This window comes from Heterodontus francisci, chromosome 16 (genome assembly GCF_036365525.1).
Source record: "Heterodontus francisci isolate sHetFra1 chromosome 16, sHetFra1.hap1, whole genome shotgun sequence".
Lineage (NCBI taxonomy): Eukaryota > Metazoa > Chordata > Chondrichthyes > Heterodontiformes > Heterodontidae > Heterodontus > Heterodontus francisci.
Genome location: NC_090386.1, coordinates 26,840,778 through 26,912,866, shown reverse-complemented (window position 1 = coordinate 26,912,866; position 72,089 = coordinate 26,840,778). Strand labels below are relative to the sequence as shown.

Below are 72,089 nucleotides of genomic sequence, written 5' to 3'. Positions count from 1 at the left end.
CCCAAAGCCTGTCCACCATCCACAAAACACAAGTTGGGAGTGCGACAAAAATACTCTCCACTTGCCTGGATAAGTTGACTCCAACTTAGGGCGGCACAGTGGTGCAGTGGTTAGCACCGCAGCCTCACAGCTCCAGGGACCCGGGTTCGATTCCGGGTACTGCCTGTGTGGAGTTTGCAAGTTCTCCATGTCTGCGTGGGTTTTCTCCGGGTGCTCCGGTTTCCTCCCACAAGCCAAAAGACTTGCAGGTTGATAGGTAAATTGGCCATTATAAATTGTCACTAGTATAGGTAGGTGGTAGGAAAATATAGGGACAGGTGGGGATGTTTGGTAGGAATATGGGATTAGTGTAGGATTAGTATAAATGGGTGGTTGATGTTCGGCACAGACTCGGTGGGCCGAAGGGCCTGTTTCAGTGCTGTATCTCTAATCTAATCTAATCAACAACATGCAGAAAACTTGATACCAAAGACAAAACAGCACGCTTGATCATCACCCCATCCACCACCTTAAACATTCACTTTCTCCACCACGGACACACAGTGGCAGCAGTGTGTACCCTGTACAAGATGCACTGCTGCAATTCACCACACCTCCTTCGACAGTAACTTTCAACCCATGACCTCTTTCATCTAGAAGGACAAGATGAACAGCATTGAGGAAAGGACACGAAGCACAAGATGTGTCAAGAATCTCAACGCCAACTAAACAGTCCTTAAGTGTTAAGACGGACAGGTAGCGAGAACTGGCAAACCAATATAAGCCAAGGCACCTCTTAATGCTCAACTTTCTCAGATTTAGTTCATACAGCTGAGTAGCATGAACTAATAATCCAGCCAATGTTAGCTTAACATGGGATTCCTGAGATCCAATAATAGACGCCTATATATTCATGGAGAACCTAGCAAGTTCCCCAAGGATTTGATTTCATACATAAAACCAGTTAGCACTAGCCTTAATAAAGTATCCAGATGAATGGTACAAACTCAAAATCCTGCAGAAAACTAGAGCCAGTCACCAAGAGCCAAACCTAGTTTGAAAAGTTATAGAAATACACTCATGGATGGAACAGGATCGCTGGCATCATTAAACCAAATTGAGGATTCTAACTAGCCTCAGACCAAAATTAGGACTACAGATGAAATCCAAAAGCAAAAATCAAAAGAAAAACAACGCATTGAAGCGTTTCAAAAGATTCCAATGCAAAGAAAGCAACTATTGTCACAGGCACCGTAAGCACATCATGAACTACCTACAGACAGTCAACTTTATCTGAGATGGCATCTGGCACCAGAAACAGTAACTGTATGCTTGATATTGTTTTCCAAAACATCAGAAACAAGATCAACACAAGCAAGCACCAGCAAAGACACTATTAGAAATAACTTACACTATCCAGCATCAACACTTTCCGAGGTACAGCTAGCAGTTACACATTAAAGATGTATATTAAAGCTAAGAGAGAGTTGTAGGTTTCTTACTGAATGGCATTAAAGTTTGTATAAATGGGAAGATGCTACCCTACCTGTGAGGCAGAGTTCATTTGTTAACATTGTGAAACCGTTGGCATATTTGAGGACAATTAGTGGCAACCATCAAGCCTGCAGTCACATTAAGAGGGAACTGCAGAGAGTGTCAAAGTAGCTTTGTATAACCTAAATACACATTGTGATCCACATATTTTCAATTAGTAATTCTGATAAACCTGTGCATTTAAATGACATTACTACTTCAAACAGGTTTAAGATAGTCCAACAGAAAGTTCAGATGGCTCCAGTTCCACCATCTTTTCATGTCTGGGTCCTGGATTTGAAGCCGAGTCAGAATGGAATGACTGCTGCAATCTTTGTTGGTTGTGAAAAAGTTACAGAAAAAGAGATTAATCAGCCTCAATCCAGTTCGTAATGACTGCAAGCACATTGTACAAAACTGCCACCAATTTGGCAATCCCTGTGAAGGTTGGAACAATAGCACATTAAATGAAAGTGTCACATGGGTTAAACCTAGCTTACCTTCTGATTCTTATGGTATGGTGTAGAAGGGAAAAGTCCTTCCACTGTGCCCCAATGTACCTTAATCTGTGTGTTCAATACCAGGAAGGGGCAAGATTCAGTCTCCATTTTTTTTTTTTTGATTTCTCAAATTCCATGGAATACCTTCCCACTCTAATAGGTGGATTGCCAAATATGGCATAATCTCTGACTGTTATGTAAAAAAGGAAAAATACTACAGTCACAGCGTGGTCAATATCACAGAATTTCACTTGGAAATGGGCGCAATTGCAGAAGTCAGTCAACAAAATATTAAAAATCCTGGGTTCCCATCCAAAAGAATGTGACTTATTCAGTCACCATAAATTCATATCATGGAGAGCTCCATGAAAATTCCATTCTGTTCCCACAAGAGTCAACACACCTGCTATAGTTAAGATAGTGTCTCATTCCAGCTTGCTGTAAAACTAAATGGATTAAATCAGAAGTTAGTTACCTGCTCTTCTGTGCATGTCCTCTCCAGGTTATCTGAAAATTAAGAGATACTTTCAGCAGCAAGTCATTGTTTAACCGTCTAAAGTAATTGACAGGGCAAGGACGGACAGAAATATGCACACGCACTACTCCACTAGAGCAAATAGTCTTCATACCTACCTTGGTCTTGCATTCTTTCAACCACATTTCCTTCATCCACCTAACCAACCTAATCTCAAAGTTGAGGCAGAAATTGTCAACAATCAACCCTGGAAGTGAATTCCACCATTTCAACACTGGAGAAGCTTCTTCTGCCTTTTTATCTAAATCAGATCCCCTCAAAAGCTAGAAAACAGTGTACTTCTATCTACTCTGTCCCAGGTTTTCATAATATTTAAAAATACTAGCACACCTCCATGTTCTGATGGCAAGAGCTCCAATAAGTCAAGTCTTTCCTCACACCAAGTATCATTCTACAGAATCTGGTGTATCCTCTCTAAAGCCTCAAAATCCTTCCTATAGTGTGCAATGCAATACTGCACACAGAATTCCAACTGAGGTCTTAAGATCTAATTATAGACCCATCATTATCTCTTGGCTTTTAAATTGTATATCATGATAAAACTTAGAACTCGATTAGCCCTTTTTAATAAATAGCCTCATCAACCCGAAGTGTTGCTTTTGAGCCTGTATCCCCAAATTCCCTTGCTCTTCTACAGCACAAACCCTGAACAGCAATAGGTTTAAATAATTTCAGCTCCATGTACAACTTATGCATAGACTTACTGGCTAACCAAACCTCTCCAGATCCTGCGGACAAAGCTCAAGAAGGAATCTAGACAGGCCTACAGGTGGTCTGGAGTTATTATTTCAGAATTGATCACGTTCTTAAATATTGTCTTATTCAGTGGTTTTCAAACTTTGCATGGGACCAATGTTAATATCCAGCAAACCCAAGCTCCACAGTCATCCTTGTGGTCTGTAGGCTTAGCATTCGTGTCAATGCTGTGGATTTTCACCAACACGAGGTATTTACATGCATCATAGGCCTGCAATTGATGGACCCATGATATTAAAAAAAAAATTGAGATGACAAGGAGGGTTGCTATATCTGCACTCAAATCTAATGAACCCCAAAGACTGAATTGCTGATCCTTTGTATGCCGTAAACTTGGTGGTGGTCAGTTGAGCCAGTGTGGATATATTTCCTTCAGGATATGGAGCAGCAGGATATTGACACTCGCCTGTCAATTTTGGTTCAGAGTGCGTGCTTGCCAGACTTTAGTGGGCAAATAATTTGGATGGTAGCAAAGGCTTCCAAAGGTTCCACGTCAATACTCTGAGGGTGACAATGAAATGCCTGCACACCGTGCGCAAGTGCCTTGGTCATGCTGACCTTCCAACCTTTTGGTCTGTCTGGTCATCTGGTCTATTCTTTGCCTTTGATATTTGGACTGTTCCCTCTGTCTGCTGGGATGCTGTGCTTGTTGTGCACCCAATTGTGGCATGCTTTGTTGTGCCTTAGATTTCTTACATTGGCACTTCCGGTACCCTCTGTTGCCATATGCTTTGCAAATATCATGGAAGACTAGACAATTTCTTGGTGAATGTGTGAGGCCACACCACCTACATGGCTTGCCAAGTTTAGCTATGCTGGCAACAGTACCAATACTAGAAGTGCTTGCAGGCTTTGTCTGCCCATAGGGATGGCTTGAAATTTATGACTGCTTTTAAGCGAGGAATCTGAACTGTAGCATTAAGTTGGTCAAGGTGGTTTTTTTGGAATGCTTCAATGGGGGTGGAAGCCATCCTGTCAGCTAGCTCAGCCTCAGAAAAATTGCAATCACGCCCCTTATCTCTACATCAGCTCACAAATTGATCTATTGTCTCCTTTGGCTGCTGTCAGAATGAAACTCAAGACGGTGCATTCTGAAATAAAAACAAGAAATGCTGGAAATACTCAGCAAGTCTGGCAGCATCTGTGGAGAGAAAGTTATCGTTTCAGGTCAGTGACCCTTCAGAGACCTGAAACGTTAACTCTGCTTCTCTCTCCACAGGTGTTGCCAGACCTGAGCATTTCTTTTTAGTTCAGATTTCCAGCATCTGCAGTATTTTGCTTTTATTACGGTGTATTCGGAAGTTGAGCTTGACTTTCAACTGGTCTTCCAATGCAGACCATATTTTACTTAGGCCTTTTAAATCATCCTCCAAAAGACTGGTCGTATTTAACCTGTGGAGGCCTTCATTCCCAATGGCAAACTTAACTTTAATTGCCTGTCTATCAGGATCAGCAATGACCAAGTCAAGAAAACACAGTTCCATTCCCTTTCTGAATCATTTAAATTCAGTGAGGAGTTCTGCCACCTTCCAGTTTAGGGATTGAAACTTCTTTGTCATTTTGTCTTGAATAGTGTCAGTGGCAGGAATAAAGATTTAAGCTTGTACAGTCCTTAAGGAGTTACGTTCTGTGGTCACCATCATACCCTTTAACTGGCTGTATGAGCTTTCTTTGTAGCCAAAAAACTGCCTTGCTGCCATGGGGGACAAAAAAAAAAAATGACAGCAGCTGTTTTAAAAAAAAAAAACAATTTTCTGGCCATTTTGAGAAGTAAAAAAATCACTGCCTGCAGTTCCACAGGCCAGTGGAGCAGTAGAGATACAAGCAGCGAGCGTGTGGTGCCACGCTGGGTTCACATGCTCTCTTTAGGCATTGCCCACAAAAGGACAATTTCAGTGAAAAAAGGCTCTCCCGGTGAGTAATGGCAGTAGGAAAAAAAAGTTATTTTTCTTTTTAGCTCTCCTGATCTATGTAATGGCTAGTAATGGAGCGTTTTTTTTTTTAATATATCTATAATGCGCCCGAGACCTTCAAGAGAAGAAAAATGGCTATGAAGGTTTTCTGGCCTCTCAAATACCTGGAGGCTGCCGCACACAGAAGCTCCTACCTGGTTGCATCGCAATAGATCAATCGTCCACCTGAACTCCCAATCCAGTGGGCTGTCAGTGAAAATGGTGCTCCCACCCAATGGTGCTCTGCCCAGTGCACATCCCAAATCGGCTTTTGACTGATTGCTTCAGGTAGCAAACCATAATCACAGCTTGATTCAGACTCATAGTCCCTTAAAGCTGTAGAATCTCAGCACAAATGTGCAATGTCCTGATGAGGACCGGCTGTGTGTTTGACACCAATATCGCAGACTGCGACACCGCTGCAAGAATCTTTATGAACCTGCAAACCGTTACACCGGAGCTTTTGCAGCAACTGGATGGGTTCAGCTTTGCAGGATCTGCAGGAACCCGAGGTATCTTGAACAATCACCAGCTGCCACCATATTGAGTTCTGACACAAACATCACAAAGGCAAGACTGGCAAATCTACAAAAGGTGGGTTCTTTTATTGAAGACACCAACTTAAATATAACAATACTGGGAAGGTAGGATACATGTCTTATTTCTGTAGCTGCTTCCAACAACTGCTTAGAGATCACATAGGTCTGTACATCACATCCTGTCTGGTGATGGGCAGCCATTTCAGATACACCCCTTAAAGCCATACCACAAAAGCCAACACTGATCTCTGCCAAAATTGAGGTTCAGTCAGAGGCCACTTCATTTTAATAGGTTTGGAAGGTGGAAGTGTCACTTTAAGGCACTTGTTTGGCACACAGCCCTCCCACCCTGGCCCTACTTCTATTGCCCCCCACCACCACCACCCAGGCAAGGGAGCTAGGAAAGAAAAAAAGTTGCTAGTCTTTACATGCTCCTTTGGTGAAGCCAGTACCCCTCATGTTACCTGGCACACCAATCAACACTGACACATCACAACCGCATCCAGAACCAGGAGCGGCTTCGGGAGAAGGTGGCTGAACAAAGCGGAAAGCCCAAGCATTACCATTGTGTCGAATGGTACACTGAAGAATATCTGCATTAAGTGTCAGTAGACACGAGTACAGGAGACGTAATAGAAGCAAAATTCAAAGTAGAAATGGATGGCAGCAGTCATTATGTTGATAAAAGTAGACTGTAATAAACTGTTGGAAATACAAAGGCAGCATCTGTGCACAAGGAGAGAAACAATTAACATTTCAGGCTGATGACTGTCAGAAGTAGACTAATTTTCACAATTGTATGTGTGAACAATGAACTCTAGCATGGCCTGCAGTCATCTGCAAAGTAATCTAAATCTTGTTTATAATGTAATACTAACCAACTATACACACTAATGGGCCAGTAAATTTGTACATTTAAGACTGAAATGCAACTTTATACATCCAACAACTCACCTATAAAATGTACATTGAATGCCATGTCACTTGCGACCTAAATTGAGCACAAGTGCCAGCAAGTGATGAGTTTGTACAAAGTACTGGTCTAATCAGACCTGCAGAACTGCTCTGTTCTGATCATTGAACTATGCTGGGGCATCCTGGCTTCAGAGGGCAAGCATGATCAAAGCTGCAGCCCCAGTACAGATCCTGCCCCAGATAAAAACATCTAGAGTGTTAGAGTAAAGGACTCACTAATTAAAAAGGGAAAGGAGGTGGTAGCTCTTCCTCAAAAACCCCAGGACCAGCCCCAATAGGTCACTTGCTCCATTGGCTGAATCCATTTCATTGCAAGGAAAGGGGCATCTTGCAGGTCACAATCCAATTGCAGTTGAAGCCTGGCTGGTTGAACCATCCCAGGAATGACCACATTTGACCAGCAGATAAGGCCAGAAGGTAAACTGAATCCTTTACTTCATATCTAAAGACATGGAAAGCAAAGTATTATGTGCAGTTTTGGGCAACCAATTATGAGAAAGATAGAAAGGCAATGGAAGTGGTGCTGTGTAGATTCAGGAGGACATTATCAGGGACGAAGAGATAATTGTGAAGAGAGACTTGAAAGGTGAGGACTTTACCCTACCCTCCCCCACCCACCCACAGTTGGAAAAGTGAAGGGTGGCCAAGAAATCTTGGATTGCATGGAAATAGTGTTAGATGGTTTCTGCAGGATACAATGGTGTTAACTCGAGTCACAAATCTGAAGGTAAACCAAGTCAAAATTAATAGGGAGCTGGAAAATAAATTCCCCATCTTGAAGAAAAAACAGCAGTACAGAATATTTTATCAACTAAATGACCAACTTTCTGCTATTCAGATTCTAGGTACATATAAAATCTCAAGTTCTTTAGATCATGCAACATGGAACCCATTCAGAGTTATATAGAATGTATAGTATAAATGGTCTATTTGGTCTCTGCCAGTGTTTAATCTCCATTTTTAAGTCATTTTACTTGTTCCATAGTCAATTGCAGATACTCTGATTTTCTGTTTGAAACTTGCACATTTGTCAAATTATAACGGCAATATTAGAGTCTCCTTAATTCCCGTGCAGTCCTCCGAGGATCTGGACTGGGACCATAGCTTTTCACTATATTTATCAATGACTTGGATGAAGGAATAAAGAGCTGTATATCCAAGTATGCTGACACTTGGGTGGCATTGTAAATAGTGCATATGGGAGCAGGAAGAGACATTGATAGATTAAGCGAGTAGGCAAAACTATGCCAAACAGTGTTGATTGTGGGGAAAAACAAGGACACCCACCTTGGAAACAAGAAAAATAGATCAAAGTATTTTCTAAGTGATAAGCTCGGGCTTATAGATGAGCAGAGACTTAGGGGCCCAAGTACTGATATTACTAAAGCTAGTGGGCAGGTACAAAAAAATAAATTTAAGTCCATTGGAAGGTTGGCCTTTATCTTACAGCTGGACAGAGCTTTGGTTAGACCCCCATCTGGAGTTCTGCGTTCAGTTCTGGGTACCACACCTCAGGAAGGATTCATTCGCCCTGGAGAGAATGCAGTGCAGATTTACCAAAATAATACAAAGGCTAAAAAGATGGAATTAGGAGGACAAGTTGCATAGACTAGGTTTCTATTCCCTTGAATATTGATTAAATCACTCTAATCTTCAAAGTGTTCATGATGATTAAAGGACTAAAAGGATTTGATAGGGTTAAGAGGGAGCTATATCCGGTGGTGGGAAAGTCCAGAACAAGAGGGAATAATGGAGAGGGTTGATAAGAGTGCGATTAATGTCATGTATGTGGGCTTTCAAAAGGTGCTTGGCAAAGTATCACATAATAAACTTGTTGGTATAATTAAAGCCCAATGGAATTGAAAGGAAGTGGAAGCAGGAGCACAAAATTGGCTAAAACAGAAAGCAAAGCGTAGAGGTGAATGGTTGTTTCAGACTGGAGGGAAGGTTTTTTTTTTTTTTAATTCATTCATGGGTTGTGGGCATCGCTGGCTGGGCCAGCATTTATTTCCCATCCTTAATTGCCCTTGAACGGAGTGGCTTGCTAGGCCATTTCAGAGAGCATTTAAGAGTCAACCACATTGTTGTGCATCAGAAGTCACACGTAGGCCAGACCAGGTAAGGACAGCAGATTTCCTTCCCTAAAGGTCATTAGTGAACCAGATGGGTTTTTACAACAATCGTTTCATGGTCACCATTAGACTAGCTTTTTAATTCCAGATTTATTAATTGAATTCAAACTTCATCATCTGCCATGGTGGGATTCGAACCCATGTCCCCAGAGCCTGGGCCTCTGGATTATTAGTCCAGTGACATTACCACTACGCCCACTGCCTCCCCATACAGTGGTGTTCCTCAGGGGTCAGTATTAGGACCACTGCCATTTCAAATATATTTTCATGACATGGGCTTGGGTATACAGGGCATAATTTCAAGTTGGCAGATGGCATGAAACTTGAAAATGTAGCAAACAATGAGGATGACAGTAACAGACTTGAGCAGGACAGACACAGCTAATGAAATTTAACAGAAATGTAAAGTGATACATGCTGGTTGGAAGAATGAAGAGAGACAATATAAACTAAATTGTACAATTTTAAAGAAGGTTCAGGAACAGAGACCTGCAGTTGTATGTACACAAAACATTGAGGGTGGCAGGACAAGTTGAGAAAGCGGTTTTAAAAAAAAGCATACATCAGATCCTTGGCTTTAATGATAGAGGATTAGCAGTTACGCTAAACCTCTAAAACAGTGGTTCAGCTGGGGTATTATGTTCAATTCTGGGTACTACACTTTAGAAAGAATGTCAAGGCCTTAAAGGTGCAGAAGAGATTTATCAGGGATAAAGAACTTCAGTTATGTGGAGCTTGGTGAAGCTGAGCTTGTTCTTAGAGCAGAGAAGATCAAGAGGATCATAAAGGATTTTGATAGAGTAAATAAGGTGAAATTGTTTCTAGTGGCAGAAGGATCAGTAACTAGAGGGCATAAATTTAAGGTGATTGACGGAAGAACCAGAGGCTACATGAGGATTTTTTTCCCATTAAAAACAGCAAGTGGCGATCTGGAATGCAATGCTCGACAGCAGATGGTGCACATAGACTCAAGAGAAATTTTCAAAGGGGAATTGGATAAATACACAAAGGGAATAACATTGCAGGGCTATATGGAAAGAGCAGGTGAGTGGGACCAGTTACAAAGCACTACCAAAGAGCTACCAAGTTTCAACTATGGACTGAATAGCCTCCTTTTGTGCTGTATTATTGCACAAGTCTATAATTCTATTAGGCCATTCAGGGGTGATGTCACAGAACACTTTCCACACAAAGGGTATGTGAAATCTAGAACACTCCCTCCCAAAATAATGGCGAAGCTAGGTCAATTAAAACTTTCAAAAGTGAAACGGATAGATTTTTGTTAGGCAAGGGTATTAAGGGTTATGGAATTAAGGCTGACAATGGAGTGAAGATAAAGTTCAGCCATGAGCTAATTGAATGGTAGAATAGGCTCAAGGGGCTGAATGGCCTATTCCTGTTCTTATGTACCCATCTTTCTGGTACAACCTGCATAATAAACCATGTTGAATCATCCTCAGAGTCAGAGGTTTGTGGGTCCAAGTCCAACTCCAGAGACTCGAGCACAAAATCTAGGCTAATACACTGGTGCAACACTGAGGGATTATTGCTCTGTCGGTGATGCCATCTTTCAGATGTTAAGCCAAGGCCAAGTCTGCCTTCTCAGGCTGATGTGAAAGATCCCATGGCACTATTGCGAACAGCAGCAAGAGAGTTCTCCCCAGTATTTATTCCTCAACCAACGTCACTAAAATTTGCAGTGTTACCTACATTACAACAGTGACTACACTTCAAAAGTACTTCATTGGCTGTAAAGAAATATGGCTGAAAAGCACCTTGGGATATCCTGAAGTCATGAAGGACTTGCATTTCAATAGCAACTGTTTTTTTTTCAATCTCAGGCTCAAAGTCAAGGGAAAGCCTCTACTGTCAAATTTGTAGCCACAAGTGGAATTTATCACAGCTATTCGGATTAGGAACAAGGGTGCCAAAAGCCAACTGCTTTGAGGAAAAGAGAATGCAACTCAGATCTGATAAGTGGTTAAAGATAGTTATCATACCATAGGAATCTTTTAGCCTTCCACTGTCTGCCAGAGGCCACGATTCGCGCAAGAAAGCCCCTCAAGTTTACTGAAAATGGAAACAAGCTGCCTCTGCTACATTGGGGAAACCATTTTTCTCTGTTCCATCATTGGTGGATTTTTTTCTAGAATAGAATGCAATCACCAGTGCCCAACTTCAAATGGCTCAAGATTGGTTCACCACATGAACTTAATGGTGAAATCTACTCCACGCAAATAGAATAGAATATTTGTACTCCCAAATTCTAAAGAGCAACTCTGGATTTGCTCACCTCGACTCCATTCATCTAGAATCTGAATCTAGTCCCCCACTTCAGAAAACAAAGCTCTAGGGAGATGATGTTCTTTATCTACAAAGAGAACACTGATGAAAGGTCATCAACCTGAAACATTATCTGTTTCTCCCTCCACAAATGCTGAGACTTTGAGTATTTCCAGAACTGTTTTTATTATGAAATAGGCTGCTGTTTGTAAGGAAATGTGTTCTTTTTCTAAATTGATCATTAAGAGTGACAGAGTGGCTTGTGTCATGACCAGACAAACACATTTGCAAGAGCACCTTGCAGAGAGACAACTAATAATTTAAACATCAAAACAAACAAACAAAAGAATATTCTAAATCATATTATTGGAGTCTATTGCATTCTATTCTATGTAGTGAACCCTAGTTGCACAAGGCCTCAAAGATACAGGTGGACACCACATCCTCCCTCTCCAGGGCCACATGAACATGGACAAGGCTGAGGAAGAGAAGCAATCAGGCAGAATGAATACACCCCCATGAGAAGTTGACTGTAGATGGGCCACCTTTGCAACACCCAGGAGTAGACCCACAAGGACTTGCCTGCCTACCCCTGCACTGGGTGACCAAAGGTCAAGAAAGACAGACTGAAATGTAACCAAACATTGAGGAGTAACTCCTTCAATTAAATAGGGGTTGCAACCTCATTTCACAAGAACATGAAAGACTGAAGCCTCCAGGCCATAAAGTCTGCAAGTGACATAACTACTCAATGCTACACTCTCCAATAGTGTAGGGAAGGAGTCCCAGAGAGTTCTTCATTGGGGTCTCCCACCTCATCCAGAGGGACCAATGGAATGCAGAGTCACATCTGCATGGAAGACAAGGAAATGGAAAGCGCGTCATAGTCTTCTCAAAAAATAGAAATCCAGTGAGTTGGGTAGCAACAAGTATCCTCCCATCACCAAGAAGATGGAATTATATTTCCTGCCAACCTTCACACAAGTTATTGAGTTATCACCAATACTAATCTTTTAAAACTGATAAAAAGACAACTTGTTCCCCAATTTAGTACAAACATCTATAGTCTCCATCTCATCAGTTAGCTTTCAGGACCAGACAAATGATAAGCCTTCTTTCACAGCCTATTATTTTGCAAGAATGCTCTTGTACAGAAGGAAAAACAAGACTGTTGTAAGTAATGAATGGCCTACCTCCTGACCCCTCAAAACCTCTCCTCAATCTACAAGGCTGAGTGTTTCGGGTTTTTGTGAAATGAGATCCCAGCCCCTATTTAATTAATTGAAGGAGCTGCACCTCAACCTTGGGTTACATTTCAGCCTGACTTTCTTGACCTTTGACCACCCAGTGCAGGGGTAGGCAGGCTAGTCAGAGGACCACCTTGTGGGTCTACTCCTGAGTGTAGCAAAGACGGCCCATCTACAGTCAGATACTCACGGGGGCGTGTTCATTCTGCCTGCTTGCTTCTGTTCCCCAGCCTTGTACAGATGGATGCAGCCACAACACAATCAGCTAAACACCATCTAGGTCAAGCCAATCCACTGAATTCAATATCCACCTCCTTCCTCACTGACACTGTGGCTGCAGTGTGTATAATCTACAGGATGCGCCGTAACAACTCAACAAGATTACTTCAACACCACTTTCCTCCACCAACCCACCCACCCCTGCAACCTCTGCAATTGAGGGGGGAGGCGGGGCGGGAGAAGAGGAATCGGCAATATTGTAGGCACACCATCAGCACCATATTCCCTTCCAAGTTGCACATCACCCTGAAAAACATACATCACTGTTCCTTCATCATTGACCAATAACATGGAATGCCCCTGTTATTACCATCATGGGAACAGCAACAAAAGGATGTCAGTGTTCAAGGAGCAGATCCACCACCACCTTCTCAGGAAAACTAGGGAAAGGACCAAATCAGGAATTGGTAGTTAGCAACATCGTATGAATTTAATTACCAACACAAAATCATCAGTCACATAGGAACCCCATCACAGTTCATGAAAACGACTGCAGACCAGAATTCAGAAACAATTTTTTTTGAAGTAGGAAAGCTAAAGAAAAATCTGAGCAAAGGACCCGTCCAACATGGACTGTTCCCAGACATCTCCCATGCTAATTGGACAGCACAGTGGCTAGCACTGCAGCTTCACAGCTCCAGAGACCCAGGTTCAGTTCTGGGTACTGCCTGTGTGGAGTTTGCAAGTTCTCCCTGTGACCGCGTGGGTTTCCACTGGGTGCTCTGGTTTCCTCCCACAGCCAAAGACTTGCAGGTTGATAGGCAAATTGGCCACTGTAAATTGCCCCAGTGTAGGTAGGTGGTAGGAGAATGGTGGGGATTGGGTAAGGAATATGGGATTAATGTAGGATTAGTATAAATGGGTGGTTGATGGTCGGCACAGACTCAGTGGGCCGAAGGGCCTGTTTCAGTGCTGTATCTCTCTATGACTAATTGGGGCTAACTCAGTATATATGAAGTCAAGGAATGAGCAAGGTGCAACCAAATATCAATCATTCAGACAATGAAGCGTCTTTAGAGAAGCAAGATAGCAGTTTATAGTAAACTCAATCAATATTTGAATGCCTGAGTTACAGGAGCTCTCAGTCCATAGAAATCTGGTATGCAAAAATCACATATCCTTGCAGGTTTCCCTATTTTGCAAGTATAGGGATTACAGCTTATAAAGTGCTGTGAAAACAGAGTTCCGGGATTTTACAAAGTGCCAATAAGCAGATTGACAAATCATCAAATATTCATACACTGTTCGTCGCCTTTCTTCCTAAAGCATAACAGGTCACCCCACACAGTCAGCTCAGAGAAGAGGCTGGGAATCAATGTGTAGGTCTCTGCAAGCAGCCATATGGAGGTACACAAGAATGAACAAGGATGACTGATAGGGAGGAAAGGAAGACCTATGCAAGAAAGGAGGCCAGCAGGGAAAGAAACATTTGGTCTAAACTACTGCCTGACAGCAAAGCCAAGATCGGTAGTTCAACTGAACCAGCCACATAAATGCTGCGGCTACTAGAACCAGTCAGAGGTTTAGTATTCCGCAGCAGGTGGCTCAACTTACGACTCAAAGCCTGTCCACCACCAAAAAAACACTCACTCACGTAGATAGGTACAGTTACAACAATACTCAAAAGACTCATCACTATCCAAGACAAAGCAGTCTACTTCATCAGCACCCCATTCACTATCCTAAGCATCCACGATTGGCATACAGTGGCTGCAGTGTGTACCACCTAAAAGATGCACCACAGCAACTTGAGGAGGCTTCTTCAGTAGCATCACCCAAATACACAACCTCTACCACCTAGAAGAACAAGGGTATCAGATGCATGGGAACACATCATCTCCAAGTCATACAACATTCTGGCTTAGACATACATCACCATTCTTTCATCACTGTGCCAAAGTTCTGGCACTTCCTAACCACGGAACAGTGGGACTACCTTCACCACACTGCAGCAGTTCAAGACGGCAGCAGCTCACCACCACCTTCTCAATGGCAACTAGGAATGGGCAATAAATGTTGGCCTCACCAGCACCTCCCCCATCCCAAGATGGAATGATAGTCTATGTGGCCACGTGATGGAATTACATTCTAACAGTGTCCTAATCCAGAAGTATAGACATTCCAGTTGACTGCACAACCTTGTCACCTTCCCCCAAAATAGGACTTAAATAAGCTGAAAAACATGCTCACACAGGGATTAAGTTATCTACTACATAAGCAGGCTGTTAAACGTGAAGGCTTCTTTTTTATTCTCCATTTTACTTTCACTTTGCCTTTGCTCTATGTGTTCTACAGCAGCCCCAAGTGTACTTAAAGAACAATGCAATTGCAATTTCAAAACACTACATCCACCTCCTCCCACATTACCATTGCTGGTTGAAACACACACAACAGTCCCATCTTCATACAGGGTCAAGTCATCCACTTTTCTAAACTGAGGCAGTTTCCAGTTCATGAACCACCTGCTCCAGTTATTGGCCAGACTCTGGTGCTGCTGCTGGATAGCCCGGCAACTCTGGTAACATAGAGCCCATGCCTGTTCCTCAGTGACAGGTTGCCCACATACAACCAGGAGCTCTTGCAAGGATATCTGTGAGGGAACTGATACTGCCATTGTAATCCAAAGCATGAGGGAACCCTTCCAAATTAGGCTGAGTGTAACCTAACAGTCTTTTATAGAGAAACAACAATGAGCAGCTGTGGAGGGTTTCAAGAAAACAAGCACAGAAAAGCTAATGTCAAAGACTCAACAGCTACTGATTAATGAACAGTTGTTTAGCATATTGCTTCTTAAGTAGCTATTAAGTCCTGAGAACTTCCCACGATAGGGAAGGGTGAAGTGATGTAGGCCAACCCTCACAATATTTGATGTAATTTTGGGGATTGGAGCCTGATGCTGTTCAATTTAAGATTATATGTGCAAATGCTGGAAAATCAAATTTAAAATGATGGACTGGAATGTGAACTAGAAGGGAACTCTGACAGGAAAGAGATTACTGAACTTTACAGATATTTTAGGGAACTCATTCATACAGGCAGTGGGAAATGTTTGGAATGATCTGCCGGGCCGGATGGTGGCAACAGAAAGCAAATGTTTCCACCAAATCCTGTTTCATTTTCGGGTAATTATCAGGCAGATTGGTGCAAGAAGTAAGTGGACACTAGTTACACTGATCCCATCTACTTTTTCGCCTGTCCAGTTTTACAGTGGAAAGTCCCACCCACATTTAGAGTGATAATATTCGAATGAGGTGATAATAATAATGGTTATGTCATCCATCCCGGTTTCTAGCCTGTCTGCTTTGTTTGCGCGCAGCAGTTATCACACCCACATCTGGGGGGTACCAGGCAAAGGGGAACAGGCAAAAGAACATTTAAAGGGGCCAAGCACAGATGCAGTAAAGCTTTGCGGAATTCTTAATTCACCATTGATTTCACTCTTGCCAGCTACTTTGCCATGTGCCTTTCTGCCAGTTGCTATGGGCAGAGGCAAGGCTGTAAGACAGTGCTTGGGGACCCATGATGCCCACCGGTACCCTCACATCACAGCATACAGGCAGAGGCATTTCCTGCCTGCATTTGGCTCCAGAGCAGTGTCATCATGTCATCACAGAGTTATGTTGCATTTATACAGCATGACCGTAGGAAATCCCAAAGCACTTTACAACTGATGAAGTATTTTTGAAGTGCGGTCACTGTTGTAATGCAGGAAACACAGCAGCCAATTGGTACACAGCAAGGCCTCACAAATAGCAATGATACGATGACCAGATAATCTGTTTTAGTGAAATTGGGATGAGTGCTAAATATTGGCCAGGACACCAAAGAAAGAGATGGAGTAGCAAATCTGTAGGCAAATTGAAAGAAAAATGTAAGAGTAATAGAGCAGTAATATTAGGAGACTTCATTTACCCTAATATAGACTGGGAAAATGGTGCAATAGGCAAGGAACATGAAGAATTCCTAAAATGTTTTATAGGAGAACTTTCTTAATCAGTGTGTTTCTAGCCCAGTGAGAAAGGAAGCAGTGCTGGGTCTAATTCTGGGGAATGATGTAGGGCAAGTGGAGAGTGTTTCAGTGGGAGAGCATCTGGGTAATAGTGATTGCAGTATAATTAGGTTTTAAATAGTTGTAGAAAAGGAAAACAAAACACATCAAAGGTCCAAATACCCAACTAGAATAGAGCCAACTTCCATGATGTGAGACGGGATCTAGTGGACTGGAAGCAAAGATTGGCCAAGAAAACAGTAAATGAGCAATGGCAGGCCTTCAAAGAGGAGACACTGGGGATGAGGGACTTCAGTTTTGAGGAGAGATTGGAGAAGCTGGGAATGTTCTCTTCACACGCAGAGAAGGTTAAAGGGGGATTTAATAGAGGTATTCAAAATTATGAATGGTGTTTGCTACAGCAAGTAGGGAGAAACTATTTCCTCTGACAAGTAGATCGGTAATCAGAGGTCATAGAGTTAAAATAATTGACAAAAGGACTGAAGGGAAAATTAAGAGAATTTTTTTCATACACAGTGTTGTTAAGATCTGGAACACACTATCTGAAAAGTGTAGGATGCAGATTCCATAGGAACTTTAAAAAGACAATTGGACTTGTACTTGAATAGGGCTAATTTCCAAGTTATGGGTCAGCACAGACAGAACAAACTGAATGGCCTCCTTCTGTGATGGAAGATTTTATAATTCTATTCTATGATTCTAGGGCACTAGGAAGGACTCCCCTGCTCTTTGAATAGTCTCATGGGATCTCTTCAGTTCGCCTGCAGGAGCTAATGGATCCTCTGTTTAATGCCTCATCCAAAAGTTGGCACCTCTAACAAGTGCTGCACCCCTCAGTACTGAATCAGAGTGTCAGCCTAGATTATGGCCTCCTCTGTGCAGCAGGACTTGAACCCACAAGAACATAAGAAATAGGAGTAGGAGTAAGCCATACGGTCCCTCGAGTCTGCTCCACCACTCAATAAAGATCATGGCTGATCTCCGACGTCAATTCCACTTTCCTGCCCTATCCCTTGATTCCCCTAGAACCCAAAAATCTATCTATATCAACCTCGAATATGGTCAATATACTCAATGATGAAGCATCTATAGCCATTTGGGGTAGACAATTCCAAAGCTTCACAATCCTCTGAGTGAAGAAATTTCTCCTCATCTCGATCCTAAATGATCGACCCCTTATCCTGACACTATATTCTCATTCTAGATTCTCCAGCTAGGAGAAACGACGTCTCAGTAACTACCCTGTCAAGCCCCCTCAAAATGTTATATGTTTCGTCTCTCATCCTTCTAAACTCGAGAGTATGTGCCCATTCTACTCAATCACTCATCATAGGATAACCCTCTCAACCCATGACCTTCTGACTCAATGATGAGAGTGCTACCACTGAGCCATGGCTGACAGCTCTTACAAACAGACCAGCAGCTCATCTCCATCATATGCATTGTGTCTCCAATGGCTGTTAAGGCCACAATCATCCTTAAGTTCTGTGCCATTAGGGACATCTATAGCATAAGGCCAATAGCTGTGGACAGATACAAAGAAAAGAAAGGCATGCACTGAGGATTTTTCTTTAGCATTAACAACTTTATTGGCTTTCCCCTAAACAACTGACACCATCCCCACAGGCCATTGTTATTGCATCAAGTGGTACAATGACCCAAAGTCCAAGGAGTCACAGGTTGCACCCACATGGCCATACATAATTCCTTCATCATTGGCCACAATTACATCAACAAAAAAGGAAGCCACTCTTAACGTGCAGATCATTTGCCCTAAGCTAAGAGGAACTCCATAGTTCCAACTCATTCCCCATTCACCAGCTTACGTATCCATTCCTGCTACCACTGCTGTACTGTGGCTGCAGTGTGCACCATCTACAAGATTATCAAGTTTGGCAGCACCTCCCAAACCTGTGACCTCCACCACCTAAGATGGACAAGGGCAGCCAGTGTATTGGAATGCCACACCTCCAAATCAAACAACATTCCGACTTGGATATATATTGGCGTTCCTTCATTAGCTCTGTATTAAAATCTTGGAACTGCCTAAGTAACAGCACTGTGGCAGCACATTCACAACGTAGACTGTAGGTCTCAAGGACAATCAGGATGGGGAATAAAAACTGGCCTGACCATACGAATTAGGAGCAGGAGTAGGCCACTTGACCCCTTGAGCCTGCTCCGCCATTCAATAAGATCATGGCTGAACTGATTACTCCACATTACCACCTACCCCTGATAACCTTCCACCCCCTTGCTTATCAAGAATCTATCTACCTCTGCCTTAAAAATATTCAAAGACTCTGCTTCCACCGCCTTTTGACCAGCCATGCCACATGACAAGAATGATTTTTTTAAAAAGCTAAATAGCTGTGTTATGCTCACAGATCAAGATGAATCTATGCAGCCATGGCTTTGATAGGATGCCAGCTGAGCAGTGCAACAATGATGTCCATGCAGCCACCAGTCATCATACACTACAGGCATGTCGACATCACGCTTTTAGGAGCCTGGATCATTCCACAGTATAGTCCAGCGAGGATCTCAAAGCAATATACCGTCTCTTTTATTTTTTGTAATGCGAGGACGATTTGTTTAAGTGCGCAGGCCCTTTACATTTTTTTGCATGGCCATGCATGCCTGGTAACTTAAAGAGGCCACTTGTGCGCACCCTGCATGGAAACTTTCGGGTTGCTGCACAGCTTAGAGGGAACATTGGTCTCAAGGATTGCAGGTGATAAGCTGTATGTTTCCACTGTCTAAATCGTTTTCTCACTACTTACAGATGACACACAGGGTAAAATTTATGAATGCGACTCCATTAATTTAATGGATAGAAAGCCGTGGGAAGGGGTCTGGGGTCCAAATTCCCAAAACCTTCCCCCATTGAATGAGATGCCACGCAGGGATCATTCAATTTGTAAAATTTACTCTGTTTCCTTGAGAGGGGCTGCATGGGGAACAAATCTCCAAAGGGGAGCGCAGGAAGAAAAATGTTTGGGAGATTCTGCCCTGGATGATGCCTGATTGGCAAAAGATGCTGGCTGTTACATTCTTACACAAGCCCCTGGGAGGTAACTGGTCCTCATCTCACAGTAAGCTAAGTGTTGAGAAGGACTTGCTGCAGCTGCATCTCGTGTGTGGTAGCCTAGCCTTGCACCCTTTCAGCTACATGTGTAGGCATTGTGCTCTGCTCCTGAGAGACAGTATCATTATCGTTCTCCATTCCAGCCATGCCACCCACCTCTGCTTGGCCACTGGTCTGTAAGAAAGAAGGTATCGATGAGTTCAGTAAAGCCCTCTGACATCCTTTGCTGTATTCCTAGTCCCAATCATTTGGAACCCAGAAGAGACCCTTATGCACTCTGGTACCTCAGGTCACTATGGCAGCACTCTGAGGATCCAAGGAGGGTCTATGTTACAGATCTGCTTGAAGTTGCAATGCTCCAATGTGGACTGCAGTGCTGTGAAGCCATCTGTCATGGCATCACTCAGACTGGTGGAGGCCTCCTTCACTTGACCCACCATCTGTAGCAGGCTGTCTGATACATGTTCCAGGGCCTGCACATAGACTTGATTCTCTTAAACCAAACTTCTTTTAAAAGCAACACCCTGAGATATGGATCCTCAGAACTCCAGTCATGGAGTGACCATTCCTGACCCTCCACTGCGGCACAGTGGCGCAGTGGTTAGCACTGCAGCCTCACAGCTCCAGGGACCCGGGTTCGATTCTGGGTACTGCCTGTGTGGAGTTTGCAAGTTCTCCCTGTGTCTGCGTGGGTTTTCTCCGGGTGCTCCGGTTTCCTCCCACAAGCCAAAAGACTTGCAGGTTGGTAGGTAAATTGGCCATTATGAATTGTCACTAGTATAGGTAGGTGGTAGGGAAATATAGATGGGGATGTTTGGTAGGAATATGGGATTAGTGTAGGATTAGTATAAATGGGTGGTTGATGGTCGGCAGACTCGGTGGGCCGAAGGGCCTGTTTCAGTGCTGTATCTCTAATCTAATCTAATGTCTATCTCATCATCCACCCCCAACTGTTCCTGCTCACTCATGGCTTAGTGCTTCACCTAATACATTCTCCCTCTCTCTTATTCCTATTGAGAAGATGCCTGTGTACTGGCCCTTGGTTTAGAGTGAGTGAGTGGCCATGTGATGGCAGAGTCAATGTAGGGGGCCTGCTTCTGAGATTTCTGCTTGATGTGCATTTAAAGGAGGAAAAGATGGAGAGGGCAGATTATGTTATTAAGGAGTAGAATTCACACACAATTTTCAGTAGGAAGAGGCTTGCATATTTTGTTTGTAGGTAATGTGGCATACAGCAAGATGAGAGAGAAGGATCACAAGTTCAAGCCAACCTCGTGTTCCAATCCCTCCATGGCTTCAACCCTCCCTATCTCTGTAACCTTCTCCAACCCTCCCTATCTCTGTTCCTCTAATTCTGTGTTCGTGCAGATCCCTGATTTTCATTGCTTCACCAGTGCCAGTCATGCCTGCAGCTGCTGATGCCCCAAGCTCTGAATTTGCTCCCTAAACCTCTCTGCTTCTCTACCTCTCCTCCTTTAGGGTACTCCTTAAAACCTATCACTTTGACTAAACCTTTGGTCATTTGTCCTAATATTTTCTTATAGTGTCAAATTTTCTTTGATAAGGCTGTTGTGAAGGACCTTGGGATGTTTTACTACGGTAAAAGTGCTGTATAAATGCAAGTTGTTTTGCAGATTAGAATATTATAAAATGCTCTATTGTCCTTTATTTGAATATTGAGTGCTGGCTTGAACGCCAAACATGAATTTACCACGATTGAGCATGTTCAGCTTAGTTTAGTAAATCAGGTTAAATGTTATCCTGGCACCTGAGTCAGAGTTATGCGTCCATGCCTTAACTGCAGCCGTTCCATTTCAGCTTCAGAAGCTCCAATCAACCTTGAGGAGATAGATGATAATGATGAAGAGGGCAGCTCTGCACAACAGGAAACATTAGCTCAGAGACTGGCGCTGCACGCAGTGTAGAGGGCAGACTAGAAAGGTCTATATGTACAGATGCACCCAGCTCAAGTGTATAGAATCAAAGACAGTCCAGCTCTAATATGTGTGCTATCTTCACACATGGCAGTGATCATGCAGTCAGTCATGGAGGGAATGGTCAGCTCCATGAGCACTGTAGAGGAGCCCACTGACAGCCTCTCGTGACAGCTTTGACAAGTTTGATGGAAGCTCAGTGTTGCTATTTTGGCACTAGGGTCCAGCACCTCCTCTGGTTTACAGAATTCGAAGGAGAGGGTAAATGGAAGCTTCAACAGCCTCCCAACAGGCCTGAACTCTCATCTCACACAGGGCAGTGGGAGTGCTGAGGCTCAGCCCCACTGAGAGTGGTTTTGGCCATAGGGGAAGGGTGTCTCAGGATGACAGCACAGCTGCTCCACTGCCAGCCTGGTTGGTGCCTACAGATAGCTTGGTCAGACTGTCCCAGCTGAAGCCAAGTCTCGCCTGTCTATATCAGGTGGGCACTGGCCAGAGCTCCTTGAGGTCACCACCACAGCCATCTCAAGCCCCCCAGCAAACATTCAGCTTCTTTTCACCTCCCACATTGTCGCCACTAGGAAACCACCTCCGCGGAGCAATAGAATAGGTAACTGAGCAAGCCAGGAACATGGTTTTACACAAGGATGATTTATAGACAAGGATAGATCATGCAATCATTTGTGAAATCAAGAATGAAGTCTATTGAAAGCAAAAATGTCAGCCTTCATAATTTTAGTGATACAACAGAAACACCCATAAAGAAATACTGTTTGAAGGCTTTGATCTGGTGGGTTTCAGGACTGTGTCAAATGGAAGGAGTGTTGATTTGCTTCCCTCCACCTCAGGCAGCTCGCTGTACTCCTGTACCATGCTCCTCTTCTGCATCGCCACTCCACATCCGCCTGATGCAGCTTCAAGGCAACTCCCCTTTGTAGGACAAGACTGTAGAACATGCAGTAAACAATAACCAATCTTGAACTAGCTCTGGGCTGTACTGAAGAACCCATCCTGCAGTGTCCAGGGGGCTAGAAGGCTCAGAACGCTGTATTTTCAAGTCCCACTCCAGAGACTTGAGCAAATAATCTATGACACTCCAGTGTAGTACTGTGGAAGTGCTGCACTGTTAAACCGAGGCTCTGTCTTCTCTCTCACGCGAATGTAAAAGATCTATGCCACTACACAAAGAGCAGGGCAGTTCTCCCGTGTCCTAGCCAATATTTATCTCTGAACCAACATCACTAAAACAAATCCCTCAAACAACATAATTAAAAAAGCAGTTTATCTGCTATTCATCTCATTGTATTTGTGGGAGCTTGCTGTGCACAAATTGCCTGCCGCATTTCCACAACAGCAACTACACTTCAAAAGCACTTTATTAGCTGTAAGGTGCTTTGGAATTTCCTGAGCCGGTGAAAGCTGCTATATAAATGCGAGTGTTTCTTTAATCAAGCCAGAAGGCAGCTTTTGAAATACAAAGCACATAGGCTGCAGGTCATTCTTGCAATCAAGGCAGCACACGTACAGAACACAAAGAGCCACACTGCAGAGAGGGCAAGGTCAGCCCCTTGTCTTTATTCCTGGCCCATATTACCTAATCACGACAATTGAAGATGGAAGCTCACAACAGAAGGTTGGGAACCACTGTGGTCCTCTTTACCCAAGGTCACAAAAGTATATTATGCATTAATTCAGCACGGTTCAACATGATGCTACAATTGTGCAAAAGGAGCCTTGAAGTGCTTGGCTTTTGCTTATGGTGAATGGATTGAACACGCAACTGCCAGTGCTGCGCCTAAAATTGAATTGGGTCCTATTCCTTCAACACTTAAAGTACTTTACAACCAGTGAAGTGCTTGGGACATCTTGAGGTTGTGAAAGGAGCTATATAAATACAAGTCTATTTCTTTTTTATTCAACACCAGCTTGTAATACTGGAGGATAAATAAGACTGCACTAATATTCCATAACTAATGTGTTTCTATTTCCAGATGGAGCTATTATTCCTGCATGGGAATAGTACAACCTCTTGGTTGAAAACTTTACTTTTGGTGAACTGCTCAGTGCATTTTTTTTAAAATGTGAAAATAAAGCAACAGTAAACAATAAGATTTTTTTCCACGCTGGAAGCAATGAAAGGGAAGAAAAAAAAGACAAGATAGACATACACTTATATAGCGTCCTCTATATCCTCAGGGCATCCCAAAGCTCTTCATAGCCAATGAAATACATTTGAAATGTAGTCACTGTCATTATGAAGGAAACATGGCAGCCAATTTATGCACAGCAAGTTCACATGAACAGAAATGCAATAATGAGCAGATAATCTGTTTTACTGATGTTTTTTGAGGAATAAATACTGCCCAGTGCATCAGTGAGAACTCTCCAGCTCTTTTCTAACAATCGCTGTGCAGTTTCATGCTTTTTCATGAGATGTACAATTCGGGAGTCACTGCTGTAGCATCAGAGAAACTACGAATTGCTGAGCATTGCATTTCTTCCTGGGACTCAAATTTAATTTACAGTTCTTCAGGAATTACCACCAGGTAGCACCTCCTCCAGCCCTGTAGCTCAACCTATGTGTTTTAGTTTACCAACTCACTTCCTGTGGATCAATGCCCCTGCTCCCACCATCGAAGAAGAAATACATAGAAATTACAGCACAGAAATAGGCCATTTGGCCCAAAAGATACACATCACATGAATCTCCTCCCACCCTATTTCATCTAACCCAAGGAAAATAATGAAATCAATTTGCATTTCTGTAGCTTCTTTCACAACCTCAGGCATCCCAAAGCGATTTTCAGCAAATATACCATTGTCACAGTTGTAATGTAGGAAATGTGGCAGCCAATTTGCACATAGCAAGCTCCCACAAGCAGCAATGTGATAATGACAAGATAATCTGTGTTAGTGATATTGATTAAGGGATAAATGTTGGTCAGGACACTGAGAGAATTCCCCTGCTTTTCTTTGAAATAGTGCCACGAGATCTTTTATGTCCCACCTGAGGGGGCGGATGGATCCTCGGTTTAACATCTCATCCGACAGATAGAACCTTCAACAGTGCTGCATTCTCTTAGTACAGCACTAGAATGTCAGCCTAGATTTTGTACTCTAGTCTTTGGAGCCCTGCTTGATCCCACAACCACTGACTGAGAAGCTAGAGTGCTACCACTGAGCCACATCTGACATGGTTGGAAGTCAAAGCCTTTTGCAATCTTGGCCACATCCTCGAGAGCCCCTTCCTAAATTCCTCCAGCTTACTTCAGCTTTTCTGACTTTTAAAAACTCCTTTCTCCAATCTTTTCTTCCTCTATCTCATCCATAACCACTTGCACCCCAGCCTTCACGTCCATTTCTTCTCTGTGATGCATTTAGGACAATGCATACATTAAAGCCACTACATAAATACAAGCTGATGTTGTATATTGGATTCCTGGAAGGACTGTCTTTCTAAAACATATTACACTCTAAAAAAAAAATCAATCCTCACACTTTGCTTAGTATTCACTACAATTGACGCTCATTTAGGAAATGAATCACTTTGAACTCAATCTTTGAGGACAATAATTATCCATTTGCCCCTCCTCAATTTGTGTATCATGCAAGAATTTTCACAGGCAGCTTAATGCTGGTTGTAGACATCAAATTTGATGTCTTTAATAAAAGGAACTCAGACTGAAACAGAGACAGTACCAGGAAGAGGAAGGAGGGCAAACAAATTTTATTTAATGGATTAACTCGTCATAGACGAGTGTTTTTAGGGGCACAATGCATGCCCCATCATGACATTCAATCTTGAGTGGCTTGAATCCCATTACTCACCATAAAACAAAAGACACTGAATGAGAGAAATGTATTGACATAGTAGCTTCAGAGAAAGTCTTCTCACCATTGTTATAGACTTTGATGGGGAAATGTAAGCCATGTTATATCTTAGTGAGCACTGCTATTTTAAAGATAAATTTCACTTAGCTCCACAACTTACTTTACAGTTGATTAGAATTGAGGAGATTGAGTTCCTCTGTACAAGAAGGGAGATGCCCTGAGACTGGACTTGGAAAATTAACTCATCATCAGGGGAGGAACCTGCGGCTGGACATGGAGTCAGTGTTACTTAAAGCCAGAGAAGTGAAGATTTGAAATGAGGGTCTCAAGCCCCTCACAGACTCCAGGAAGTGATCTGAAACAACACTTTGTGCCCTTTCCCAGTTAAGGATAAGGATTGGGGACTGAAGTAAGTGTGTAGTTCAGAAGCTGCAGGCTGGGGTTATGAACTGAAAAGGGAGCTCAAGATGGAGATTGGACACTGAAATGGAGGAGCACAAATAAGCCCCGCAAATGCTACTTTAAAAATGTGAAATATCAACTTCAAAATTATAACATCTAAATCTGTGCATAATTTTTTCAGGAGCTTGTTACCACTGAAAGAATCCAATTCAATCCTTAAACTTAATTGCTATCACTCGGTCATTGCTTAAAAGCTGATCTGAGGCAACTTTGCAACTGTTACTTTGAGTCGAATGTTTGTTGCAAGCTCCTTTGTTATGACATAGGGAAGCCAGAGCCCTCCACTTGGAGTGTGTCTTCAAAAGGCTCTACGGAGGTGTCTGTTCTCAGGTTGCCCGGCCCTCAATTCAAACCATTGAGGGCCGATAGTACTACTGGGGGCTATCAGCAAGGAGACCAGGACCTGTGCACACCAGGAAATGGAGCAGCAAGTCATAGACAGTGTGCCCCTGAATGATGGGCAAAGCCATCCTCCACTGCCTCCCCTTGACTGGTAGCACCCATTTGTATAACTGACCCCCAAAATAAACAAGTGTAATTAAGAAGGCTGGTATTTACTGGGGTTTAAATGGATTTAAACCTTGCTTTGCAAGCACGCCACATATCTCAGCTTATCACTTTGCAGTGACCTTTGTCCCTCTCACTGCCCATTGACACACAAACAATTCTATCCACGTCACACGCATGCCACCAATCTTCAACTGGCATCAGCCACACTCCACAAATAGGCTGACAGTGTCTGACCCGGTTAATACAGTAGGTTGCACAACATGTCAAAGATTTCCAGACACTAATCTGCAAGTTCAGGTATTAAATTAACTTGGGCTGGGAGAAAGCATCGTCTTCCAATCCGTTCCGAAACCCTGTGAAACCACTGTGCTATTAAAATGCAGTTAATCCAACTCAGGAGTAGCCACTGGTGTTGATATGTGGTGGTTTGCCCAGCCCCTGTTTTGGTAAGTGTAGTAATTTCAGATGGGTGGGACCCCACGCAGTCTACGGATTACATTAGCAATCCTCTTTGCCACCCCACCACTGGGTTCCACGATCTGGAAGGTCCTTGTGAGGAGATTGTAGAAGGAACCATAGCCAACTGCTACCACGGTGCAGGTCAAGCAGATGACATTGTAGGGCATACTGAAATCAGGCGTCGGCAAATTCACCAGCAAGGCCTCGGTGTAGAGTCTGACGAAGTAAATGGAGGAGTCAAGGGATGGAAACCTGCAACAAAATACATATTTCATTGGTCAACAAAATGGCTCTTCCAAAACTAACAGTCGAAAAATGTTTGTCTACATTATCACCTGAAGTTGCTGAACCATATATGCATAAACAAAGGCAAAATTTGGGCTGGTGCAGGAGCAAGGGAAGACTGAAGGGAAGTCCAGTACATGACTGCTCACTTCAGATGTTGTACTTCATTGCAAATGTAGAAACATCTTTAAAGGAAAGAGGAACAGAGCCAGGCATTTCAATCTATAGAGAAATTCCCCCTTAGCAGCAGAAGACAGCTTCTAATTGACAACATGAGTTAGTTTTAAAAAATCATTTAAGTAGTTCATGTGGTTTGAAGATCTGCTAAGACCATTCAGCCTCAAACTGACCTTGAGAGAGCCCAGCAACTACACCTTGCAGCCTTATGGGGGCATAAGAGGTCTTACACTGCTAAAATGTAGCAGCAGAATAATAAATACATCACATGTTATGTGGTAAAATGTGCTTGTCTTTATAAAACAGTGTATCCTCTAATCTACCACGTGCAGTGTCACAGGAGTTTGACTGGTGTTTCTACAAAGGTTAAGTAGGCTGTGTAGCATGGAGTTATGTTCCCCAAATGTCCTGCCAGCCATATCCACCAATGCTCACGGTTAGGAACCAGCTATTCTGCTATTTCTTTCAATTCTTAATTCTGTTTTAATTCTTTAAAAAAAAAGGTCCCAAGCACAAGACCTATTTTTTTTTAAAACTGGGAAGCATGCAAGCACAACAGTCAGAAATTGTTCAGATCACTTATACTTACAGTTTGGTAAAAAGAGGTGTGAGTTTAGTGCTGTTGATTTCCATGGTTATGCTGCTCGGCACCAGGGCACTCAACACAGATGAGCTGTAAAGGAAAGAACACAGTGAGGAAAATATCAAACACAGCATCAATCAATTAGAAATCTCACGGCATTGCTCATAGTTGTGGTAGAGTCTGCAGCGTGACTGATTTAACTGCTAGCCTGGCCTATTACTTTAAGGCCACTGATCAAATACCCCATACAAGAATCCAAGTAATTTTAGCTGCGTCTAAACTGCTGCCGTCGATTATAAGTGAGTATAAGTGGGGAGGCGGTGGCGTACTGGTATTGTCACTGGACTAGTAACCCCGAGCTCCAAGTATTGCTCTGGGGACATGGATTCAAATCCCACCACAGCAGAAGGTGAAATTTGAATTCAATTAATAAATCTGGAATTTAAAGCTAGTCTAATGATGGCCATGAAACCATTGTCGATTGTTGTAAAAACCTATCTGGTTCACTAATGTCCTTTAGGGAAGGAAATCTGCTGTCCTTACCTGGTCTGGCCTACATGTGACTCCAGATCCACAGCAATGTGGTTGACTCTTGCATGCCCTCGAAATGGCCTAGCAAGCCACTCAGTTCAAGGGCAATTAGGGATGGGCAATAAATGCTGGCCTGGCCTGCGACGCCCACATCCCATGAAAGAATAAAAAAAAATTGCTTGCAAATTTCAGGCTCCAGCTCAGAAGAACTCCAAGCAAAATGTCAGGCCGTTTTTCTCTTTACTATTCTTATCTGTAACACAGTGTGACATTTGAACTCAACAGGCAAACTTGAGACATCTAATTATTCCACGAGGTGATCTCATTTGGTTGCTGTATCTTGTATTATCAAGGCCCTGATTTAGTGACTGAATAAGTAAAATTCTATTTTTGTTGCAGGGTATTCCAGGATTTTTCTGATATGAAAATAGAAATAAGGGACAAAGCTACATAATTCAGTGAAAGCTGTAAATATTTATTTTATGTGGATTTCTTTACCTATATATTTAAATTTGAACTACCATTTCGAAAGCAGACATACGAACATACAAATAAGGAGAAGTAGGCCATTCAGCCCCTCTAGCCTGCTCCGCCATTCAATAAAATCGCAGCTGATCTGTTTGTGTTTCGAATTCCACACTCCCATCTACCCCGATAATCTTTGATTCCCTTGCCTAAGGATCTATCTACCTCCACCTTAAAAATATTCAATGACTCTGCCTCCACCACCTTCTGAGAGTTCCAAAGTCGCACAATTCTAAGGAAAAATTTTTCCCCATCTCTGTCCTAAAAGGGTGACCCCTAATTTTAAAACAGTGCTCCCTAGTTCTGGACTCGCTCACAAGAGGAAACATCCTTTCCAAATCCACCTTGTCAAGACCGTTCAGGATCCTATATACTTCAATCAAGTCTCCTCTCACTCTTCTAAAATCCAGTGAAAAAAAGCCCAGTCTGTCCTCAATCTTTCCTCATAAGAGAACCCGCTCATTTCAGGTATCAATCTAGTAAACCTCCTCTGACCGCCTCTAACACATTCATATCCTTCCTTAAATAAGGAGACCAAAACTACACACAATATTCGAGATGTGGTCTCACCAATGCCCTGCATAACATCCTTACTTTTATTTTCAATCCCTCTTGTAATAAAGGCTAGCATTCCATTAGCCTTCTTTATTACTTGCTGTACTTGCATACTAACTTTCTGTGACTCATGTACTAGAACATCTCTGCACTTTGGAATTCCGCAGTCGCTCTCCGTTTAAGTAATACTCTGCTTTTTTATTCTTCCTGCCAAAGTAAACAACTTCACATTTTCACAAGCCAAAAGACTTGCAGGTTGATAGGTAAATTGGCCATTATAAATTGTCACTAGTATAGGTAGGTGGTAGGGAAATATAGGGACAGGTGGGGATGTTTGGTAGGAATATGGGATTAGTGTAGGATTAGTAAAAATGGGTGGTTGATGTTCGGCACAGACTCGGTGGGCCGAAGGGCCTGTTTCAGTGCTGTATCTCTAATCTAAAAAATCTAAAATTTTCCCGCATTATGCTCCATCTGCCAGATTTTTGCCCACTTACTCAACCTATCTATATTAGTCTGCAACCTCATGTCCTCTTCACAACATACTTTCCTACCTATCTTTATGTCACCTGCAAATTGAGCTACCATGCCAACACTCTCCTCATCTAAGCCATTGATATAAATTGTAAAAAGTTGAGGCTCAGCACAGACTCCTGCGGACTCCACTCGTCACATCCTGCCACTCAGAAAAGAACCCATTTATACATATTCTGTTTTCTACCAGCCAGCCAATCTTCTATCCGTGCTAACATGTTACCCCCTACAACATGAGCTCCGATTTTGCACAATAACCTTTTATGTGGCACTTTGTCAAATGCCTTCTGGAAATCCAAGTATAGTACGTCAACGAGCTCCCCTTTATCCACAGCGCATGTTATTCCTTTAAAGAACTCCAATAAATTGGTTAAACATGATTTCCCTTTCACAAAACCATGCTGACTATTCCCGATTACCTTGAGTTTTTCTAAGTGCCCAACTATTACCTCCTTAATGATCGATTCTAACATCATCCCCACGACAGACGTCAAGTTAACTGGTCTATAATTACTTGTGTTCTGCCTCCTCCCCTTCTTGAATAGAGGGGTTACATTTGCTACTTTCCAGACTGATGCAACCTTTCCAGTATCTAGCGAACTTTGAAAAATTAACACCAACACATCTACTACCTCATTACCCACCTCTTTTAAGACCCTAGGATGCAGATGGATACAGATGTCCATTATTTAGTGGCACTGGAAAGGCAGGATCAGGTGTAGCTTTACTGGAGGCAATTCTGAGCTTTAGCAGTTCTGGGGAGATGTTCCTGGGGTTTGGAAGTAATGAGGTGACAATCCTAGAGTTTGGAAGCACTTAGATGGGGGTAGAGGGAGAATCTGGGGCTTAGCAGAACCAGAAGAGTGGAATGTGGGCTAAAACATACTGATGAGCTTCTGGATTCTGGCAATATCAAGGAAAGAGGGTGGGAATGAGCCCTGAAATACTTGGAGGGGAAAGGTTCTGGCAACACTGGTTGCCAGAGATCTCTGTAAACAATAAATTCGATTGCTTTTAATTGGTTCCTGGATATACCTATACCTGTCTGTCTGTCTTTCACACATACACAGATGTCACTAATTAAAAACATAAGACACTGGAGCAAGAGAAGATCAGTTCACCCCTCGAGTCTGCTCTGCCATTCAGCACTTCTACCTCAATTCTACTTTCCCACCCACTCCCTACAACCCTCGATTCCCTGAGGGAACAAAAATCTACCAATCTCAGTCCAATATACTCAACAATGGAGCAAACACAATCCTCTGGGCTAGAAAATTCTAAAGATTCACAACCCTCTGAGTGAAGGAATTTCTCATTTCAGTCCTAAATAATCAACCCCTTATCCTGAGACTGTGCCCCCATGTTCTAGATTCCCCAGCCAGGGGAAACAACCTCTCAGTGTCTACCCCGTCAAGCCCCTTCAGAATCTTGTATATTTCAATGAGATCACCTCTCAGGGAGAGATCTGATTGAAATGTGCAACATTTTGAGGGGCCTGGATAGAGTGGAGATGAAGGGCCTATTCACCTTAGCAGAGAGGTCAGTGATTAGGGGGCATAGATTTAAAGTGATTGGTAGAAAAATTAGAGGGGAGATGGGGAGGAAATCTTTCACCCTGAGGGTAGTGGGGGTCTGGAATTCACTGCCTGAAACGGTAGTTGAGGCAGAAACCCTCAACTCATTCAAAAGGAGTCTGGATATGTACCTCAAGTGTTGTAATCTGCAGGGCTACGGACCAAATGCTGGAAGGTGGGATTAGAATAGGTGGATCGTTTTTCGTCCAGCACAGAAACGATGGACCAAGTGGCCTCTTTCTGTGCCTTAAACTTTCTATGATTCTTCTAAACTCCAGTGTGTACAGACCCAATTTACTCAGCCTCTCATCTTAGGGCAACTCACTCATCCCAGAGACCAATCTAGTGAACCTTTGCTGTACCACCTCCAAGGCAAGTATATCCTTCCTTAGATATGGAGACCAAAACTGTGCACAGTACTCTAGGTGTGGTCTCACCAAAGCTCTATACACTTGTAGCAAGACTTCCTAATTCTTGTACTCCAATCCCCATGTAATAAAGGCCAACATGCCATTGCCTTTCTAATTGCTTGCTGGACCTGCATGCTAATGCTGTGTTCCTTGTATGAGTAAACTCAAGTCTCTGAACATCAACATTTAAAAGTTTCACGCCTTTTAAAAAATATTGTTTTTCTATCCTTACTACCAAAATGAATAACCTCATACTTTCCTACATTGTACTCCATTTGCCACCTTGGTGCCCACTCACTTAACCTGTCCAAATCTCTTTGCAGCCCCCTCACAGCTTACACTCCCACCTTACTTTGTACCATCAGCAAACTTAGATACATTACTCTTGGTCTTTTCGTCTAATTCATTAATATAGATTGTAAATAGCTGAGGCCCCAGCAGTGATCCTTGTGGCATTCCACTAGTCACAACCTGCCAACTTGAAAATGCCCAATTTATCCCTACTCTGCTTCCTGTCTGTTGAACAATCCTCTATCAATGCTAATATATTACCCCCAGCTCCATGAGCACTTATCTTGTGAATTAACCTTCACCCTGAGACGGCTTATGTTTTCTAATTATCTACAAAATACAGGTGATGATAATCTAAGCCTGTTTGCCTGAGAAGCTGACATGATTTAGTTCTCTTTTTGTGAAAAGAATAAAGCTCAATTAGGATGCAGAAGATTCAATCTCACTCTTAATTTCATACTCTTTCCACAGTAAAAATAAAGATAATGGGTTATAAATTGGTCTGCGTCATTTTTGGGCATGGGAGTCACAATTTGCAGCCAACCCGTCACCGTTGTGGTGTAAATAGTTAGCAGGCAAATTTGGTGCGGCCTCCATATTTACCTGATTGTAGCATGGGTCTGAGCACTCAGCAGAGGGCCAAGCAGTGTGTGCTAATAGCACAAGGTGCAGCCAGCCTTCTCTTCTTAAAGGCAGTCTGTCTCTCAAAGCTCAATTACAGGAGGCTGCTGATGAATGTTATTGCTGCAATACTGAAAAAGGAAAATGGAACATTGGAAATGGCAGAAGGCTCCAAGTAGTCCGACTCAGCACTGGAGGCCTTAGTAGTGGTGGGGGAACAAGAGGAGACATGCCATGGTTCTGCAGGGGGCCAGAGCCTCTCAAGGACCACCCTCAGAAGGGATTGGGAGCAGCTGGTCAAGGACATCAATTACTGGTGTCTGGCCCCAAGGACTTGGCACCAGTGCCACAAGAAGTCTAATAACCTCATGCGGATGTTCAAGGTCAGTGAATGCATCTTCTCCTACCCATTTGCCTTTCATGCTGGTCAATGCTCCACAACCCCACTCAGCCAGCAGTAGTCCCTAGCAATCAGGACTCACACCTAATATCCAGATACTCCACCTCACCCTCAAACACATTTCAATGATACAAACCTCATAGCCAGCTCCCGCTACTTCCACAGACCTTCAGCTGTGGCAGACTCAACCTCCACAAACCTTCAGTTGTGGCAAACTCATCACCCAAGCACAGTGCTATACAATCATGGGCATTCTTCCCTCTCTCTTGTAGTACAAGATGGCACACGGTAGAATGGAGCAGAACAAAACCAGTGGGGCACAAGGACACCTGCACCTGCTGAACTCTATGGAGGACATGGTTCTACGCATCATGGGGCTGGCGACAATGGAGCCCATGGCGTCCAGCGTCGCCGAGAACACTGAGGATGATGGTATGTTCCAGCCTTATGCCCATTCTCAACTCTCACTTCACCCTAACCTGCTATCTGACATGCTGAGGAAGCTGCTGATGGTGTGACTCTGGAGTTCTTGTTTTCTAACCTACCCCTTTCTGATTTCCTGCTTTCAGACGCCCAAGAACTACCACCTGCCCAGCTACCATGCTCCCAGGAGGAAGAGAGAGGACACCACCACAGCACTGATGAAGAGGCCCAATCACTTGATCTGACACATGCAGTCATCAGCTCAGTTACTGGTACTGCACATACCTTACAGATCAAGTACAGAGTTAGGATCTGCACATGGGCTGCAGCCACACTAGGGAGAAAGATAGTTTGTGCACCAGTTCACCAGACGGTAAGGCTGCAGACGAGTTCTGCTACCAGGGAATCAGATGAGGACCTTGATGGGGTGGCATACAGCAGAGTGCAGATGGGCGTGCACACTGAGATGCTGGGTGCATTGGCTGGTCTTACAGGCAGCCTCCTATCACTGTTAAGGAGCATGAAGGAGTCTAGCTCCAAGCTGGCAGAGGGTATTGTGCAGGGCTTGCCCTCTCCGCAGCCTCTGCTCCACCTCCCTACTGTGTTGTAGACCCAGAGACATTGTAACTGCAGTCCCCATACCCATCACAGCCAATGTGTGGACAGGCCACCAAATCCTCTGTGCTCCCTGTGAGGATGCAACAACACTGCTGTCAAATCCAGGAACTCACCATAATACTTCCAAAATATTCCAGAGAACTTCAAGACTTTGCTATAGCAGAAGTCATTCCAAATTACCTTACCTGCAAACTGGGTGCCTGGCCTTTTAGGTCATGCTAATGCTGAGCCCTTTTCGTAGCTGAATGCTTGTCTTTGTGACAGCAAATACATCTAACGGACCTGCGTGGTTCAAGTTTGGAAATTCAGTGTCACATCAGCTGATGGGGCTGAGTGACATCGTGACAGCACCAGTTCAGATGCCTCGGTGCACGCAGGGAACGCCCGCGTGAGCACCCTTCCCAGCATGGGGCGCCACATGGGCCACACCAGAAGTGGCTGGAGGTGTAGTGTGCCCCATTAGGAGGGCCTTCATCCACTGTCACCAATGGCACCATGGATCTGAATTTTGTGCCCAACAGCTTTTATTTAAAAGTTTACTTGAAAGACTATTCAAGTTCATCATCCAATTTATATTCAAATAGTTAGAAAAATGTAAACAAATATTGCTATGCACAAAGACATGATTTGACATTTCACTGAAAAATAATTAAGGCTATTCAAACAAACAAATCTTCAAGAGGTGTGTATTGCATAGTCTTGTGTTTAAAATGGGGCCTTCTTTCCTCTCACACAAAGACCCCGCACTGCCCCACGTGCATGCACTAGTACACGGCCTTAAAATATGCAATATAAACTTTACCTAAAATTAAGGTTTTGAAACCTATGCAAAAGTTTTTCTTCAAATAATTTTGAAAAACAACTAAATCAAGAATGCTGGAAACTGAGGAGGCACATTTGCGCAGTCACGCTAAATAAATGCTACTGAAGCACCCTGGAAACTTGTGCACAATGCACTATCTGAAGTCAAAACTCCACCAAAATATCAAGTCTAGCACAAGACTTTCAGAGATGCTAAGACCTTTAAGCAAAAACAATTACAACAGAATGGTTACAGCACAGGAGGCATTTTGGCCCACCATGTCCATGCCGGTCCTCTGCAAAAGCAACTCAGCTAGTCCCACTCCCCCGTCTTTTCCCCATAGGTCAACAAATATTCTTTCTTCAGATACTTACCCAATATCATTTTGAAAACCATGATTGAATCTGCCTCCACCACATTCTCAGGCAGTGCATTATAGATCCCAACCACTCACTGTGTAAAAATGTTTTTCCTCAAGTCACCTTTGGTTCTTTTGCCAATCACCTTAAATTGGTATCCTCTGGTTCTCAACCCTTCTGCCAAAGGGAAACAGTTTCTCCCTCTCTACTCCACCTGGATACCTCATGCCTTTGAACACCTCTGTCAAATCGTCTCTCAACCTTCCATTCTCTAAGAATAACAGCCCCAGCTCCTCTAATCTATCCACATTACTGAAGTCCCTCATCCCTGGAATTATTCTTGCAAATCTTTGCTACACCCCCTCTAAAGCCTTCACATCCTTCCTAAGTTGTGGTGCCCAGAATTGTACACAATACTCCAGTTGAGGTCGAACCAGTGTTTTATAAAAGGTTCACCATAACTTCCTTGCTTTTGCATTCTGAGCCTCTATTTATAAATCCTAGGATACCATATGTCTTAGAACATAGAACAGTACAGCACAGCACAGTACAGGCCCTTCGGCCCATGATGTTGTGCCGAACCTTTAACCTACTCTAGGATCAAACTACCTACATACCCTTCATACTACTATCATCCATGTGCTTATCCAAGAGTCGCTTAAATGTCCCTAATGTATCTGCTTCTACTACCACCGCTGGCAGTGCATTCCACGCACCCACCACTCTCTGTGTAAAGAACCTACCTCTGACATCTCCCCGAAACCTTCCTCCAATCACCTTAAAATTATGCCCCCTGGTGATAGCCCTTTCCACCCTGGGAAAAAGTCTCTGGCTATCCACTCTATCTATGCCTCTCATCATCTTGTACCCCTCTATCAAGTCACCTCTCATCCTTCTTCGCTCCAATGAGAAAAGCCCGAGCACCCTCAACCTTTCTTCGTAAGACATGCCCTCCAGTCCAGGCAGCATCCTGGTAAATCTCCTCTGCACCCTCTCTAAAGCTTCCACATCCTTCCTATAATGAGGCGACCAGAACTGAACACAATATTCCAAGTGTGGTCTACTCAGGGCTTTATAGAGCTGCAGCATAACCTCGCGGCTCTTAAACTCAATCCCCCTGTTAATGAAAACCAACACACCATACGCTTTCTTAACAACCCTATCAACTTGGGTGGCAACTTTGAGCGATCTATGGACATGGACCCCAAGATCCCTCTGTTCCTCCACACTACCAAGAATCCTGTCTTTAAGCCTGTATTCTGCATTCAAATTCGACCTTCCAAAATGAATCACTTCACACTTTTCCAGGTTGAACTCCATCTGCCACTTCAGCCCAGCTCTGCATCCTGTCAATGTCCCGTTGCAACCTACAACAGCCTTCCACACTATCCACAACTCCAGCAACCTTCGTGTCATTGGCAAACTTGCTAACCCAGCCTTCCACTTCCTCATCCAAGTCATTTATAAAAATCACAAAGAGCAGAGGTCCCAGAACAGATCCCTGCGGAACACCACTGGTCACCGAGCTCCAGGCTGAATACTTTCCATCTACTACCACCCTCTGTCTTCTATGGGCCAGCCAATGCTGTATCCAGACAGCCAACTTTCCCTGTATCTCATGCCTCCTTACTTTCTGAATGAGCCTACCATGGGGAACCTTATCAAACGCCTTGCTAAAATCCATATACACCACATCCACTGCTCTTCCTTCATCAACGTGTTTTGTCACATCTTCAAAGAATTCAATAAGGCTTGTGAGGCATGACCTGCCCCTCACAAAGCCATGCTGACTGTCTCTAATCAAACTATGCTTTTCCAAATAATCATAAATCCTGTCTCTCAGAATCCTCTCCAATAATTTGCCCACTACCTACGTAAGACTCACTGGTCTATAATTCCCAGGGTTATCCCTATTCCCTTTCTTGAACAAGGGAATAACATTTGCCACCCTCCATTCATCTGGTACTACTCCAGTGGACAGTGAGGACGCAAAGATCATCGCCAAAGGCGCGGCAATCTCTTCCCTCGCTTCCCGTAATATCCTTGGGTATATCCCGTCTGGCCCCGGGGACTTATCTGTCCTCATGTCTTTCAAAATTTCCAGCACATCCTCCCTCTTAACATCAACCTGTTCGAGCATATCAGCCTGTTTCACGCTGTCCTCACAAACGACAAGGTCCCTCTCACTAGTGAATACTGAAGCAAAGTATTCATTTAGGACCTCCCCTACCTCCTCCGACTCCAGGCACAAGTTCCCTCCACTATCCCTGATCAGCCCTACCCTCACTCTGGCCATCCTCTTGTTCCTCACATAAGTGTAGAACGCCTTGGGATTTTCCTTAATCCTACCCGCCAAGACTTTTTCATGTCCCCTTCTAGCTCTCCTAAGTCCTTACTAACCACTTCTCAACGTACCCTGCCACTTTCAATGATTTGTGCACATATACCCCCAGGTCCCTCTGCTCCTGCACCTCCTTTATAATTATATTCATTTTATTTTGCCTCTTCTCGTTATTCCTCCCAAAATGCATCACTTCACACTTCTCTGCACTGAATTTCATCTGCCACACGTTCGCCCATTCCACCAGCCTGTCCATGTGCTCTTGAAGTCTATCTCTGAACTCCTCATAGTTCACAATAATTCAAAGTTTTGTCTCATCCAAAATTTTGAAATTGTACCCTGCACACCTAATTCTAGGTTTGATCAAAATCTATCACTTCTCATTTCTCTGCATTAAATTTCATCTATCACTTGTATGCCCATTTCACCAATTTGTCTGCAAATTTTGAAATTGTGCCCATACATCCATGTTTAGTCATATAGATCAAGAAAAGCAGTCCCAATACAGATCCCTGGGGAACCCCACTATATACCTTCCTCCAGTTGGAAAAACAACCGTTTATCACTACTCTCTCTTTCCTGTCAATCAGCCAAACAAAAGACAATTGAACATGTTTAATATTTAATCATGTTACTGTGAAATAAGTCATTTATATAATGTTTTAAGCCTTATCTTGGACATCAAACTTTCAGTTAGTGAGTAGAAAGGTTAAATTCTTTTTTTAAAAAAAGCATTTTAAGTGATTTTTTTTTATTGATAGGGAAATAATCCTGAATAACCTATGTACTTCGTGGTGTCTCATGTACAGTTTTCCAGCTGTTTTCATCACTTCTGATTTATACATTCCCTACCCCTTCAGTTTTGATTGGCAGTTTTATTTTAAGACAATCAGCAAAGTGTGACAACTAGAAGTGTGAAAAATGGAAGTGTGTATTAGGTGCAAAACTTCTAATATATTATATAGATAGATCAAACAGTTTTTCAAACCCAGAGCTAGACGTTTACAAGCAGTCGCAATTACCCTCTGCATTTATAAACAGCCAGTTACTCGCATTCACCTGTCACTTTCCCATAGTAGGAATGTGAACAGTAGCCATAAAAGGGACAGGCCACTAAACAGGCAACTAAATATGACAAGAATGCTCCTGATCAATGCTCCCTCTAAATTTCTCTTCGCTGTGTGCGGCCTCGCATGCATGCACCTTAAAGGGAACACTTTGTGCACAGCCTGTTTGTCTCCTCCACAGCACATTCCCAATTGCTGCGTGGCTGTGCAGCGTAGAGGGAGCGTTGCTTATGACCCCAGTCGACCTCTGCTCGGGCAGGAAGTGCAAGTGAACATCGTCTGGTACAAGACTTGTACAGTATTAACACAGATCCATTAATCAAGAGCTCCTGGGATAATCAGTCACAACTGGACCAGTCGGAGTACTCTCATGCCCTCTCAGCAAGAACAGAGTATTTTACAACAAGTCTCACAAAGTTGAGATCTGAAGCTGTCAGAAAGGCAAACATGCCACGTTAGGGAGCTGCTACAGCATCCTATTCAATTGGTGCAACACTATCAGTGATTTTAAAGTGAGTGTCAAACTAATTGAGTAACAATGTTGTACAATGTAAGATATACAGTCTGATCAGAATATTAGTCATCAAAACATCCACCCATTTCCAGATGGTTCTTTTATGAGTCTGAATCGAATTTTAGTGGCTGTTGAGGCATTAATACCAGATTAAAATAAAACAATCTACAAACATCTTTTGAGCTGCAAACACACATACTTATCGATATCTATACTATATTAAAAATCGTGTGCCGCTCGCATTTCCTGTAAGCATCACATTGATTTCCTGTCACACTTCATTCGACATACTTCAGTGACTGGTTCAAACTAAAACAGCAGCAAATTAGAATTGAAGAGTCAGGGAATGCATAAATTCATAGCAAGGAAAGCAGCCAGAACAATCAGTGGTCCTAAGAGCACATTATGTATTATGTGGCATAATATGCCAATTATAAAAATACAGTGTATTCTCCAACTCACCTTGAGGAACACATGGGAGATATGCTAGTTTATAAACATTAAAAAAAAGTTTTGCATCTGTCACACATCAGGCAACAGACTTTAGGTGCATAGCCAAGTTTTAAAAAAAATCTAACTGTCGCCTGAAATTTACAGATAATCACAACTATTCTCTGACAGACATTAGAAGTTTATGCAAAGCTACAACTACCTGTTTATGCCTAGTTAGTGCTGTAGCCTTAAAGGCACAGACAAGATTAGGATCTGAATATCACAAGCATATCCCAGATCAGAAACTAGCAGTCAGCAACACAACAGGAGATTGCAAGTTGCTAAATAAAGTACCCAACAGGCATTCTATTCTGTAATGGACTTTCAAGATAATGAAGCCATAATGCAATATTTTCTGTCCTCTTCTCCCACATAGAAGTATTAAATGCCATTTTCTGAGGAGGGAGTTCATACTCCACTTATTTTGTTTCAAGCTTGCTCCTTTTGCTAACCGAGACACTAGATAACCATCTATTCTTGGACTCTCCCAAAGCCACTCAGAAGCCTGTTCAAGATCATAAGGTAATTTAATATAACATTTCCACATCTAATAACTTTAATCACAAATTCTCTGCATTTAACATTTGCAAATGCAGTACAAAAATAAACTGCCCTTCAATTAGCAACATAACTCTTGGGTTGTCCTGGTATTTAACACTTCACTCCTTCACACAAATTTTACAGCACCCTTTCTCACTTTAACTCTTTAGGAACATAGAAACAAGAGTAGACCATTCAACCCCTCGAACCTGTTCCACCATTCAATAAGACCATGGCTCGAAAAAGCCTTTGCTCCATATCCCACGATACCCTGAAGCAACAAAAATCCACTGAACTCAGTTTTTAAAATTTAATTTGATGCCCCAGCATCCACAGACTTTTAGGAGAAATTTCCAGATTTCCACTGTTCTTTGTTTGAAAAAGTATTTCCTAATTTCATCAAATGGCTGAGCTCTAATTAAGGTTATGCTCCCTTGTTCTGGCTTTCCCCAAGAGGAAACAGTTTACCTGTATCTACCATATGCGGGAGTGGCACTGGGCAAATTGCTCTTTCAGAGAGTCAGCGCAGACAGATGGGCCCAATGGCCTCCTTCTGTGCTATAAGAACTGTGTGATTCTGAATACTGTTATTATTTTAAAGGGATCGATTAGATCTACCTCAACCTTTTCAGCTCAGGGAATACAAACCAAGTTTACATAATCTGTCATCTTATTTTAATCTCAGAAAGCCCAGCATCAGTCTGGGAAATCTGCACTACACCCACATTGAGGCCAACATATCTTTCCTGAGGTTGGGAGGCCAATATACCTTTCCTGATTCACAAAGCTGAATGCAGTATTCCAGGTGGGGTCTGACCAAGGTTCTGTACAACTAATTGAAGCATCCCAAATGGTATCTGACCAGGGCTCTGTACCACTGAAGCATCCAGATAAGGTCTGACCAGGCAGGGCTGTGTACAAATGAAACATCACTTCCTCACTCGTATTTCAAACACCTTGAGACAAAAGCCAACATCCCATTAGCCTTTTGTGTACCTGCTTTTAGTGATTTGTGTACATGGATACCAAAATCCCTCAGTCCTCTGCAGCTCGTAATCTCACCATTAAGACAACATTTGGATTTGTCTCTTTCTAATCACAAGAGAATGACCTCACACTTCCCCACATTGAACAGCATAGCTCTTAGAATCTGCATTTCATTTTCCCCCTCTTGTTTCTTTTCCTTCTTTTGTTCCTAAAATACTACTTGAAGCCATGTCCTCCATGAAAACTGAGCTCAATACCCAGGCTCCACTGCACTTACACCTCCTTACCCAACGTAGAAGCCATGGTTGGGATCGGGCGGGTACTCAGTCCACTTCAACAGTGCTCTCTCGAACTCGATGCCAATCTTAGTGACAGATTTGGCAGGCAGCTGAATCAGCATTTCCAGTAGATGGGGGCACTCTCGGTCTTTGGCCGGCTGGTAATGGATATAACCTGTCACCAAACACACATGGTACAAGGAACTGTCAGATGCTGCCAAATACCTGTAACAATGTTTACTGTGAAAACAATGATGCTGTAATGTAAATAGGATAGCAACTGGTGACACTGTAATGTCCCATGAATAATTTTTTTAAGCATTCATAAGTGTCCAATTTATGCTGCATACCCTGCAACCTAGAGGATGTTGCAGTCAGTGAGGCAGAGGTACTTGATTGATTAAAGGAACTAGGACTAAAATCCCATTGGTAGATTGTACATACTTGTGAGGCAAAGGAAGTTTAGGGAGGAAACTTATGGAACATTGGCTACAGTCATAGGGCAATCCTGGGGATCAGAGGATCGGCATCAATATCCTGGGAGTCACCATTGACCAGAAACATAACTGGACCAACCATATAAATACTATGGCTACAGTAGGTCAAAAGCTGGGTATTCTACGGCAAATAATTCACCTCCCAACTCCGCAAAGCCTTTCTAACATCTACAAGGTCAGGAGTGTGATGGAATACCATTCACTTACTTGGATGAATGCAGCTCCAAAAAGACTCAAGAAACATCCAGGATAAAACAGCCTGCTTGATCGGCACCCCATCCTTAAACATTCTTTCCCTCCATGACCGGCACACAGTGCCCGCAGTGTGCACCATCTACAAGATACACTGCAGTAATTTGCCAAGATTTCTTCAACAGTATCTCCTGAACTCATGACCTCCAATACATAAGTCAAGGGCAGCAGGTGCATGGGAATATCACCATCTGCAAGCTCCCCTCCAAGCCACACACCATCCTGACTTGGAAATATATTGGCATTCCTTCATTACTGCTGGGTCAAAATCTTGAAACTCCAACAGCACTGTGGCAGCACCTATACCAAACTGACTGCAGCTTTTCAAGAAGACAACCCATCATTTTCTCAAGGGCAATAAATGCTGGCCTTGCCAGAAGTGCCCATATCCAAATGAAAAAATATTTTTAAAAAATCATTAAGCAGTGCTGTGCTTCACAGGATTGGGAGCAAACAAGTAAATGTAGTACAGATATTTAAAAAGGGAGACCAGACTGGCTTGACCATCTACAGGCCTATGAGATTATCATACATCAGGTAAAATAACCGCATCTATTCTAAGGGATGGGCTGGAGGAGTACTTACATTGTAATAGCTTAATAAGAAACAGGCAGCATGGCCTTAAAGGGAAAGATCCTGCCTGAAGACTCTTCCTGACTTCTTTGAGGATGTTAGAATTGGTAGATAGTAGCACTCATTTTGATATATTTTCTCATTTTCAGAAAGCTTTTGAAAAAGCTCCACACGGAAGACTTTTGATTGAACTGACAAGGAATCTACAATAGAACATGGGAATGAACAAGAATAGTGGAAAATACAGAAAGCAAAAAAAATTCTCATGAGTGATATAGAAACAGACTGGCTGTGGTAGAAACAAAGAGGAGCACTGAGTACAGACCCACAAGGTGCTTGGCCCTCTAATGTTTCTGGTAACTTAGATACTAGCTGTGGCTACAAGAGCAGGTCAGAGGTTGGGTATACTGCAGCGAGCAGCTCAACTCTTAACTCCCCAAAGCCTATCCACCACCTACAAGGCAAAAGTCAGGAGTGTGACGGAAAACCCTCCACTTGCTTGGATGGGTGAAGGTGCAACAACACTCGAGAAGCTCAACATCATACAGGGCAAAGCAACTCGTTTGACTGACAGCCCATTTATCACCTTAGACATTCACTCCCTGCACCACCAACACACCGTGACTGCAGTGCATACCATCTGCAAGATGCACTGCAGCAATTCGCCAAGGCTTCTTAGACATCACTTCCCAATCCTGTAACCTCTATCACAGAGGACAACGGCAGCAAGTGCATGGGATCACCACCCCCTGCAGCTATCTAGAGCCAAGAGCCTAAGGGACATATTGTAAAGTATTACATGGCATAGATAAGGTAAGCCCATATCGTTCCTTCAAAGCAAGTCAGGAAGGGAGGACCAGAGAATGTAACTAGAAATTAGTGAATAATAATTTTACAATAAATATCAGGATAAACCACAAAGGGTGAGAATGTTCTACCAGGCAGGGGAACAATAGTAGAACTTTTGAGTGCAAATCAAATAAAATTAGATGCCATAATGGGAGAGTTAATGTACTTGCAGAATTAGTTTTGATGGGCTAAATGCTCTTTTTCCCATCTCTAATAATAGTTGTAGTGTATATCTGAACTACAGTACCATTGAGTGGCTGTTTGCGGGGCCGCAGGAACTACAATCTCTCCTGGTTCCGCAGCACCATCTCTAGGTGTTACAAATAACAACTCGGAACACATAAGGTTGGAATGAGAAACAGGTATCCACCCCAGCCAGCTCTGACCCCACTCAGACCACTTTCATCTACTTCTTGCCTTCGTACTAGGCCCCGAGTGAATGAGCAGAATCCCTCAAATTCTCTTCTGAACACTTCAGCTGGAGCACAGATTCCAGCACTTCCAATTAAGTGGGGATTTTCATACTCCAATATAGGAACACAAGAAATAGGAGTGGACCATTTGGCCCATCGAGCCTGCTCCGCTATTCAATACGATCGTGGCTGATCTTAGGATTCAACTCAACTTTCCCGCTCACTCGTCTTAGCCCTTGATTGAGACACCAAAAATCTGTTTATCCCAGCCTTAAATGTATTCAATGATGGAGCATCCATAACCCTCTGGAGTAGAGAATTCCAAACATTCACAACCCTTTGAGTGAAGTAATTTCTCCTCATCTCTATGCCAAATGATTGGCCCCTTATCCTGAGACTGTGCCCTCATGTTTTAGATTCCCAGACCAGCAGCAACAATTTCAGTGTCTACTCTATCCAACCTCTTCAGAATCTTGTATGCTTCAGTGAGATCGCCTCTTATTCTTCCAAACTCCAGAAAGTACAGACCCAATTTACTCAACCTCTCATCATAGGAAGATATCCTCATCCCAGGGACCAATTTAGTGAACCTTCGCTGTATTGCCTCCAATGCAAGTATATCCTTTCTTAAATGTGGAGACCAAATCTGCACATAGTACTCCAAATGTGGTCTCACCAAAACCCGTACAATTGTAGCAAGACTTCTTTATTCTGTATTTCAATCCCCTTGCAATAAAGGCCAAGGAAGGAAGTTCCCAGGTAAACGGCTCCACGGGGTTTTACAACAGCTGCTGATATTTGCAAAGTCTGCAATCTTGTGCATTCTTGGAGCTTATGAATAGCTAAACTACTTAAAAGAAAATTTGCAACTGACAGGAATCTTAAATTAAAACTCAGCAGACGCCAGACCTGTCAGCATCTGAAAGAGACAAGTGCTTCTGGAGAATGAACAAGTTGCGTACTTTATTTTGGAATCATGACAGGTATGCTTTTATTTTGCTTTCAATTTATTATATGCTGGGGTCAGGCCTGCAGCAGAGACAAAAAGAATGTGAAAAGATTTGTCAAAAGCTTTAGATCACTTATGCAATTGGGCAAATTAGATAAATGAGGCTGCACTTGAGGACTCAAGAGCTGCTATCATTTTAAAATGAGGATATCATCACTATAACTAATCATCTTTTCCCCAACATGTACAGATCTAGCCATCTCAGTCTTCCTTCACAGCTCACTACCAGCTTTGTTGCCCTTCCATGAATCAGGTTCCACTCATTTTTTTTTTATAGGTCTCTTCCCCATCAGCACTCTCTTCACTGACTGCTGGTGTCTCTTCATCCCAGGCTCCACAACCAAAACAGCAGACACTTCCGTCTTCCCATCCACTACTGCCAGTGGCCCTCCCCAATCTTGGCAGCATGCTTTTTAAAAAATCAATGATAAGGGTATTACTAATGACATCTTTCTAACCCGTTGCTTCACTTATTTATCTTCATTAGAATATATGCCACATTTTAATGTGTTTTGATATGACAGAGAATCCTGTACCGTAGGTCGCGTAATATGAAATAACTATATCCATGTTACCTTGTCAATTCAACCCTTGCGAATTTGGAGCCTGGACCACTGTTGTAGTTGAGAAGAGGGGAGAGGGGAGAGGAAGAAAGATGTCAGGGAAGAGTAAAGGAGAGGTGGAGAGAAGAGGCAGGCAGCTCTTACTGGGTTTGTTGTCTTTGCCCTTGGTGGTGATAGCGAGTGTGTGGACATACAGCCGAAGGTACCAGGGCACAACCTCCATCAACAGAACTGGAAATGCCCGGTATGGGTGATTATTGTAGATCAGAGTGTTGATTTTGCCTGTCTGAAGACCAAAGCCACTCACGTATCTCTCTGCGTAGAAGACAGGCACTTCAGGTACCGCTGCACAGAAATCAGAAATAATGAAGAAAACATTGCATAATAGAGAGATCTTATAAATGTTTCGAACAACCAAAAATATCAAAGCCCTTGTTTATGTTGCTAGTACATATGACTTAAATTGAATATAATCTTCTCATACTGCAGTAGTAAGTCATAGCATGCTGAATTCACCTTGTTCTTTAATCATTTCAAATGGCCCCATTCCAATATAATGCACGCTGTGGCAACCAGTCCAACAGTTAGTGCATGAATCTCTGTCTGATCTTTCCATCTCTCTCCAGTAGAAAGGTATCTCCTTCCTACCGCACCACAACAAATGCGGTGAAATTGAGAAATGAGCAGAATAGAGTTGAGTTTGCATCCCACCATTCTGGGTTATCTATTGTTGGTGGTGAAAACATATTTTGACACCACAATGCTGTAAAATCACATATTCCACACGTTACAAAAGCCCTCTTGATAAACAGCTTCCGCTTCAGTTTTATCCCTTTTCTCATTTTGCTGTTGATCCCTTGCTAGGGCATGCTTCTGTTAATTGTGTATCAATTGTTTGATTATATGCAGGTGGAGAGTGTTAATTGGGGTCTTACTTGAGCATTTATAAGCAGACACTTACTAAAACTGGTGAAGGGTTTTGAGGAGTTACATGTTTGTAATCCTTTTATTCTACACAACAAATGTGAAACTGAGTAAAGATAGGTTCCAGCCCTATCCTTTCAAAACAAGCTTTCTGGAGTTTAACATGGTAGCACAGGATTGTTGCCTACAGCTTAAGGTTGGAAACTAGGATTTTTTTTTTTTTTTTACATAGAAAACTAAAATCTCATGGGCCATTGTGGAAAGTATGGCAGAAAGCAATTGCAAGTTGTCAAGGTATGATTAGCCTTTGATGTTGAGTCTGAACCAGATGACCAGTGGAAGAATGAAGTGGACATTTGGACACAGGTTACATTTTTACCAAAAAGGAAACAAGGTATGGCCTTGGTGTTGCCACTACCTACCAAAAGTAAAATCTGAAGTAAAGTATTTTCTGAACTGGATGCTAGTCAGTTGGATACTGATGATGGGTTGGATCTGCTGTTAGAATTCTTGGATGAAATTTACAAGAAAAATGATCTATTGAATGTGTATGAGGCATGGTCAGACTTTGACAGCTTTTGGAAAACAGATGGTTATTCAATGGAGGAATATATCATGGACTTTAACAGACTGTATAAAAGATAGAGAAAATTCAATTTGGAGATCCCTGCTTCAGTGCTAGCTTTTAAATTGCTAGATTGTGCTAGGATGTTGTATATGGACAGGCTCCTGGTTCTAACTGGGGTTTGGTTCTTGGACAAAGACTCCCTGTTGAATCAAATGTCTGTTGCCTTAAATAAATTCCTGGGGAAACAGTCACTTCCTGCAGCCCTGGTAGAACAGGATATTCTGCAGTGACAAAGAATGGAGGACTCAACATTTACTAGATTTTGAAATGGTACAGATGCTGGAAGCAAGCATAAGTACAATGGAAGAGTTAAAGATGGGAGGAATGAGAATGCAAGCACCTTTAGGCAGGTCTGACTATTACAGTGGAAAACAGAATTGGAACAGCAATCGTAGGTGAATGAATCTCCGGAATGCCCAAGGAACAGTTAATAGATGCTTCAGATGTGACTCGAAGTATCATTATGCAATGAACTGCGCTAAGCGGAGGGGCAGAGTCCTCGAAATAAAATACCTCAGAGAATTCTGAGGCAGATGATGATGATACTGATGAATCTGAACAAATTATACTAGTTATAAGGAGTTTCAGTCCTGTGATGAATGTGTTAGAATGGATTTGTTCAACTGTGCTGTAGAGGATAGTACTTGCCCAGTCAGGCATTATTGTATACCCTTAACAAAATCTGATGTTTTTAGTCAGTGTTAAAATGGTATTAATTGCATCAGGTGTTAAGAATCAGAGATAAAAAAGTAAATTGTCTTAAAGTTACACAGACAAATTTTCTCACCCTCCTTGTCAGAGATTAAAATCCCTGCTAAAGGATGCAGGTGTGATTGATGAAGAGTGGACAAGGATAATAGAAAAGATTCATGAAAGTGTGAAATCTGTAAAAAGTATCGGACACCATGTCCTATTGTAAGCCTTCCATTGTGATGTGACTAACTAGGTAGTTGCCATGGATTTAAAGGTATGGGACAAAAACAACATTTTATAGACCTGGCAACTAGATTTAGTCTTTCTATAATAAATAGTAGGGACAAAAGGGTGATTATAGACAAAATTATCAAGAAATGGATAGGGACTGGACTTGGGGGACCAGCTAGGTTTCTGAGTGATAATGGAGGGGAATTTGCCAAGGACTAGTTCAGAGACATGTGAAAACATGAACATTATGGTTATGAATACTGCAGCTGAAAGTCCTTTCAGCAATGAGCTCTGTGAAAGGAATCACGCAGTGGTTGATGAAATACTGCACAAAATCTTAGCTGACCAGCCAAACTGAAAGTTGACAACTGCCCTGGCATGGACGGTTATGTGAAGAATTCACCAGACAGTTGCAGGATATACTCCTTATCAATTGGTCTATGGGAGGAATCCCAAATTGCCTTCTATACTGTGCGACAGTCCTCCTGCTCCAGAAGGTACGATTAGTTCCTTTTTTCTTTCTTGCATATTTGACTGCTTTACATGCAGGGAGACAGGCTTTCATCGAGGCTGAGGTCTCTGAGAAAATTTGGAGAGCTCTGAGACATAATAAGGTCATCTGAGGCAGAATTTAATTTAGGAGATTTGGTGTATTATAAAAGAGAGGGCCATAGAGGATGCTAGGGCCCTAGTCAGGTAATCGATCGTGATGGTAGTTTTCAAGCACGGAAATCAAACCATTAAGGTTCATTCCTCACGATTGATCAGGGTTGATTACAAAATCTCAGCATCTGAGCAGTTGATAGAGGGAAACGAGGCACCTTGCATCTCAAATACTTGTGGTTTGTGATAAGGTCTTGAGGAACAGAATGAGGTAGATCAAGGATTTGATAGTAATGTCAGCGATCACGACACTCAGGAAAGAGCTATCGCATCCAAAGGGTAATTGCCCCGAGTAGGTACTTGGGTGACATATATTCCAGAGGGGTCTAATAGATGGAGGGATGCAACAATTGCGGATGTGCAGGAAAATCTACAGGCAAGTTTAAATATTTGTTCAAGCTGATTGCCAAGAAGCAAGGTCCATGGACTGGCAGAATTGGGTGAAAGAGTGGAGGGTAAGAAAGCACAGTGCAAGTTCTAATAGCTTACGTGGAAGTGACTCTCTTGCGTAAGGAAGCGATTACATACTGGAGAAACAGCCTCCGATAACGTGCAAGGGAGATCTTCTAGCAGTAGTTCTGAAAGACATCCAAGTGGCAGTAGTTTGAGCAGATTCCACAATGAAATGAGGGGTAGAGAGAAGTCTTGGAATAGAACTAGAAGCCAAAGTCCCCATGACCGTGAAGTTTTAATGGCTGCCAATAAATTTAAGGATAAACTAATGAGAAGCAAAACATAAGGAATTAGAGAGTTGGTGAGAGTTTGGAGTTTATTGAGGTACCCAGATTGGGGGCAGCCAGCCTTGTTACATAAATGGATTTGCACTGAAAGTCCATCCCAATGGAACTTGAGGCTAAAGCAAGGCTAGTTGCAAGGGGTTTTGAAGAGTGACTGGGTGATACCGATGTTCGAATGGTGTCTCCTACAGCTGGAAAAGTAAACATAAATTCTTTTAGCCACATATTCATGGGAGTGTAGATCCACTGACTTAAGGCTGCATTTCTGCAGGGTGATGCACATCTCTCTGAAAAGTATCTGAAACCACCTAAAGAGGCAGCAGATGCAGAAGGAAAACTATGGAAACTGAACAAATGCGTCTATGGCCTTAATGGCTTCCAGGGTGGGGTATTTCTCGGTGAGGTCTGTTTTGTTGAAAATTGGTTGTGTTCAACTAAAAGCAGATCCTGCAATGTTTTATTGATATCAGAGAGGGCAACTTAGAGACATCTTCATGAAGCACGTTGATTCCTTATTGGGTGGTACTGCAGATTTTGAGAAATTTTATTTGGGCAGAATGTAAGATTGGGAGTCAGGCTTGTGAAGCCTTTAAATATACAGGTTTAGATATTTAGCAGAGTAAGTCTGGAATAACTTCAAATCAACAACCCTATTTAGAGTGTGTTACTCCCATCCTGGTTAATCGTGTTAGGTCATCACAAAGCTGATCTAGCTAAAGCGGAGACTGAGCAATTGCAAAGCCTGGTGGGTCAATTAAACTGGTTGGCTCTCAGACTAGCCTGATGCTAGTTCTGATGTGCTGGAGTTAAGCACGATGAAGAAACATCCAAACATTGAGCATGTCTTCAGGGTAAATAAAACATTAAAAAAAACAATCTGGAGAAAGGTGTACTGAAGTTCCCATCCTTGGGTAGCCCAAAGAACATGACGCTAATAATTTTTAGTGATGCTTCACATGCTAATCTTCCTGATGGGTATTCGAGTGCAGCTGGCTTCACAATATTTCTGATGGGTGAAAATGGGAAATGTCCTGCAGCGTGGGAAGGTAAGAAAATAAAACCGGTCATTAAAAACATTTTAGCTGTGGAAACACTGGGTCCTGTGGAGGCAGTGGATATAGGGTTCTATTTGTCAAATATTTTGGGTGACATTCTGAACAAGGGACATACTGAAGATAGGATACCCATTGAATGTTATGTGAATATTTGTTCTTTGTGGGACAATGTACACTCTACAAAAAGTGAGTGAGAAAAGACTGCATATTGACCTTGCTGGATTGAAACAAATGCTGGAGAGAAAGGAAATCTCTCAACTGCATCTACCCATTTAATTAAAAAGCTAGTCTAACTATGACCATGAAACCATTGTCGATTGTTGTAAAAACCCATCTGGTTCATTAATGTCCTTTTAGGGAAGGAAATCTGCTGTCTTTACCTAGTCTCGCCTACACATGACTCCAGACCCAGAGCAATGTGGTTAACTCTTAAAATGCCCTCTGAAATGGCCTAGCAAGCCACTCCGTTCAAGGACAATTAAGGATGGGCAATAAATGCTGGCCTAGCCAGCAATGCCCACATCCCATAAATGAATAAAAAATGTCATCCGCTATCTGTACTAGCATTTCTTTTTGTGTAGCAAAGAAATTGTTAGGGGTGCTAGAGTAGGGGCATGTTACAATATAATACTTGGTACCCAATATGGAATTTTTGAAATGTTGTTTGAGCATAGTAATCCATTTTGTATTATAAAAGAAAGGTAATCTAATTGTATCAATTGTTTGATTACATGCAGGTGGGGGGTGTTAATTGAAGTCTTACTTGAGCACTTATAAGCAGACACTTACTGAGACTGGTGGAGGGTTTGAGTGAACAGCTACATGTTTGTAATCCTTTTACTCTCTGCACAATAAATGTGAAACTGAGTAAAGATAGGTTCCAGCATTATCCTACCATAACAAGCTTTCTGGAGTTTAACAGCTTCTACGGGTGCATTCATCCTCTTGTACTTCATGTAAGTTGCCATGTCTTATGTAAAGGCTAGACAGTGAATATTGGCAGATTATTTAACCAGAGGGAATTCACAGCTCAGCCCAACTTGCCTTCACTAGAATACTGGATTTGTCCTGTGAGCAAAGGTGTACAGTGCTCAAGAACCTTGGCTGATTTTATGTTAGCTCAGAACTAGTGGTCTAGCGATCAGAACACACTGTATAGTCAGTTACCTGCACTTATCAGTACATAAAATTTATGTACTTCATATATAGATAAACTAAGGTCTTCTACTTAGCATATGTAGAGTCAGAGTTTATGATCAGTCCAGTTTTCCTGTACTTGTATTTAGTCAGATCCGAGTTTCTGCAGTTATTGTATAAATTAATTTTAAGATTCCAACTGCATAGTCAGTTTCAGGCTACTGTAGTTTCTGTATAGAATAAGACCAAGATTCCTGTACAGTCGGGTTCCTGTATTGTGTGTACAGTCAGAGACCACAGCACTTAACTTCATTAATAGTGTTAGCGGGGGCCTCTCAAAAGAGATAGTCATGCTTCAGCTATACAAAGCCCTGGCTAGACCATACCTGAAGTACTGCAGTTCTGGGCACCACACCTTAGAAAAGATAGATTGGCCTAGGCCAGAGTGCAATGTAGATTTACTAGAATGATACCTCAGCTCAAAAGGTTAAGCAACAATAGATTTGATAAAGCTAGAGTTGCATTCCCCGGACTTTAGAAAGTTAAGAGGTGATTTGATTGAAGTGTTCAAGATGTTAAGGGGAACATATTAAGTAGATTGGGAGAAACTATTTGTTAGTTGAAGATTCTAGGACTAGGGGGCATACTCAAAGTTAGAGCTAGACCTTGGGAGTGACATTAGGAAAATATTCATGTAAAGAATGGTAGAAGTTTGGAACTCTTCCTCAAAAGGCAATTGATGATGGATCAATTGTTAATTATAAAACTGAGACCAATTAAATTTTTGTTCGAAATGCATTACAGGACATGAAGCAAAGATGGGTATTTGGAGTCAGGTCGCAGATCAACAATGATCTCATTGAATGGTGGAACAAGCTCAAGGGGCTAAATTGCCTATTCCTGTTCCTATATTCCCTCTTTTTTTTTTTTGGTCAGGCATCAGAGCAAATGGTTGCAAAGATTCTATATAGACTCTTAAAAGCACCCATCCTGACTGTGCATGGATCAGAGGCTTGCCCTCACATTGCAGTCAGAAGTTCCTGTACTGACTGTAAATGCGAAACTACAGTTCCTGTACTTACCAAATTGTTTGGACAGTTTCCATTTTAATGCGATGTTTAAGGAGTGTGATGACTTGCTGTACAGCTGAGGGTTCAGGAGGTTGTACACAGCATAGGATCTCCACTGCCCATGCACTGTTGTGTTGAGCCACATGGGTGCTGGTGGCATAAGCTCTTGGGTGTCATTAATCTAGAAAGTTGTACAAAAGAATTTTTTTTCTTTACAGTTGTGTTGCCTCTTTCACAGCGAAACTATTCAAAGTAAACTCTCTTCTATACCCTATATTCATCAACGGCCGGAGCTGAAAGGGTGGGATCAGGGCCTATTACTAGTCTGTAACCAATGATACCACTAACATACTATCACAAGGCAACAGAGACCATGTAGGCATGACTCTACTCTCCAACTTACCATTCCTCCCCTTCCAGGATACACATAGCCCAGGGGATGCATATGGCCCCAACAGCCCTGGAGATCATTTGGCTGATCTCTGCCATGGTGGTGGCTTCAGCATTCCTTGACTAGGAATGGTTGGAAATATCAGTTCCTAATGATCTCTGCTAGAAATTGTAAACTCTATGGGTCAAGCACTGCCAAGACAGGACTTGTCTATGACTCCAGCCACCTCCCACTTAAAGTTGCCAACACTCAAGGTCTAAACTCTCAAAAGGCGGCCATTTGAGCTGCTGGTACCTCGTGAACCAAAGCCCCACACACCAGCTGTTTGGGTAGACATCATGAAGGGATTAAAACATAATCTGAATCAGTTCGGTACCTTATCTTTGTCTGTGATGTCCACATAAATTGTACTTTGTGATGCTAGAGGGCACACCTCTGTCAATGTCCGTGAAAACATCTTAAACAGTGACCATTCTGTAAAATACCAGCAATGCAGCAGAGTAAGGATGCAGTACCAAATGACATATGACCACAGCAATTTTTACATACCAGTACTCCCTGTACACACACATATAGGAATGAGAACTGCACTGCTTCTACTCTATTTGACTCATATCTGAGCTCAGTTATATGGTGAGTGTGATTTGTTTGTTCTTAGTCAAAACACTAGATGGCAAACCTGAAATAGCTGATTGCTCAATATGGGTGACTGTTTAAAAAAAAAACTGGGAAGATTATAAATGGAGTTTCTTCTGTGCACAGTATTATTCCAATCAATCAACATTTATTTATGTTGCACCTTTTAATGCAGAATAACAGCCCAAAGCACTTCAGAGGTATAATCAGACAAAACAAGACACTGAGCCAAAGGAAGAATCATTAGGATGTGTGGCCAAAAGCTTGGTGAAAGAGATGGGTTATAAGAACAGTCTTAAAGGAGGAGAGGAAGATGGAGAGATTTAGGAAGGGAACTTCAGAGTTTGGGGCCTAGATGACTGAAAGCACAACAACCACCTACATTTATGTAGAGCCTTTAATGTAATAAAATGTCTCAAAGCATCATGGGACAATATCTGATACCAAGTCAGAGATATTAGGACAGCTGACCAAAAGCTTGGTCAGAGGTGGTGGTTTAAAAGTATCTTAAAGGAACAAAGGTAGAGAGACAGTGAGGTTTATGGACAAAGAGCTAAGGGCCTCCTCCACAGCTGTAGGCGTTGCCACCAGTAGTTATATAAAGGTTTAGTGTAACTACTTTGCTTTTGTACTCTATGCCTCTATTAAGCCAAGGAAATAAAAGGCAAGCTATTTATAAGCAAACCCAAAACAAAAACTGGAAATGCACAGCAACTTAACATCCTTTCTGAAAACCGATGCTGATTAACATTTCAGATGCATAACCTGACAAGTTATGGCTCAGTGGGTAGCACTCTGTCCGAGTCAGAATGCTGTGGGCTCAAGCTGCACTCCAGAGACTTGAGCACATAAGTCAGGCTCGAACAATTCAGTGCTGAGGGAACACTGCATGTTTTTCAGATGGGACATGAGATGGAGGACCCCCTTCCTCACCCTCTTAGGTGGGCTTAAGATTTCATGGCACTATTTTTATTTTTAAAAAATTCTTCCTTCAATGTCACAAGAAAAAAAAATTCTGGTCATCTCATTCCTACATTACGAACAGTGACTACACTTCAAAAGTACTAACTAGCTGGAAAGAATTTTGGGAATCCTGAGCTGGTGAAAGGCACTATATAAATGCAGTTGCTTTCTTTAACCCTTTGATGAAAAGTCCACATCCAAAATGTTAACCTGCCCTTTATCTTCAGATGCTGAATGTCTGATCCCAGCATTTTAATTTCATTTCTAATATACCTACCTTTTTTTCCAGAGCCAGAGGCATAGAGGTCAAACACGACTGACAGGCTCTGTATCAGCTCCCAGGAGGGACTGGTACACAGCTGATCCTAGACAAGACAGCAAAAAAAATACATTCTGTATAGTAAGAATGCAAAAATGTAACATGTGACAAATGACCGCCATTACAAAAGCTTGAACAGATCACAGTCGTCGAGTTGCATTTCATGAATTATTAGCTAATCAAGAAGACATTATTGATGTTTGTAGCCTCATAAAGCTAGATAAATTCATGGCAATGTGGAATATCGGAAGAGGAGACAATCCCTTGTATTTATGCAAATCTGCACACTCCTGTGTATGTAGTTTTTAAAAATAACGGGCTGGACTGTTCCACACACAATCTGGCATTACTTTAGTACCAGTCACATAATATTGAGTATCTTCAAGTCTAAATGCAATTCCACCTGTTATCAATCACCTACAGCAGTGGCATTCAGAATACAGGCCCGCGATATTTTTTTTGAGGGAAAATTAGATAAATATTTGAAGCAGAGGAAGACATAGGGCCAGTGGGAGAAAGCAGGGCAGTGTGAAATGGTTTTGGCATTCTGATGCAGGGTCACTGACTGAAATGTTAATTCTGCTTCTCTCTCCACAGATGCTGCCAGACCTGCTGAGTATTTCCAGCATTTCTTGTTTTTATTTCAGATTTCCAGTATTTAGCTTTTATTATATTGGAATAGTTTTGGATAGTTCTAGTGTAAGCATTAGATTAAGAAATAGTAAGGTATTAGGTGAGATCAGACTAAGAGGGCATGCAATAACACCTAGGTTAGTTTTACAGTGCACGTATGGAAATGGACAGAGCGTGGTAAATACGTTTTTGGTGAGCTGCAGGTGCAAATAACCATATAGGAATATGATGTGGCCTGTCTCAAAAGGGCAGGACTAGGTACTAAATATTTCTAGATATAAGGTGTTCAGGAAGAACAGCGAAGCAAAGAAAGGAGGATGGGTGGCAGCATTAAGATGACTTTTACAGTTCTGGAGAGAGATGATGTCCTGGAGGGGTCAAGGACAGAATCTATTTTGTTTAGAGCTAGGAAACCATAGAGACATCATTACACCACTGGGTGTATTCTATTGGCCACCAAATAGTGGGAAAGATATAGAGGAAGAGACTTATGCAGAAATTAGAGAGGTGCAAACATTGTACAGTAGTGATTATGGGGAATTATCCTAATATAGATGGGGATAGAAAGTGTTAAAAGCAGAGAGGGGGAAGAGTTTCTGAAGTGTTCAGGAGAATTTTCTACATCAGTATGTTTTGGACCCGATGAGGAAGACGACATTGCTGGATTTGGTCCTGGGGATTGAGGTGGGTCAGGTGGATTAAGTGTCAGCAGGGGAACATTCAGGGAACAGTTGATCATGGTATTGCAAGGTTTACATTAGCAATAGAAAAAGAAAAGGAGCAATCTAGATTAAAAATACTTAATTGGAGGAGGACCAATTTCAGTGGGCTGAGAACAGGACTGTCCCAAGTAAATTGGAATCAAAGATTGGCAGGCAAAACAGTAGCAGAACAGTGGGCCGTCTTGAATGAGATGGTGGTTCTGGTACAGTCGAGATACATTCCCATGACGGGGAAAGGTAGGGCAACCAAAGCCAGAGCTCCCTGGATGACAAGAATGAGTAAAATGAAACATAAAACAGGGTGCGTATGACAGATGTCAGACTGAAAATACAAGAGAGAATGTAGAAAGTTCAGAGGGGAAGTGAAAAAGGAAATCCGAGGCAAAGACAGGGTATAGAACCTTGGTTAGACCGCACCTGGAGTACTGTGTGCAATTTTGGTCCCCTTGCCTGAGGAAGGATATTATTGCCTTAGAGGGAGTGCAACAAAGGTTCACCAGACTTATTCCCGGGATGGCGGAACTGTGCTATGAAGAGAGATTGGGAAACTGGGCCTGCATTCACTAGAGTTTCGAAGAATGAGAGGTGATCTCATTGAAACCTACAAAATACTTCAAGGGATAGACAGGGTAGATGCAGCTAAGATCTTTCCCCTGGCTGGAGAGTCTAGAACCAGGGGACACTATTTCAAAATAAGGGTGAAGCCACTTAGGACCGAAATGAGGAGAAATTTCATTACTCAGAGGGTTGTGAATCTTTGGGATACTTTCCCCAAGACAGCTGTGGAAGCTCAGTCATTGAGTATGTTTCAAGCAGAAATTGACAGATTTCTAAATACCAATGACATAAAGGGATATGGGGATAGTGTAGGAAAAAGGCACTGAAGTGGATGATCAGCCATGATTGTACTGAATGGTGGTGCAGGCTTGATGGGCTGAATGGCCTACTCTTGTTCCTAAGTATGAGACTAGCAGCTTGCTAAACACTAGAAAGCTGGTTATGGAAACACAATGCTGGTGCCTATCTTTACTCAGTTTCACATTTATTGTGCAGAGTAAAAGGATTACAAACATGTAGCTCCTCATTCAACCCCTTCAGTAAGTGTCAGATTATAAGTGCTCAAATAAGGGTGGCGCAGTGGTTAGCACCGCAGCCTCACAGCTCCAGTGACCTGGGTTCGATTCTGGGTACTGCCTGTGCAGAGTTTGCAAGTTCTCCGTGATCAGGTAGGTTTTTGCTGGGTACTCCGGTTTCCTCCCACAGCCAAAGACTTGCAGGTTGATAGGTAAATTGGCCTTTGTAAATTGCCCCTAGTATAAGTAGGTAGTAGGGGAATTGAAGGAAGGTGGGGATGTGGTAGGAATATGGGATTAATGTGGGATTAGTATAAATGGGTGGATGATGGTCAGCACAGACTTGGTGGGCTGAAGGGCCTGTTTCAGTGCTGTATCTCTTTTTTAAAAAAAAAACAACTTAACACACAACCTGCATATAATCAAACAACTGATACATGGTTAACAGATGCCCTTCTGTCTTTTAAAATAAGTGGATTAATAAGATTAATGTGCTCAAACAACATTTCAAAATAATTCAATATTGTGTACAAACTAACAGGCGGCAGCAAGGGAGCGTGCGGGGCAGAAGGGTGCTAGCACAGGGCCAGGGGTGGGTGCGCGAGGCCAGGAGGGAGTGAGCTGCAGCCACAGCAGGGAGAGAGGTCAAGATCACTTCTGAGATGGCCATTTTTCTGCAATACTTCACATCGCTGCAAGTGTGCAGGCAAACTGACTACTTGTGTAAGCAAAAAAATGCCAGGTATCTCACTAAATTAGTGTCCAACATAGTCATGAGAGTCAATAAATTAATCTTCTCATTTAAAGCTTCATCACAAAAATGTACATCATTTGTTGTTTTGATTAACAGTAAGACATTTTTAATGTCTTAATCTTTCTGAAATTGTCTCATTGGCTGCCTATGTTAGACAAAAATTGAAATGTGGCATCTGTGCAAATAGGTTGGACAACCCTGTTGTAATGTATGGGGAAAGTTTTGGGGTGGAAGTACAAGTTAAACATCAGTATTTTGTAAAATATTTAAGTTCAAAATATAAATGTCTCAAGTTGCAGTGTTTTGCTTTTTCTAATTCTTGTAGAGAGAAGTTTTTGTTTAAAACGTGAAATCTTGTTGCATAACTTTTTTCAGAAATAACTGGGAATTTGGCTTTCTCTTTTTTAAAAAGTTAACAGTCCCTAACAGGGTACAATTCTAAAGTGGCTGTAGGAACAGAGCGACCTGGGGATACATGCGCACAAATCGTTGAAGGTGGCAGACAGTTTGAAAAAGTGGTTAAAAAGGCATAAGTGATCTTGAACTTTATGAACCGAGGCATAAAGTACAAAAGCAAGGAAGTTGTGGTGAACCTTTATGAAACACTGGTTCGGCCTCAACTGAAGTATTGTGTTCAATTTTGGGAAACCACACTTTAGGGAGATTATGAAGGATTTAGAGGCAGTGCAGAAAAGACTTACAAAAATGGCTCCAGGGATGAGGGACTTCAGTTACTTGGATATATTGGAGAAGCTGGGGTTGGTCTCCTTTAAAGATGAGAAATTTGAGAAGAGATTTGATAAAAGGTGTTTAAAAGCATGAGGGATCTAGACAGGGAAGATAAACTGTTTCCCTTAGTGTAAGGGTCAAGAACTAGAGGACACTGACTTGTGATTAGCAGAAGAACCAACAGTAACATGAAGAACAACTTTTTTTTTAACGTCGCAAGTGGTTAGGATCTGGAATGCACAGCCTGAGAGTATGGTGCAAGCAGATTCAATCGTGGCTTTCAAAAGGGATTCGGATAAGTACCTTGAAGAGAAAAATGTAAGAATATGGGGAAAGGCCAGGGATATGGAACTAGCTGAGTTGCTCTTGTAAAAAGATGACATGGACACGATGGGCTGAATGGCCCATGTTATAATCATTCTATGATGCTATGCTCCAGCAAACAGCTGGCAGAGATGCAATGGGCCCTGTGACTTTCTGTGCTGTATATCTCTATGGCTCTATGCCTTGTAACATTTCCCCGCTATGGCACATACCTCTTGAGGAAGCACCAAAACAGAGCACTTTGGAGAACCGCAATATGAACATTGAAAGCTGGGATGTTTGCGAATGCATTGTGCATAAATACCACACAAGACTGCACTCAGTCCAGTAAAATCTGCTCCAGATTGTACAATGGAATCCAGTGTTCAACACTCACCCTGCAAACAGGTCTGACGTGCACAGCTTGCGAATGGTAACTGGTGTGAAACAATCGTTCAGCTTTCAGAAGTACTGCCAACCCTGCCTACAATACAAAACACCTCCTTACAAAGGGCATGCATAAGAAAAACATCTACAGCAGTGGAAAATAAAATGAAAAATGCCAAATCCACCCATCTATATATAAAAGCTTAACATCTAACACACTTATTCAAGCTAGATATACTATCCACCTAGTGCACATATGTCACACACTAGATATCTCAAAGTGCCTAGCACACGTCACACACCAGAACCTGGACACTCCCATTCCCCATTGCCACGTGTCAGTAAACCAACCACACATGCAAGTCAAATGAGGCCTTGCAGCCTACCTACTCCATCCTCCTCCTAGTGACCAGTTACACCACAGTTTACTATTTTTACTGCAGTATACTTAAGCCCATTAGTCATTCTTTTGACTTACTTCTAATCTCTCCTAGTCCTGGATCTCTTTTTTTTTATATTTGTTTTCAGCATCTTTAATATCGCATTCCCGCTCGTGCTTTTTACCTTTGAACCACAGGGTAGGAGTTTTTTCCATGGAGTAAGATTTTCAGTGCAGACAATCTCTCTTGGCAGTGCTGCATATCTGAGAAATTTATGGTCTGTTTCTGTGGGGAAATATATTGATCAGTAAGATACTGTACATGAGTGGCAGGGCATAAGATGCAAAACGGGCAGGATGATTAGAGCAGGTGCCCTGTAGCCTGCTCAGTGATATGAAATGTGTTCGGTATTTTGGGGCATCTACCTACCCAGCAAGTTCACTTGCCTTTGAATATTTTCAACAAGATGTATGCATAAGTAACCATGAAAGCACAGAAATACTATACTTTAAACTAGGACGTGGAAGGGTCCAGCAATGTTTCAATACTGGTGGAGTCTGACTGTCACTATTTTACAAAAGGACAGCACACCCAATAGCATTTCTATATTATCTATACTGGGGAATCAAGCCAAGGGTGGGTAAGAGCAGCAAGGTGGGAAGGAGAGCACCAGGCAGTGGGGGAGGAACTGAAGATGTCAGGTGTGGGGGGGGCAGTGTGGCATGCCAAGGAGTAGAGAATGATGAGAGTGCACTGAAGGGTAACTCGTGTTAGACATAAAATATACATATCTATGTATATATGCACACACCCACCCCCCGGCTGTTATAAGAGACTGTAATAGTACTTTAATTGAAATTTGTGTTTGAGACTTGCAAGGCTATCCAAACCAACAGCATTGATAGTTTAAATGAAATACAGGAAGTTATGCTGTATACAGGTGTACAGAAAACTGACTGAATCTGACCAGCATGCATCGTGAAGGCTAACAGGCTTTCCAAGCGAAAGAAACCTGTTAACAGGTGCAAGCTGTTTTCATTAAACAGTCACTAGTGGGAAAAAAATGCAAGGCTATGGAATGTTCAACAAAAAATCAAGTCAAAACCAATAAGCAGACAGCATTAAAGCAAAACATAGCTTTGAAGTTTGAGTTAGAACTTTGGAGAAGCTACACGTACACAGAAACATGCAGTCATGGTGTCTGAAAACACGAAGATAATTTAGCTGGCAGGAGTGGTCCAAAGTATTTTAAAAAGCTGCAAGAGTGACAGATTGATGTCAGAGTTTGATGCCTTTTGACACGCAGGGAAACCAACACAACTTTTTTTAAAAATATGGTTTATCAGATAAATTGTCTAATTCTCCAAGCAACAGTTTGTAAGAAGTCAGTAATTTAAGAGATTTGGATTGCTTATTTGTCCTGTGGTTATAAAATGAGACAGACCAGGAAAAGAAGCCGCTAGTTTTAAGTGACAAAACTCCTAATTCATATGTTCATACAGATAGATTCTTCATTGACAAAGAAGTCAAAGGGTATAGGAGGTGGACAGGAAAGTAAAGTTGAGGCCACAATCAGAGCAGCCTTGATCTTATCAAATGGCAGAGCAGGCTGAAGGGGCTGAATAGCCTACTCCTGCTCCTAATTTGTATGTTTGTTTTTGAAAGCATCTAACATCCACCAGAGGTGATGAAATTACTGAAGGAAATGTTAACATATGCTGATCATTAAGGCAGTCGCTAATATCATGGTTTGAACAAAGAATTAGATGCCTCATTGGACAATTGTTGCTGAAGGTGGATTTTGATAGGAAAGTACGATCTTGTCAATGAAACATCCTGCCCACCTTGGAAAGAAAGGTGTAAAAAGAAAGGTGTAAAAACCATTGTAAAGAGTAATTCAGTGCTTCAGTCAAGCAACTTGGTCAGTTGCTGAAGAGTATGATCCTCCAGAGGTGACCGCTCGCTGGGTGATCATCTGCATTACTCCTTGTAACGTATTTGTGACTAACAGGCATATTGTATTGTTAACTGCTATTCCTACCAAACCTAGTAAAGACATCTGTGTTCAATTTGGGCTTTGAGCATTGTCTCATTATTTCTCGTATCCGAACAGAGTAACCTGTCAAGGGGTAGAAGGTTATGTCTTACATTGTACAGTGTAATGCTTACCATTAATGATGCCAAGAGGTTTGAAAGAAGCTGTTGGAGTAACGGTGTTTGTTGAATCAATGAAGTTAAGAGATGCACAGAACAAACCGGAGAGAACATTTGTCAGCTCCTTCCAGGTGGTGTCAACGCTGCGAAGGAAAGGTTTAATCTAACTGGGTTAAAGTTGTATATTCAATTTTTAATGTACACGAAAAGCCATGGCAATCCTCAATACATGAGGAAAAAAATCAGCAGTCTCATTTACAAACTCCACCTCCCACCTAATTTCAAGGGAGTGATGATGAACATGGTGAAACTGTGGCTGATTTACCTTAACACCACCACATTCAATGATGGTCTGAGCAGGAAGATTAACTTGTGTCAAATCATGGCCAGTTTTGTGGTGCAGGTTGTAGAAACAGACAAAACTAAGTTCACTTCACATCACATCCTTACAGCCACCAGAGGGAGCCAGCTTTCATTCCAAAAGTCTGAACAAAATTCTAAACCATTGTCCAGAGGTGAAAGGACCAGTGTGTCCCAACGTGCCATCCAGTGCCCCTCAATGTTCACTTTAATATGACCAAAAGTGATGAACAGTCTAGAAACTGGTTAGAAATGAAACACTATGACTGATGGCTAACAGCAAACTGGCTGTGCCCGACAGTGGACTCCACAACATTCCCCCGTCAACAAATTTGCTTTAAGTTCAACGCATACAAATCCGAGCCAGGTCAACAGTTAGGGTCCTGCAACTGGTCTCAGTGCACCTGGGCTGCGGGAGAGGGATTCAAAAAAATCATCCTGTGGATCCACTCCTGGTCACTATCTAGTAAAGCCCACCAGAAAATGCATTTGATGGGGACACAGTTCTGATGCTTTCCATGCTCAAATAGCCCATGGCCATTCCATGTCCAGACTCATAAATAAGGAACAGTCAGTCAGATGAGGTTTTGGAGAGAAGCCAACATCCTATGATGGCCAGCACCTTCAGGAGAGATGGGGATATACCTAAACAAAAAAAGCCAGATGTGCTAGCAGGACTTATGAGGCATTGCTCACAGCATGTTAAAGGATACAATGGAATTACAATGCCACCAGTGGAAACTATCTGCACGTACAGCTTAATTGTTTTACATTGAAAATTCTGATTAGAATTGATTGCATAAGGATTTTCATTGTTAAATGTTGGTTTGAAAAGCATGACCAAAAACTGTGGCAATTGAAAGTGAAGCTGTTCACAGGATAAGTACAGAGACCAGATTTTTAATAGATCGTCAGTCAATCCACTGTGTTATACACAGACCGTCAAAATCAAATATCTTCATGCTGTTGGGGAGGGTTTAAGCTAAATTGTCAGGAGGATGGGAACCTAAGAGGGAGCTCAGATTGGAAGGAAGCAAAACTGGTTACTTGTCTGGGGTGTGGGAACTAGGAGCGAGTATCAGAGGAATACCACGGTGCACAGAATACTGGGGGACATAGATAGCACGTGAGTAGGGAATAGTATTCCTGGATACAAGGTGTTCAGGAAAGATAGGAAAGGGGAGGGGTGGTATGGATTTACGAGAGCATTGCAGTGCTGGAGAAAAAGGATGTCCCAGAGGGATCAAGGACAATCAATTTGGCAAGAGCGAAGGAACAAAAAAAGTGCAGTTACATTGCTCGGTGTTATCTATAGGCCACCAGTTAGTGGGAAGGATGTGAAGGAACAAATTTACAAGGAAATTACAAAGATTTGCAAAAATTACACGTTAGTTATAATGGGGGACTTTAATTACCCAAACACAGACTGGGATAATAGCAGTGTAATGGGCAGTGAGGGGCAAGAGTTCCTAGAGTGTGTTCAGGAAAATTTTCTACAACAGTATGTTGCTAATCCAATGAGAAAGGAGGCAATGCTCGACCTGGTTCTTGGGAATGAGGTGGGCCAAGTGGATCAAGTATCAGCAGGACAGCATGTAGGGGATAGTGATCATTGTATCATAAGGTTTAGACTGACTATGGAAAAGTACAAAGAGCAAACCAGGGTAAGAATAATTAACGGGGGGAAGGCTAACTTCAATGGAGTAAGAATGGAGCTGGGGCAAATAAATTGGAGTCAAAAGCTGGCAACAAAACCGGTAAATGAACAATAGGCTATCTTCAAAGAGATACCTTGACTGTGTCAGAGCTATGTTCCCTTGAAGGGGAACAGTAGGGCAAACAAATACAGAACTCCTTGGATGAAAAAAAGAGGTAGAGATTAAAATAAAGAAAAAGTGTGCTTATGACAGATACCAGGTAGAAAATACTATTGAAAACCAGGCTGAATATAGAAGGTCCAGAGGGGAAGTGAAAAAGCAAATAAGAGTAGCAAAGAGAGAGCATGAAAAGAGACTAGCAGCTAGCATTAAAGGAAATCCCAAAGTTTTCTATAGGCACATAAATAGTAAAAGGGTGGTAAAAGGAGGAATGGGGCCAATTAGGGACCAGAAAGGGGATTTACACATGGAGGCAGAGAGCACAGCTGAGGTATTAAATGAATACTTTGCGTCTGTCATTACCAAGGAAGAAGATGCAACCCAGGCAATGTTGAAAGAGGAGGTAGGTCAGACACTAGTAGGGTTTAAAATTGATAAAGAGGAAGTATTAGATAGGCTGTCTCTACTTAAAGTGGGGATAAAACGGCAGGACCAGATAAGATGCATCCAAGGATACTGAAGGAAGTCAGGGTGGAAATCACAGAGGCACTGGCCATAATTTTTCAGTCTTCCTTAGACTCGGGGGTGGTGCCAGGGGTCTGGAGAATTGCAAACGTTACACCCTTGTTCAAAAAAGGGTGTAAAGATAAGCCCAACAACTACAGGCCAGTCAGTTTAACTTCGGTGGTGGGAAAACTTCTGGAAAAAAATAATTTGGGACAAAATAGTCGCATGACAAATGCGAGTTAATTAAGGAAAAACAGCATGGATTTCTTAAGGGAAAATCATGTTTAACTAACTTGCTGGAGTTTTTTGAGGAGGTAACAGAGGGTTGCTAAGGTGTACATGGACTTTCAAAAGGCGTTTGATACAGTGCCACACAACAGACCAATGAGCCAACTTGTAGCTCATAGAATAAAAGGGATGCTTGCAACATGGATATGAAATTGGCTGAGTGACGGGAAACAAAGTAGTGGTTAATGGATGTTTTTTGGATTGGAGGAAGGTTTGTAGTGGAGTTTCCCAGGGATCAGTGTTGGGACCCTTGCTTTTCCTGATATATATTAATGACCTAGACCTTGGTGTACAGGGCACAATTTCAAAGTTTGCAGATGATACGGAACTTGGAAGAATTGTGAAGGAGATGGTGTAGACCTACAAAAGGACATAGACAAGTTGGTGGAATGGGCAGACAGGAGGCATAGGAAGTTCAATGCAGAGAAATGTGAAGTGATTCATTTTGGTGGGAAGAACATGGAGACACAATACAGAATAAGGGTACAATGCTAAAGGAGGTACAGGAGCAAAGGGACCTAGATGTATACGTCCATAAGTTATTGAAGGTGACAGGACAGATTGAGAGAGCGGTTAATAAAGCCCAGGATATTGTATGCTCTATTAATAGGGGCATAGAGTACAAGAACAAGGAAGTTATGTTGAACTTGTATAAGACACTAGTTTGGCCTCAGCTGGAGTACTGCATCCAGTTCTGAGTACTGCATCCAGTTCTGGGCACCGCACTTTAGGAAAAATGTGAGGGCATCGAAAAGAGTACAGAATGGTTCCAGGGATGAGGAATTTCAGTTATGAGGATGGATTGGAGAAGTTAGGACTGTTTTCCTTGGAGAAGAGACGACTGAGAGGTGATTTCATAGAGGTATTCAAAATCATGAGGGGTGTGGACAGAGTAAATAGAGAGAAACTGTTCTTATTCGTGAAAGGATCGAGAACGAGAGGGCACAGGTTTAAAGTATTGGTAAGAGAAGCAAAAGTGACATGAGGAAAAACTTTTTCACGCAGCAAGTGGTTAAGATCTGGAATGTGCTACTTGAACATGGAGGCAGGTTCAACTGAAGCATTCAAAAGGGAATTAGAAAGTTATATGAAAAGGAAGAACGTGCAGGGTTATGGGGAGAAGGCAGAGGAATGGAACTGAGGGACTTGCTCTGAGAGCCAGTGTAGACAGGATGGGCCAAATGGCCTCCTTCTGCACTAACGAATCTGAGGTAAAGGAGGGTCAGAGAGCAGGGGATGCAGATGGAATTCTTTTCTCATTCTTCATTACATCCTTAATTTTATATTCTCATTATAAATTCCTGGGGAAACTGCCTTTCTAAACATCACAGTTTAATTATACCTTCCCGCTAATGTTGCTGCAGTGCCTCCAAAGGTAGGACAGTGTAAGAAGATAAAAACACAAGAATTGGGAGGAGTAGTAGACCATACAGCCCCTCAAGCCTGCTCCACCATACAAGAATCGTGACTGATTCTCAGCCACAACTCCCAACCCCCATATCCCTAGGTTCCTTTAGAGTCCAAAAATCTATTGATCTCAGCCTTGAATATACTCAACGACTGAGCATCCACAGCCCTCTGAGGTAGAGAATCCCAAAGATTCACAACCTTTTGAACGAAGAAATTTCTCATCTCAGTCCCAAATAGTCGACCTGAGACTCTGCCCCCTACTTCCTGACTCTCTCCAGCTAGGGGAAACAGCCTCTCAGCATTTACCCTGACAAACCCCCTCAATCTTTTGTTTGAATGCGATTGCCCCATTCTCCAAAACCTCTCCTCATAGGTCAACCCTCTTATCCCAGGAGTCTTCAGGGCATGCTTTCCCAGGCAAGCATATACTTCACTAGGTACAGAGACCAAAACTATGCACAGTAATCCAGGTGTGGTCTTGCCAAAACCCTGTACAATTGCAACATTTCCTTACTCTTCACTCCAACTTTCTTGCATTTGTCTTCTGAATTGCTTGCTGTACCTGCATGTTAACTTTATTTCGTGTACAAGGAGATACAAGTAAACACCATTTAAAAAATATTTTGTTTTTCTAGTCTTCCTACCAAAGTGAATAACCTCACATTTTCGCAGATAATACTCCATCTGCCACCATCTTGCCCACTCACTTAACCTGTCTATATCCCTTTGCGGACTCTTTGTACCCTCCTCACAGTTTACTTTCCCAGCTAGTTTTGTATCATCAGCAAACTTTGATATATTACAATAATATAAAAGCAAAATACTGCAGATGCTGGAAATCTGAAATAAAAACAAGAAATGCTGGAAATACTCAGCAGATCTGGCAGCATCTGTGGAGTGAGAAGCAGAGTTAATGTTTCGGGTCAGTGACCCTTCTTCTGAACTGGCAAATATTAGAAATGTCAAAGGTTATAAGCCTTATAACTTCTGTTATAAGCCTGCTAACTTCAGTGACCTGTTTATTCCTTCTGTTTTCAATTCTTTAATCAATTCTCTACGCATGCAATATATTACCCCAAAGCTCTGAGCTCTTACCTACAGCAGTAACCTTTTGTGACACCTTATCGAATGACTTGAAAATCCAAAAATACTACAAGTACTGGTTCCCCTTTACCTACTCTGCTAACTACATCCTTAAACTTTGCATTTGTCAAACACTATTTCCCTTTCATCAAACCATGCTGACTTTGTCTAATCATATTATGATTTCCCAAGTGCCCTGTTACCATTTCCTTAGTTAATATATACTAACATTTTCGTGACAACTGATCGGCTAACTGACCTGTAGTTCCCCACTTTGTCTCTCCCTGCTGCAAATGTAATACTGCTATTCAAGAAAGGAGAAAAGGAAAGAGGGTGTAATTGAAGTATGACAAATTTGCATACACAGTTCCCATTAAAAATATGGACATAGGAATTTATAAGGGGAAACAACCAACAGCAAGTGCGCCCAGAGATAAGTTTAATGTATTTAATTTTAATATATTATCAGAAACATCTGAGAAGCAGGTAGTCTATGACTCACTCTGACACTGACGACTGGAACCAGACCCAGAGCTCCGCCCCAGGCGGGGCCTGCAGGAAGGGCTGCCCCCACCCTCCCCTCCTCCAGAAACCATGAGTGAAGGAGAGGTGCAGCTCACGAACAGAGAACTTGGAGATTACTTGTCCCAGTGACTTCGGAAACAGCCTGTAGTGAGAGACTGCAGAAACAAGATGGACATCAATTATGCAAATTATCAATCCACAACAGCACAGTGCTATCACTTAGAATATTGACTATCAAAACACAACAGGAAGAAAAAAAAACACACGAGCATTCCAATGGATAAATACGCTTCTTATGCACAGACACTTAAAATGATAGCCCCACCACCAGCCACAATGTTGAAACCACCAGTACTTCATACTACTGAAAATGTTCTCTTCCAGATACAACCCAAATTTGGAAGGAAAATAATCTATAATTCACATCCTTGTTTCAAATCCCTCCACGGCCTGGCCCCTCCCTATCTCTGTAACCTCCTGCAGCCGTACAACTGTCCAAGATACGTACTCCTCCAATTCTGGCCACTGGTGGCCATACCTTCAGCTGCCTCAGCTTACCTCTAAGCTCTGGAATTCCCTCCCTACATATCTCTGCCTCTCTACCACACTTTGCTCCTTCAAGATGCTCCTTTAAACCTACATCTTTGACCAAGCTTCTACTCATCTGCTCCAATACCTCATGTGGCTCAGTGTCATATTTTGTTTTATAGTGCTTCTGTGAAGCGCCTTGGGACTTTTATTACATTAAATATGCTACATAAATACAGTAGTTGTTGTACTGTGTGATTGCCACAGTTCATCCATTCCATCAGTTTCTTACATAGAAAAGGCAGAGTGTTTGAAATAGAGGCCTTCCATCAACAGTACTGGCCATGTAATATGCCGATTCCTCACCCCACCAGAGTCTAAGCCTATAGCTGTCACTCAGTCCTCCCATTGTCAAAACCCATGGCCCATCCCATCGAGGCCAAACAGCCTTCCATTGACACGCCCCCCCCCCCCCCAAAGCAGTCATGAATGGTGGTGGACAATTAAACAACTAACAGGAGGAGGAGGCTCCACAAACATCCCCCTACTCAATGATGGGGGAGCCCAGCCCATCAGTGCAAAAGACAAGGCTGAAACATTTGCATCCACCTTCAGCCAGAAGTGCCGAGTGGATGATCCATCTCTGCCTCCTCCTGAAGTCCTCAGCATCACAGATGCCAGTCTTCAGCCAATCCAATTCACTCTGTGTGATATCAAGAAACAACTGAAGGCACTGGATAATGTATAGGCTATGGTCCAGCAATAGTACTGAAGACTTGTGCTCCAGAATTAGCCACACCACAAGCCAAGCTGTTCCAGTACAGCTACAACACTGGCTTCTACCCAACAATGTGGAAAATTGCCCAGGTATGTCCCGCGCATTAAAAAAAAAGCCAAATCCAACCCGGCCAATTACCTATCAGACTACTCTTGATCATCAAAGTGAAGGAAGGTGTCATCGACAGTGCTTTCGAGCAGCACTTGCTCAGCAATAACCTGCTCACTGACGCTCAGGTTGGGTTCCGCCAGGGCCATTCAGCTCCTGATCTCATTATAGCCTTGGTCCAAACATGGATAAAAGAGCTGAACTCAAGAGATGAGGTGAGAGTGACTGCCCTTGACATCAAGGCAGTATTTGACCGAGTATAGCATCAAGGAACCCTGGCAAAACTAGAGTCAATGGGAATCTGGGAGAAATCTCTCTGCTGGTGGAGTCATACCTACCACAAAAGAAGAGGGTTGTGGTTGTTGAAGGTCAATCATCTTGGTCCCAGGACATCACTGCAGGAGTTCCTCAGGGTAGTGTCAGAGGCCCAACCATCCTCAGCTGCTTCATCAATGACCTTCCCTCCATCATAAGGTCAGAAGTGGGGATGTTCGTTGATGATTGCACAATGTTCAGTACCATTCGCGACTCCTCAGGTACTGAAGCAGCCTATGTACAGATGCAACAAGGCCCTGGACAACATCCAAGATTGGGCTGATAAGTGGCAAATAACATTTGCGCCACACAAGTGCCAGGCAATGATCGCAGACAAGAGAGAATCAACTATCTCTTTTTAAGGTTCAAAGACATTACCATCACTGAATTCCCCACTATCAACATCCTGGAGGTTACCATTGACCAGGATCTGAACTGGATCAGCCACATAAATGCTGTGGCTACAAAAGCATGTCAGAGGCTAGGAATTCTGCAGCAAGTAACTCACCTCCTGTCTCCTCAATGCCTGTCCACAGGGCACAGGTCAGGAGGGGGATGAAACACTCTCTGCTTGCCTGGATGAGTGCAGTCCCAACAACACAAGAAGCTCAACTCCATCCAGGATTAAGCAGCCTGCTTAACTAGCATCCCATCCACCAGCTTCAACATTCACTCCCTCCACCACCGACACACAGTGGCAGCAGTGTGTACCATCTACAAGATGCACTGCAGCAACTCACCAACGCTTCTTCGACAGCACCTTCCAAACCCGCAGCCTCCACCACTTAAAAGGACAACACCACCACCTGCAAGTTCCCCTCCAAGTCACACACCATCCTGATTTGGAACTATAACCACCGTTCCTTCACTGTTGCTGGGTTAAAATCCTGGAACTTCCTTCCTAACAGCACTGTGGGTGTACCTACCCCACACGGACTGCAATAGTTCAAGAAGGCAGCTCACCACCACCTTCTCAAGGGCAATTTAGGCTGGGCAATAAATGCTGTCCTAGTCAGTGATGCCCACATCCCCGGAAGGAACCTCCCACAACACAAACTGACAGAGCCCGTCCGCCCTCAGTGTTCATGTTTGCGGGTGACTAATCCACGGGCCGCCATCATGCTGATCCCCAGCCTATATTACTGGTCCTGCCCTGTGTCTGGCTGTCCTGTGGGCCGCCCCGCTCACCCTTGTTCTTGTTGCTGTCCCGCTGCCCCAGCTCCACATCCCAGCGGGTCCGGAACTGGAAATTAGCCGCCAGGTCCCCGGAGCTCAGCGGCTTCAGCACCAGCTCCTCCTCGAAGCGGTCCCGCTGCGGACACTGCGATGGCCCCGCCGCCAGTACTGGGCCAATCGCGGCCAGCACAAGGCCGGCGAGGAACAGGAGCCGCCACGGTCCCGGTCCCGGTCCCAGGCCCGGCCTCAACTCAATGGGAACGGCCATCACCAGCACGGGCCTGACCGGAAACCGCATCACTTCCGGCCGGGGTCAAAGACGACAACTGCTAGTCCACACCTCAACTCCCAGGTCGTGAGTGAGGGGTCAGTATCAGTCAGAGACCGATAGCAATCACTGTGAGTAATATCAGTCACCAAGAGGCCAATATGGCTCACTGAGAAACCGATATCAATCACCGAGGGGCCGATATGGCTCACTGAGAAACCGATTTCAGTCACCGAGGGGCCGATATGGCTCACTGAGAAACCGATTTCAGTCACTGA

At 42.7% G+C, this 72,089-nt stretch overlaps 1 protein-coding gene across 1 annotated transcript; it reads right to left on the bottom strand.

Annotated features, from left to right (window-relative positions):
* Positions 1-25,449: 25,449 nt before the first annotated feature.
* On the bottom strand, positions 25,450-71,856 carry pigt (phosphatidylinositol glycan anchor biosynthesis, class T). Its single transcript, XM_068048048.1, has 12 exons — positions 71,556-71,856; positions 68,616-68,793; positions 62,664-62,791; positions 60,679-60,779; positions 60,125-60,211; positions 55,472-55,559; positions 53,972-54,069; positions 53,217-53,385; positions 46,211-46,411; positions 41,920-42,085; positions 28,055-28,138; positions 25,450-27,255 (listed from the first exon to the last, which is right to left on the bottom strand). The coding sequence occupies exons 1-12, from the start codon at positions 71,839-71,841 to the stop codon at positions 27,006-27,008; spliced, it is 1,836 nt and encodes a 611-aa protein (XP_067904149.1). The 5' UTR covers positions 71,842-71,856; the 3' UTR covers positions 25,450-27,005.
* Positions 71,857-72,089: the final 233 nt, after the last annotated feature.

What these genes read in the sequence shown, in the direction of transcription:
- pigt (XM_068048048.1), bottom strand. Translation starts at nt 71,841, where the DNA reads ATGCGGTTTCCGGTCAGGCCCGTGCTGGTGATGGCCGTTCCCATTGAG. An exon ending in GGACAGCAACAAGAACAAGG is followed by an intron (nt 68,794 to 71,555) that starts GTGAGCGGGGCG and finishes TTGTTTCTGCAG; the next exon opens with TCTCTCACTACAGGCTGTTT. An exon ending in GGGCAAAGACAACAAACCCA is followed by an intron (nt 42,086 to 46,210) that starts GTAAGAGCTGCC and finishes GTTTGGTGACAG; the next exon opens with GTTATATCCATTACCAGCCG.